Source organism: Arachis ipaensis, chromosome B4 (assembly GCF_059453495.1).
Source record: "Arachis ipaensis isolate K30076 ecotype BB chromosome B4, ASM5945349v1, whole genome shotgun sequence".
Lineage (NCBI taxonomy): Eukaryota > Viridiplantae > Streptophyta > Magnoliopsida > Fabales > Fabaceae > Arachis > Arachis ipaensis.
In genome coordinates this window covers 39,542,669-39,614,757 of record NC_142439.1, presented here as the reverse complement: position 1 = coordinate 39,614,757, position 72,089 = coordinate 39,542,669, and the positions used below count along the sequence as shown (strand labels likewise).

At 38.5% G+C, this 72,089-nt stretch overlaps 1 non-coding gene across 1 annotated transcript; it reads right to left on the bottom strand.

Moving 5' to 3' along the window:
• Positions 1 to 29,335: 29,335 nt before the first annotated feature.
• Positions 29,336 to 29,443, bottom strand: LOC148567267 (small nucleolar RNA R71). The gene has a single exon (XR_015882356.1). It is a non-coding gene; the product is annotated as a small nucleolar RNA R71 (small nucleolar RNA).
• Between the last annotated feature and the right edge of the window lie 42,646 nt (positions 29,444 to 72,089).

Genomic DNA, 72,089 nt, shown 5'->3' with positions numbered 1-72,089 from the left:
GCAGGTGGATCCATTCACCTAAAGAAAACGCCTGCAGAAGCTCAAGAACTTATTGACATGGTTGCAAATAACCAGTTCATGTACACTTCTAAAAGGAATTCTGTGAATAATGTGACGCCTCAGAGGAAGGGAGTTCTTGAAATTGATACTCTAAATGCCATATTGGCTCAGAATAAAATATTGACTCAGCAAGTCAATATGATCTCTCAGAGTCTGAATGGATTGAAGGAATCATCCAACAGTACTAAAGAGGTATCTTCTGAAGAAGAAGCTTTTGATCCTGAGAACCCTGCAATAGCAGAGGTGAATTACATGGGTGAACCCTATGGAAACACCTATAATCCCTCATGGAGAAATCATTCAAATTTCTGATGGAAGGATTAACAAAAGCCTCAACAAGGCTTTAACAATGGTGGAAGAAACAGGTTTAGCAATAGCAAACCTTTTCCATCATCCACTCAGCAACAGACAGAGAATTCTGAGTAGAATCTATCTAGCTTAGCAAATATAGTCTCTGATCTATCTAAGGCCACTTTAAGTTTCATGAATGAAACAAGGTCCTCCATTAAAAATTTGGAGGCACAAGTGGGCCAGCTGAGTAAAAGAGTCAGTGAAACCCCTCCTAGTACTCTCCCAAGCAATACAGAAGAGAACCCAAAAAGAGAGTGCAAGGCCATTGATTTAACCATCATGGCCGAACCTACAAGGGAGGGAGAGGACATTAATCCCAGTGAGGAAGACCTCCTGGGACGTCCAGTGGCCAATAAGGAGTTCCTCAATGAGGAACCAAAGGAATCTGAGGCTCACCTAGAGACCATAGAGATTCCATTAAACCTTCTTCTGCCCTTCATGAGCTCTGATGAGTATTCTTCTTCTGAAGAGAATGAAGATGTTACTGAAGAGCAAGTTGCTAAGTACCTTGGTGCAATCATGAAGCTGAATGCCAAATTATTTGGTAATGAGACTTGGGAAGATGAACCTCCCTTGCTCACCAATGAACTGGATGCATTGGATAGGCAGAAATTACCTCAAAAGAGACAGGATCCTGGTAAATTCCTAATTCCCTGTAACATAGGCACCATGACCTTTGAGAAGGCTCTGTGTGACCTAGGGTCAGGAATAAACTTAATGCCACTCTCTGTAATGGAGAAACTTGGGATCTTTGAGGTGCAAGCTGCTAGAATCTCATTAGAGATTGCAGACAACTCAAGAAAATAGGCTTATGGACTAGTAGAGGATGTGTTAGTAAAGGTTGAAGGCCTTTACATCCCTGCTGATTTCATAATCCTAGACACTGGGAAGGATGAGGATGAATCCATCATCCTTGGAAGACCCTTCCTAGCCACAGCAAGAGCTATGATTGATGTGGACAGAGGAGAATTGATCCTTCAACTGAATGAGGACAACCTTGTGTTTAAAACTCAAAGATCTCCTTCTGTAACCATGGAGAGGAAGCATGAAAAGCTTCTTTCACTGCAGAGTCAACCAAAGTCCCCACAGTCAAACTCTAAGTTTGGTGTTGGGAGGCCACAACCAAACTCTAAGTTTGGTGTTGAACCCCCACATTCAAACTCTAAGTTTGGTGTTGGGAGGTTCCAACCTTGCTCTGATTACCGGTGAGGCTCCATGAGAGCTCACTGTCAAGGTATTGACATTAAAGAAGCGCTTGTTAGGAGGCAACCCAATGTTATCTAATTATATTTATTTATTTCTATTGTTATTTTATGTTTTCTTTAGGTTGATGATCATGTGGAGTCACAAAAACTACTGAAAAATCAAAAACAAAATGAAAAACAGCATTAAAAATAGCACACCCTGGAGGAGAGCAGTCTGGCGTTTAAACGCCAGAACCAAGCATCTGTCTGGCGTTTAACGCCAGAAACAGGCAGCAGTCTGGCGTTAAACGCCAGGATTGCACAGCAAGGGCGTTTTACACGCCTAATTGGAGCAGGGATGTTAAGTCCTTGACCCCACTTGATCTGTGGACCCCACAGGATCCCCACATCTTCTTCTCTCTCCTCTTCACACCTTTTCATAACTCTCTTCCGTAAATACCCTTCACCAATCAACTCAATCACTCTTCCCCATCACCTCTTCACCACTCACATCCATCCCCTCTTCCCCAAAAATCCCACCTACCTTCAAAATTCAAAATATTTTCCCTCACAAACCCAACCCTAATGGCCGAAACTTAACCCTCCCCCCACTCCTATATAAACCCCTCATTCCTTCTTCATTTTCACACAACACAACCCTATCTTCACCCCTTGGCCGAAAACACCTTTCTCTCCCTCTCCTCTATTTCTCTTCTTCTTCTTTTTTTTTCTTTCTTCTTTTGCTCGGGGACGAGCAAACATTTTAAGTTTGGTGTGGTAAAAGCATAGCTTTTTGTTTTTCCATAACCATTTATGGCACCTAAGACCAGAGAAACCTCTAGAAAGAGGAAAGGAAAGGCAATTGCTTCCACTTCTGAGTCATGGAAGATGGAGAGATTCATCTCAAAGGTCTACCAAGACCACTTCTATGAAGTTGTGTCCAAGAAGAAAGTGATCCCTGAGGTTCCTTTCAAGCTCAAAAAGAATGAGTATCCGAAGATCCGACTTGAGATCCAAAGGAGAGGTTGGGAAGTTCTCACCAACCCCATTCAACAAGTCGGGATCCTAATGGTTCAAGAGTTCTATGCAAACGCATGGATCACTAGGAACCACGATCAAAGTGTGAACCCGAATCCAAAGCATTGGTTACCATGGTTCGGGGGAAATACTTAGATTTCAGTCCGGAAAATGTAAGGCTGGCGTTCAACTTGCCAATGATGGAAGAGAACGCACGACCCTACACAAGAAGGGTCAACTTTGATCAAAGGTTGGACCAAGTCCTCATAGACATATGTGAGGAAGGAGCTCAATGGAAAATTAACTCAAGAGGCAAGCCGGTTCAATTAAGAAGGCATGACCTCAAACCAGTGGCTAGGGGATGGCTAGAGTTCATTCAACGCTCAATCATTCCTACTAGTAACCGGTCTGAAGTTACTATAGACCGGGCCATCATGATCCATAGTATCATGATTGGAGAAAAGGTGGAAGTTCATGAGATTATACCTCAAGAACTCTACAAGGTGGCTGACAAGTCCTCCACTTGGGCAAGGTTAGCCTTTCCTCACCTCATTTGCCACCTCTGCAATTCTGCTGGAATTGACATAGAGGGAGGCATCCTCATTGAAGAGGACAAGCCCATCACTAAGAAAAGGATGGAGCAAATAAGAGATCATGGACCTCAACATGAGCATGAGGAAATTCCTCACCATGAAATCCCTGAGATGCCTCAGGAGATGCACTTTCCTCCACAGAATTATTGGGAGCAAATCAACACTTCCCTAGGAGAATTAAGTTCCAACATGGGAAAACTAAGAGTGGAGCACCAAGAGCACTCCATCATCCTCCATGAAATTAGAGAAGATCAAAGAGCTATGAGGAAGGAGCAAGAAAGACAAGGAAGAGACATAGAGGAGCTCAAGAGCACCATTGGTTCTTCAAGAAGAGGAAGACGCCACCCTCACTAAGGTGGACTCATTCCTTAATCTCCTTGTCTATTTATTTTCTGTTTTTCAGTTTTTGAGCCTTATGTGTTATCTATGTTTGTGCCTTTACTATATGATCATTAGTGTTAAGTGTCTATGCCTTAAAGTTATGAATATGAATCCATCACCTCTCTTGAATGAAAAATCTTCTAAAAACAAAAGAACAAGAAGTACATGATTTCGTATTCATCCTTGAAACTAGTTTAATTATTTTGATGTGGTGACAATACTTTTTGTTTTCTGAATGAATGCTTGAACAGTGCATATGTCTTTTGATATTATGGTTTATGAATGTTAAATATGTTGGCTCTTGAAAGAATGATGAAAAGGAGAAATATTATCTGATAATCTGAAAAATCATAAAAATGATTCTCGAAGCAAGAAAAAGCAGTGAATACAAAAGCTTGCAGAAAAAAATGCAAAAAAAAGAGAAAAAGAAAAAGAAAAAGCAAGCAGAAAAAGCCAAAAGCTCTTTAAACCAAAAGGCAAGAGTAGAAAGCCAATAGCCCTTAAAATCAAAAGGCAAGGATAAATAAAAACGATCCAAGGCTTTGAGTATCAGTGGATAGGAGGGCCTAAAGGAATAAAATCCTGGCCTAAGCGGCTGAACCAAGCTGTCCCTAACCATGTGCTTGTGGTGTGAAGGTGTCAAGTGAAAACTTGAGACTGAGTGGTTAAAGTCAAGGTCCAAAGCAAAAAGAAAAAGAGTGTGCTTAAGAACCCTGGACACCTCTAATTGGGGACTTTAGCAAAGCTAAGTCACAATCTGAAAAGGTTCACCCAGTTATGTGTCTGTGGCATTTTTGTATCCGGTGGTAATACTGGAAAACAAAGTGCTTAGGGCCACGGCCAAGACTCATAAAGTAGCTGTGTTCAAGAATCAACATACTGAACTAGGAGAATCAATAACACTATCTGAATTCTAAGTTCCTATAGATGCCAATCATTCTGAACTTCAATGGATAAAGTGAGATGCCAAAACTATTCAAGAGGCAAAAAGCTACAAGTCTCGTTCATCTGATTGGAGCTAAGTTTCATTGATATTTTGGAATTTATAGTATATTCTCTTCTTTTAATCCTATTTGATTTTCAGTTGCTTGGGGACAAGCAACAATTTAAGTTTGGTGTTGTGATGAGCGGATAATTTATACGCTTTTTGGCATTGTTTTTACACATTTTTCAGTATAATTTAATTAGTTTTTAGTATATTTTTATTAGTTTTTAATTAAAATTCACATTTCTAGACTTTACTATGAGTTTGTGTATTTTTCTGTGATTTCAGGTATTTTCTGGCTGAAATTAAGGGACTTGAGCAAAAATCAGATTCAGAGGTTGAAGAAGGACTGCAGATGCTGTTGGATTCTGACCTCCCTGCACTCAAAGTAAATTTTCTGGAGCTACAGAACTCCAAATGGTGCGCTCTTAATTGCAATGGAAAGTCGACATCCAGGGCTTTCCAGCAATATATAATAGTCCATACTTTGCCCGAGTTTAGATGATGCAAACTGGCGTTCAACGCCAGTGCCATGCTGCATTCTGGAGTTAAACGCCAAAAACAGGTTGCAAAGTGGAGTTAAATGCCAGAAACAGGTTACAAACTGGCGCTCAACTCCAAGAGAAGCCTCTACACGTGTAAAGCTCGATGCTCAGCCCAAGCACACACCAAGTGGGCCCCGGAAGTGGATTTCTGCATCAATTACTCATTCTGTAAACCCTAGTAACTAGTTTTGTATAAATAGGACTTTTTACTATTGTATTTACATCTTTGGATTATCTTTTGATCCTTTGATCATGTTTAGGGGGCTGGCCATTCGGCCATGCCTGGACCTTATCACTTATGTATTTTCAACGGTAGAGTTTCTACACACCATAGATTAAGGTGTGGAGCTCTGCTGTTCCTCATGAATTAATGCAAAGTAATATTGTTTTTCTATTCAATTCAAGCTTATTCCTATTCTAAGATATCCATTCACACACAAGAACATGATGAATGTGATGATTATGTGACGCTCATCATCATTATCACCTACGAACGCGTGCCTGACAAACCCTTCCGTTCTACATGCAAACAAGTTAGAATGAGTATCTCTTAGATATCTAATACAGAGGACCGTGTCCGAGATATTAGAATCTTCGTGGTATAAGTTAGAACCCATGGATGGCCATTCTTGAGATCCGAAAAGTCTAAACCTTGCCTCTGGTATTCCGAGTAGGATCTGGGAAGGGATGGCTGTGACGAGCTTCAAACTCGCGAGTGCTGGGCGTAGTGACATACGCAAAAGGATAGTAAATCCTATTCCAGTATGATCGAGAACCGACAGATGATTAGCCATGATGTGACAGCGCATTGGACCATTTTCACAGAGAGGATGGGATGTAGCCATTGACAACGGTGATGCCCTACATACAGCTTGCCATGGAAGGGAGTAGGAATGATTGGACGAAGACAGCAGGAAAGCAGAGGTTCAGGAGGAACGAAAGCATCTCTATATGCTTATCTGAAATTCTCACCAATGAATTACATAAGTATCTCTATCCCAGTTTATATTTTATTTATGTTTTTATTATCAATTCACCATAACCATTTGAATCCGCCTGACTGAGATTTACAAGGTGACCATAGCTTGCTTCAGGCCGACAATCTCCGTGGGATCGACCCTTACTCACGTAAGGTTTATTACTTGGATGACCCAGTGCACTTGCTGGTTAGTTATGCGAAGTTGTGATAAAGAGTTGAGATTACAATTGTGCGTACCAAGTTGTTGGCCCATTGATGATCACAATTTCGTACACCACACACCTAATCCTTCAAGTGGCACACTCATCTCTCTATCAACCTTGGCGTGCCACGCCTTCGAACTCAAGTGGCACGCCCTTTGCCCTTTTCCACTTTTCTTTGCCTCTAGAAACTTGAACTGGCGTGCCACGCCCTTGCTCTATGCTTAGCTAAGCTTCTCTGGAAAGTTGCACTAGCGTGGCACGCCTAGGGTCTGGCATGCCACGCCCCTTTTGTGAGTGAGTGGTTCCTCTGTTTGGTGTGCCACGCCACGAACTCAAGTGGCACGCCCCAATGCTTCTTTGCTCTCTGAATGACACTGGCGTGCCACGCCTGGTTGCTCAAGTGGCACGCCTAAGTGAAGAATGGTGAGTGGCTTGCCACGCCTTCGATACCAAGTGGCACGCCCCATGTAATTAGCCTCCTTCATCCTCTCTGGAAACTTATACCAGCATGCCACGCCTAAAGGCTGGCGTGCCACGCCCATGATCTTGTATTGGTTCCAGTAGTTGGCGTGCCACGCCTCAGCCTTCAAGTGGCACGCCATAGTGACATGCTTGGGTTGGCGTGCCATGTCTTCGATACCAAGTGGCACGCCTAAGTGAGGTTGAGAGGTTGGCGTGCCACGCCTTCGACTTCAAGTGGCATGCCCAGTCTTCAATTGCCTTCAGCCTCTTCTCTGAATTATTGTACCAGCGTGCCACGCCATGCTGTTCAAGTGGCACGCCCAAGTGACTTCTTGGAGCTGGCATGCCACGCCTTCGATACCAAGTGGCACGCCATAGTGGAGGTTCTTCTTGGAATGATGAGTTGGCGTGCCACACCCCTTTTCTCAAGTGGCACGCCCATAGTAGTTGATGGGTCAGGCGTGCCACGCCCAACCTGGCGTGCCACGCCCCTTTTGTGTCCTCCATTTTGCTCTCTGGAATTTTGTACTAGCGTGCCACGCCCAGTCCTTGGCGTGCCATGCCCATATGCATGCTTGGAATTTTTCTCTGGACTTTAGTACTGGCGTGCCACGCATAGCTCCTGGCATGCCACGCCAGTGCATTTTTGTGGCATTTGCTCCAAGTGGCACGCCAGTTTCACACGCGCAGCTTCTTGTTTGTTTTCTACCCATTTTTTATGCCTTTTTCACCTGAAATTCAGCACAACTCATCTCAAAGTAGTGTATCATAATATTCATCAAATAATGCATGAATTATACTGATCAAATGAGATTTATGCTCTTTTATGGTCTTCTTTATGCAAGAAAGAAGGGTAGATGATGCAAGTCATCACAACACCAAACTTAAGCTTTGATTGTCCCAAGCAAATCAATGTGAGTAAACCTTTATAACTTGAGGCCTTGGCTTTGAATGATTGCAATACAACTAAGAGTAAAACTAAGTGTTCAACACATGTATGAATGTTTTAATGTCATGAAAAGCTTTTGGATCCTTGAGGGTCCTTTCAGGTATAGGCTTTAGGGGTCCTTTCTATTGATTGTCACCTTGAAGTAGTAAGGGTTATTTTGCTTTCTTGACCACGACTCTAAGTGTTTTGTCTCAAGACAACCCCTTAATTAAGCTTCCAATTAGCACTCCCAAACCAGTTGGTTTTAGGGTACTAGGTGTTGAGACACCCCTAAGAATTTACTTGCCCAGGTCTCTTCTTGACACATCTTCACCACAAGCATCTACTAAGATCTTTAATTCTTTTTGAGCTTTTTAATGTTTTTTTTCTATCCAGTAGTTGATGCTCAGAGCCTTGGACCTTTATTGCTTACTACCTCTTGGTTCTATGGATATTCAAGGAACACCCCTTAGCCTTCCCTTGTTATACCTTCTAGGACTAGTTGCTCTCCATGACTCATTTTCTTTTTAGTTCATCCAAGGTTCTACACTTAGTTTCTTATTTCTTAGTTTGTTTGATAATCTCTCTTGGCCTTGGTCTCTCTTGAGCGCTACTTCACTTGCAAGAAATTGGGCACCAAGTTGGCTCACTCAAGGTTCAAAGATGGAGTTCTTTCCACAAGCAAAGGGCGCTGAGTTAACTCCTTCAACTGAGCGCTAGTTCAACAAACAAAGGGACCTTGTGCAAGGCTTGTAGTGCTAAGTTAAGTTACTTAACTGAACGCTATGCCAAGGCTTGTCACGCACCAAAAATTGAAGGCCAAAGGAAGCATGTGTAGCACTCAGTTACCTTAAGTAACTGAACGCTAACCTGGAGCCATGCACGACACAAACCTGACCAAGACTTGGAGCGCTCAGTTAGTTTAGTTAACTGAACGCTCCCCTGAAGGTGCACCATGGGTGTAATTTTAATTTAATTGCCACTTTAGATCCAATTCTTCACCAAATGAAAAGCCCACTTGAAGATCAAAAATAGAAAGTGTATAAATAGGACTTAGTTTGATTTAGGAAAGGACCTTTTTGTTTACCTTTACTTCCACTCTTGAATTTTCATTTATTTTGAGTTTTATTTTAGCTTGAATTGGGGAATTGGGATTGAGACCTGAGTTCTCTCCTCCTTGTTCTTAATTTTGCATTTCTTACTTTCTGTTCTTGAATTGTGGATTGAGATTGAAGGAATTCTGTTTCAATCTTTTATCTACAACCAATTTCTGTTTTCTTCTGTCTAATTCCAAGAATTGAGAATCAAATTTGGCTTTTTGTCTTTATTTTCATTTCTTCTGCTACTTTTGCTTTCTGTTTTGGAACTTGATTTGAGATTGAAGAGCTTCATTGATTCTAAGTTTGAGAATCATCTTTTACCTCTCTTCTCAATTGTTCCAAGAATTGGATCTAAGTTTTATTTGCTATTTCATTTACATTTCTATTGCTATTGCTCTCCTCTGTTGGATCAAGGAAGAAATTGAGATCTAGACTTTTTTTCTAGTCTCATTGAGCCTCTGAGCTCTTGAATTTCTTTCCTAGCTCTTGCAATTTAGTTGAATTTACTTTCTGTTTTGTTCTTCACTGCAATTTTCCAATTTTGTTTAGATCTATACACTTACTTCTTCTTCTTTATTTTTTGTTGTTAAATTCTGAATCCTAGCATCCCACGCCCCTTTATTATTCAAGAAATTTACATTTCTTGCACTCTAAGTTTCAGCTATTTACATTTCTTGCAATTTAAGTTTCAGTCATTTACATTACTTGCACTTTAAGATTCAGCTATTTTACTTCTTCTGCTCTTTCATTTACTGTCAATTCTCCCTCTCCCTTTTATTCTCATGCAATCTAGCTTCTGTTGGTTACAATTCATTCAAATCATCAACTGTTTGCTTAACTAAATCAACCATCTAACTAAAATTGCTCAATCTACCAATCCCTGTGGGATCGACCTCACTCTTGTGAGTAATTACTACTTGATGCGACCCGGTACACTTGCCGGTGAGTTTTAGGTGTTGGAAATCCATTTTCAACCCATCAGAGCTCCTTCCACACAGATGTCTCTGAGGACTTGGTCCAACCTTTGATCAAAGTTGACCCTTCTAGTGAAGGGATGAGGATCTCCTCTCATCATTGACAAGTTAAATGCCAACCTTACATTGTCTGGACTGAAATCTAAGTAATTCCCCCGAACCATTGTGAGCCAATTCTTTGGGTTTGGGGTCATACTTTGATCATGGTTCTTAGTGATCCATGCATTAGCATAGAATTCTTGAACCATTAAGATTCTGACTTGTTGGATTGGGTTGGTGAGAGCTTTCCAACCTCTTCTTCGAATCTCACGTCGGATCTATGGATATTCACTCTTTTTTAGCATGAAGGGGACCTCGGGGATCACCTTTTTCTTGGCCACAACTTCATAGAAGTGGTCTTGATGAACCTTTGAGATGAATCTCTCCATCTCCCATGACTCGGAGGTGGAAGAAATTACCTTCCCTGTCTTCTTTCTAGAGGTTTCTTCGGTCTTAGGTGCCATTAGTGGTTATGGAAAAACAAAAATCAGAGCTTTTTCCCACACCAAACTTAAAAGGTTTGCTCGTCCTCGAGCAAAAGAAGAAAGAAAGGAGTAGAAGAAGAAGAAATGGAGGAGATAAAGGGGAAGGTTGGTTTTGGCCAAGGGGGTTTAAGTGTGTATAATGTGTGAATTTGAAGGTGGTATGGAGGGGTATATATAGGGTAAGAGAGAGGGGGAATTCGTGTATGAGGGGTTGGGTTTGGGAGGGAAGTGTTTTGAATTTGAATGGTGAGGTATGTGGGGTTTATGATGGATGGATGTGAGTGGTGAAGAGGTTGTAGGGAAGAGGGTAGGATGTGATAGGTGAATGGTGTTTGGGGAAAAGGTATTGATGGGATTGGTCAAGGGTATTTGGGGAAGAGTATTATGGAGAGGTGTGAAGAGGAGAGAGAGTGAGTTGGGGTAGGTGGAGATCTTGTGGGGTCCACAGATCCTGAGGTGTCAAGGAATTCTGCTCCCTGCACCATTCTGGAGTTCAAACGCCCTCTGTGTGCCATTTCTGGCGTTTAACGCCAACTCTGCTACCTTTTCTGGCGTTAAACGCTAGGCTGATGCCCATTTCTGGTGTTTAACGCCCTCCAGGCACCCTTTTCTAGCGTTAAACGCCAGGCTGATGCCCATTTCTGGCGTTTAACGCCAGCCAGACACCAGACATCCTTTTCTGGTGTTAAATGCCAGTCTTCCTGCCATTTCTGGCATTTAACGCCCAGAATACCGCCAGACTGGGCGTTAAACGCCCATTCTGCTATCTTTACTGGCGTTTAAACGCCAGTAAGCCTGTCCTCCAGGGTGTGCTATTTTTTATGTTATTTTTTATTTTGCTTTAATTCTGCAGCTATTTTTATGACTTCACATGATCATCAACCTAAAGAAAACATAAAATGACAATGGAATATAAATAAATATAATTAAATAACATTGGGTTGCCTCCCAATAAGTGCTTCTTTAATGTCAATAGCTTGACAGTGAGCTCTTAGAGAGCTTCACAGAGGCTCAAAGCTTAATGGTGGCTTCCCAACACCAAACTTAGAAGTTGAGTGTGGGGGCTCTGTTTGACTATGTATTGAGAGAAGCTTTTCATGCTTCCTCTCCATGGTTACAGAAGAAGATCATTGAGCCTTAAACACAAGGTAGTCCTCATTCAATTGAAGGACTAACTCTCCTCTGTCCACATCAATCACAGCTCTTGCTGTGGCTAGGAAGGGTCTTCCAAGGATGATGGATTCATCCTCATCCTTCCCAGTGTCTAGGATTATGAAGTCAGCAGGGATGTACAGGCCTTCAACCTTCACTAAGACATCCTCTACAAGTCCATAAGCCTGTTTCATTGATTTGTCTGCCATCTCTAGTGAGATTCTTGCAACTTGTACCTCAAAGATCACTAGTTTTTCCATTATAGAGAGTGGCATGAGGTTTATTTCTGACCCCAGGTCACACAGAGCCTTCTCAAAGGTCATGGTGCCTATGGTACAGGGTATTAAGAACTTTCTGGGATCCAGTTTCTTCTGAGGTAATTTCAGTTGAACCAAGGTATTCAGTTCATTGATGAGCAATGGAGGTTCATCCTCCCAAGTCTCATTACCAAATAACTTGGCATTCAGCTTCATGATTGCTCCTAGATATTGAGCAACTTGCTCTTCAATAATATCTTCATCCTTATCAGAGGAAGAATCTTCATCAGAGCTCATAAATGGCAACAGTAAGTTCAGTGGAATCTCTATGGTATCTGTATGAGCCTTAGATTCTTTTGGTTCCTCATTAGGGAACTCTTTAGGGGTTAGTGGACGTCCATTGAGATCTTCCTCACTGGAAATCATTGCCTCTTCCTCCTCTATAGGTTCGGCCATGTTGGTTATATTTATGGCCTTGCACTCTCTCTTTGGATTCTCTTCTGTATTGTTTGGGAGAGTACTATGAGGGATTTCAGTAACTCTTTTACTTAGTTATCCCACTTTTGGCTCCAAATTTCTGATGGAGGACCTTGTTTCAGTCATGAAACTGAGAGTGGTCTTAGATAGATCAGAGACTATGGTTGCTAAGTCAGAGAGGCTCTGCTTAGAATTCTCTGTCTGTTGCTTAGAAGATGATGGAAAAGGCTTGCTATTGCCAAACTTATTTCTCCCACCATTATTATTATTGAAGCCTTGATTAGGCTTCTACTGATCCTTCCATGAGAAATTAGGATGATTCCTCCATGAAGGATTGTAAGTGTTTCCATAGGATTCTCCCATGTAATTCACTTCTTCCATTCCAGGATTCTCAGGGACATAAGCTTCTCCTTCAGAGGAAACTTCTTTAGTACTGCCGGATGCAGCTTGCATTCCAGTCATATTCTGAGAAATCATATTGACTTGCTGAGTCAATATTTTATTCTGAGCCAATATTGCATTCAGAGTATCAATCTCAAGAACTCCATTCTTCTGAGTCATCCCATTATTCACAAGATTTCTTTCAGAAGTATATATAAACTGGTTATTTGCAACCATTTCAATGAGTTCCTGGGCTTCTGCAAGTGTCTTCTTCAGATGAAGTGATCCGATGACATCTTGGACAATTCAGACAGACCATCATAGAATATAAATAAGATGCTCTATTCTGAAAGCATGTCAGAAGGACACCTTCTGATCAATTGCTTGTATCTTTCCCAAGCTTTATAGAGGGATTCACCTTCCTTCTATCTGAAGGTTTGGACTTCCACTCTAAGCTTGCTCAACTTTTGAGGTAGAAAAAATTTGGCCAAGAAAGCATTGACCAGCTTTTTCCAAGAGTTCAGGCTTTCTTTAGGTTGTGAGTCCAACCATATCCTAGCTCTATTTCTTACAGCAAAGGGAAAAAGCATAAGTCTGTAGACCTCGGGATTAACCCCATTGGTCTTAACAGTGTCATAGATTTGCAAGAATTCAGCTAAGAACTGATGAGGATCTTCCAATGGAAGTCCATGAAACTTGCAATTCTTTTGCATTTAAAGAAACTAATTGAGGTTTAAGCTCAAAGTTGTTTACTCCAATTGCAGGGATTGAGATGCTTCTTCCATAGAAGTCGGAAGTTGGTGCAGTAAAGTCACCAAGCATCTTCCTTGCATCTCCACCATTGTTGTTATTTTTGGCTGCCATGTCTTCTTCTTTTTCGAAAATTTCTGTAAGGTCCTCTCCAGAGTGTTATACTTTAGCTTCTCTTAACTTCCTCTTCATAGTTCTTTCAGGTTCAGGATCATCTTCAACAAGAATGTACTTATCCTTGTTCCTGCTCATATGAAAAAGAAGAGAATAGAAAAGAAGAGAAATCCTCTATGTCACAGTATAGAGATTCCTTTATGTGAGTAGAAGAATGGAAGAATAGAAGAATGAGGTAGAGAGGGAATAAGAAGAATTCGAACACAAAAAGAGGGAGAGCGTTTGAATTTTTTTAAGAAGAGGGATGCTAGTGAATAAATAAAATAAATAGAAAGAGATGAGAGGGAAGGAGTATTCGAATATTAATTAAAAGAAAAGAAAAATGTTTTTGTTTTTATTTTAATTATAATTTAGAATTTGAAATTTAAGAAAAGAAATAAAATAAAATAAAATTAGAATTTAAAATCATTAGTTAATTAAAAAGAATTTTGAAAAAGTGGTTAGTTGTTTTCGAAAATTAGAGAGAGAGAAAGGTAGTTATGTAGTTTTGAAAAAGATAAGAATTAGTAACATTTTAAAATCAAACAAAAAGTCAAGTAGTTAGTTGAAAAAGATATGAAAATAAATTTTGAAAAGATAAGAAGTTAGTAAAAAATTTTGAAATTAAATTTTGAAAAATATATTATTGAAATTTATTTTGAAAAAGATTTGAAAAAGAAATTAAAAAAAAGATTTGATTTTGAAAATTAAAGTTGATGACTTGACTAACAAGAAACTAAAAGATATGATTCTAGAATTTAAAGATTGAACCTTTCTTAACAGGAAAGCAACAAACTTGAAATTTTTGAATCAAAACATTAATTGTTAGTAAAGTTTCGAAAATAAGAGATAAAAATAAAAAAAAAGATTTTGAAAATTTATTTTGAAGAATTTTCGAAAAACATGAAAGAAAAATGAAAAAGATTTGATTTTTGAAAAAGATTTCAAAAGATAAAGTTTTTAAATTGAAATTTTGACTTGACTAACAAGAAACAACTAAATTTTAAAAATTTTGACTAAGTCAACCCAAAATTTTGAAATTTATGAGTGAAATAAGGAAAAGATATTATTTTTTATTTTTTAATTTTTTAATGAGGAGAGAGAAAAATCACAAAATGACACAAGACATAAGAAATTAATATCAAAACAAATAATGCATGCAAGAACACTTTGAATGTCAAGATGAACACCAAGAACACTTTGAAGATCATGATGAACATCAAGAACATATTTTTGAAAATTTTTTAAGAAAAGAAAGACATGCAAGACACCAAACTTAGAAATTTTTAATGTTTAGACACTATGAATTCGAAAATGCATATGAAAAATAACAAAAAACACAAAACAAGAAAATCACAAGATTAAACAAAGAAAATCATGAAGAACAACTTGAAGATCAAAGAAGAACACAATGTATATATTTTCGAAAATTCAAGAAAACTTAAAAACATGCAATTTACATCAAACTTAAAATTTGACACAAGACTCAAACAAGAACACAAAATTTTTTTGGTTTTATGATTTTATTAAAATTTTTTTGTATATTTTTCGAAAATTATTTTGAAAAAAAGAAAATAAAGAGATACAAAATTTTTAATAAGAATTCCAGGATTCGTGCAATGTTAGTCTAAAGCTTCGGTCCAAAAGAATTTGGCCAGCCAAGCTTTAACAGAGCATTACATACAACAGCCAAATTGATGGGAACCAAAAAGCTCCTGCAAAGATAAGTGGAAACCTCAATCCAATAGATTAGATATGGCTTAACAGCCAGCCAGGCTTCAACATATCTTATGAAACTTTAGAATTCATTCTTAAAAATTCTGAAGAACAAAATATATTTTTTTTAAATAAATTTTTTTTCGAAAATAAAAATAAAAAGCTTAAACATAAAATAAAATTACCCAATCTAAGCAACAAGATGAACCGTCAGTTGTTCAAACTCGAACAATCCCCGGCAACGGCGCCAAGTGTGTAATGGATGATCCCCTCCTTTCCCCTTGAGTATTCAAACCTCGGGTCGTCTCACAAGGAATGGGCAAACATGTGCATCAACATTGGTTAGAATTCCGAGGTTGGGAGTCATGATCAAGAATTTAAACTACTAAGCTTGATAAGCAAGAAATCTTTAAAGTGCAAGAAACTAAATCAAACAACTAAAACAAGGTATGAGCAATTTCAATTTAACTAGATAACATCCAATGTAATTCTACTCTAGAACTAAACAAGTAACTATAACTAAACTCAATGCAATTGGAATTTTTGGTTTTCAAATATGATTAATAAAGGAAACTCTTGGCTAGGCATAGGAATTGGGGTCACCATCTTTGTCTAATAACCATATCTTGACAATTATGAGGAACCAAACTCACTAAGTCTACCTCCAAGAGCTTTAAGTACGTAATGTTTACTCCTAAGCTTGAGGTACGTCAAGTGACTTGATCAATCTCAACTCATAAGTCCGAATCTAACTAACAATTGACTTAGTAGTGGATTAGTGTCAATGGGTATCAACTTGACCACTAAGGGTTCTCAAATCACCAAATTAATTAGACCCAATGACTCAAGTTTACCCAATTCCCTTAGTGTAGGCCAAGAGTCAAGAAAACTACTCCATAATCAAGGGAAACATTTCATCAAACACATGGTATGCATTAATAAAAGACATATTCAAATTGCTAATAAATTGGAAATTAAAAGCACCCATTAACAATTATCAAAGGAGAACTACTCAAACAACACTATTAATCATGGAGAACATCAATGTACCATTAGAAATTCAAGATCCACAAAGTTCATAAGATGAATAGAAAATGGGAAATAACAAGAGAACAGCAATCTAACATAAGATCTAAACAAAATTATACTAGAGAATTCAAATTAAGTAATCAAAACTAGAAATCAACAATATCCAATTCAAAATTCAATAAGGGAAGATCAAACCAAACTAGATCTAGAGAGGAATAGTGGTTTCTCTCTCTAGAAGAACAAGAACCAAAGAAAACTAGCAAAAAATGTGTCCAAGTGTGTAATGGATGATCCCCTCCTTTCCTCCTTGAGTTCCTGGGTCTTTTCCATGCAGAATTAGCTTGAATTTGGGCCTGCTGAGCCTCAGAAATCGCCAGGCACGATTTCTTTAATGAGGTCTTGTGCAGCTCGTCACGCGTACGCATCATGTACGCATGCGTGTTGCCTGAATTTCGTGATCCACGCGTGCGCGTCATGCACGCATGTGCGTCGATGGGAATTTCGCCAATCCACGTGGATGCGCCACTCTTCGCGTGCCATACCCAGCTTCCTGCACCCACGCGTGCGTGTGAGGTGCGCGTGCGCGTCGCAGCTGATTTTCTCAAAGCCCAATTCTACATGTTTCTTCCACTTGTGCATACTTCCTTCCTCTTTTCTAGGACATTCTTGCCCTACAAACTCTAAAATCACTCAACAAACATATCACAGCATCGAATGGTGATAAAAGTGAAACAAAATATGGCAATTTTAAAGCAAAAGAAGCATGTTTTCCATCATGAAGCAATATTAGGAAGAGAACACAAAACCATGCAATTTCTGTGAATAAGTGTGGAAAATATTGATAAAATCTCCCAAATTCTACACAATATAAACCACAAATTTGGGGTTTATCAAACCTCCCCACACTTAAACCGAGCATGTCCTCATGCTAAAGATAAAAGACCAAAGACATGGGTGAAAAGGGTCATGAAGTAAAAATTACCTAACTAAATGCATGCAACTAATGTAAATACGTCTATTTACTTGGTCAAAAGTAAATCTATCCTCCAAGAACACATATGAGCATATAGGGCTAAGGTGACATGTAGTCCATGAATCCTACCAATTTGAACATCAGAATGAAGTGCATATAACTTGCGAAACGAACGCTTGTGAAAGCCGGGAACGAGGAGTTGAGCATCAAACCTGGTGCACGACATTGTGATTCACACTTTTCACAACTCCGCACAACTAACCAGCAAGTTCACTGGGTCGTCCAAGTAATACCTTACGTGAGTAAGGGTCGATCCCACGGAGATTGTCGGCTTGAAGCAAGCTATGGTCATCTTGTAAATCTTAGTCAGGCGGATTCAAATGGTTATGAGGTTTTGATAATTAAAAGATAAATAAAACATAAAATAAAATAGAGATACTTATGTAATTCATTGGTGGGAATTTCAGATAAGCATTTGGAGTTGCTTTGTTGCTTCTAAACTTCTGCTTTCCTATTGCCTTCTTCTAATCATGCATGCTCCCTTCCATGGTCCTCTCGGATGTAAAATACCAGGTACGATCTCTACACGGCTAATCAACTGTCGGATTTCTCGTCTCGGATGAAAAATACCATGTACAGCTTTCGCACGGCTATTCATCTGTCGGTTCTCACTAGCGTCGGAATAGGACCCTTGTCCTTTTGCACACTGTTACTGCACCCAACATTCGCAAGTTTGAAGCTCATCACATTCATCCCTTCCCAGATCCTACTCGGAATACCAAAGACAAGGTTTAGACTTTTCGGATCTCAAGAATGCTGCCAATGGTTCTAGCCTATACCACGAAGGTTCTAATCTCAGATTCAGATGCTCTGTTGTCAGGAGAGACGATGTGAATCGCAGATCAGAGACCCAAGAGAATATACTCTGGCTGTCGTCCAATGACTACGTTGAACATCATGTAGACCGCTTGTGGTTGTCAGGCACGCGGATCTTGGCAAAGCGAGTAATGAAGATTGGGTGATTGTCACGGGTCACCCCTTCATTCTGACTTAACTGAATTAAGTACGAGAGCATATCTTAGAGAAGAAGTAGGCGTGAATTGAAAGAAAAATAATAGTACTTGCATTAATTCATGAAGAACAGCAGAGCTCCACACCTTAATCTATGAGGTGTAGAAACTCCACCGTTGAAAATACATAAGTGAAAAAGGTCTAGGCATGGCCGAATGGCCAGCCTCTAAAACGTGAACAATGGTCTCCAAAGTATGATAAAGTATATGAATACAATAGTAAAAAGTTCTATTTATACTAAACTAGTTACTAGGGTTTACAGAAAATGAGTAACTAAGTGCAGATACTGCAGAAATCCACTTTTGGGACCCACTTGGTGTGTGCTTAGGCTGAGCATTGAGATTTACACGTGCATAGGCCATTCTTGGAGTTAAACGCCAGATTGGTGATAAACCCCAATTTTTTGGTTTATCTTGTGCTTAATTTAGGGGATTTTATCACCTTTTCTCACATTTATTCAATGAAATTGCATGGTTTTGCAATTCTCCCTTGATTTGTGCTTAAATGTGAAAACATGCTTTTTAGGCCCTAAAATTGGTGATTTCAATTCACTTTAATTTCATTCGATGCCTTGATATATTTGTTGAGTGATTTCAGGTTCATAAGGCAAGTATTGGATGGAAGAAGTGAGGAGAAAAGCATGCAAAGTGGGAGAACTCATGAAGAAATGAAGGAACCATAAAGTTGTCAAGTCTGACCACTTCACACTCAATCGACCATAACTTGAGCTATAAAGGTTCAAATGAGGCGGTTCTAGTTGCGTTGGAAAGCTAACATACGGGGCTTCGAAATGATATAAAATTTGCCATATGTTGTTTCGTGTATAGGGGCGCGCATGCTCCATGTACGCGTGCGCGCCGATGCTGCTCGTGGCCCACTAAAGATGAAATCGCTGGGGGCAATTTCTGAAGCACTTTGGGCCCAACCCAACTCATTTCTGATGCTATTTCATGCAGAATTCAAGCTTGGGCAAGGAAGGAGCAATTGTTTTGGTAGTATAGCATCATGTAGCTTAGTTTCTATAGAGAGAAGCTCCATCTTCTCTCTAGAATTAGGTTAGGTTAATTTCTCCTAGATCTAGGTTCAATCTCATCTTTTCATCTTGTTTCCTTTATAATTTCTTGCTTCTAAACTTTCATTCTCTTAGTTTGTGATGTTAATTTTACTTTTATGCTTCTTTTATGTTCATGGATGTTCATGTTGGATTTAGATCTCTTTAATGCAATTTAATGTTTAATGTTCTTTTTATTGATTATTTGAGTTGTTGATTTACTTTCCTTGCAATTAGTAGTTGGTAGACTTATTATTCTTGCACTTTTACCGTGCTTTCCATTTGTATCCACCAAGTGTTTGAAAAAAATGCTTGGTTGGACTTTAGAGTAGATTTTGAGCATTCTTGGCTTGGAAAGAGTAATTAGGCAATCTTGAGTCATGAAAACCCAACTTATGTTGGTGATCTAGAGTTGTTAGCTAGTATGATTTCCATTGACTCTAATCTCTTGCTAATTCAATTAGTAGGTGATTAGGACTTTTGGATTGAGATTAGCTAGTCTTATTAGACTTTCTCCGTGTATGAGGATAACATGATACATTCCTCCATCATTAGGGATGACGTAATAAGATAAATTCTTGTTTATCATTGTGATATGATTGATTAGTCTTGTTTGACGTTCTCCCTATGTGAAGATAACATGATACCTTCTTCCATTTGTTGGAGTTGACTAAATAGGGTGAATTAATCATTGTATGACTAGGATAGAAAGCCTATATTCTCAATATTTTCCATGAATGTCTCTCTCTTTATTACTTGCTTTCTCTTATTTACTTACATTCTTTAATTACTTGTTTAATTTACTTTTTTCTTGTTCCTCCTATAACCCAAAACCCCCTTGCATCTTCAAAGCCAATAATTGATCACTTTATTGCAATTCCTTGTGAGACGACCCGGAGTCTAAATACTTCGGTTAATTCTTATTTGGGGTTTGTTACTTGTGACAACCAAAATTTAATTTGATGTGAGAGTTGTTTGTTGGTTTGGAGCTATGCTGACAACGAAGTAATTCCTTTCTTTAGGAAGAAAATCTAGACCAACAATAAATTTCGACTATCAAATTAATGGCACCGTTGCCGGAGAGTTGCAATGGTGTTATATTATTGGCTATTGTATATATGTTAATAGGCTTCTTTGTTAGTTTTGCTTGCTTTAGGAGTTAGTTTTTATTAGTTCTTATTAGTACTTATTTTTATTCTCTTTGCTATTATGAATTCTCATCCTCACTTTGGCTATGAGTTTGGCTCAAATTATGTTGTATGAAATGGGAGCTACAATGAGGATGTGCATCAAAGATGGAATAATCTAAGATGGGAGGAGCCTCAAGGGATTCATTAACCTTCTTGGCAACAACAACCTCCGGATTCTTATGGGTATAATCCTAATCCTAATGCATATCAATCTAATGGATGTGTGATGACATGTCACCATGTCAGGTTTTTCTATGCTTTTTCATACAAGAAATTGATGATTTACGCTTAAATATTGAATGCTTTTGTACTTAATTGGTATATTTCCTTGATCTTTTGATTTTATATATTTTGTAGGAAATAAGAAGAAAAAGAAGCAAAAGAGCACAAAATAAGCCAAAAAAAAGAAAAGAGGAATTTTGGACACACTTTGAAGATTGAGCACACTTTGGAACTTTAGGCCACGCTCTTAAAAGCGTGGCCATGACCATGAAACCTTGGCACATGCATCAATATCATGTGCATGCATGCATGAAATGTTTAATGCAATTGGAATTACGTTAATGCATTACATTAATAAGTAAATGGATGCATGCAGGAAACAATTAATTACTAATGCTAATGAATGAAATGCATGAAGCTTTACGGCATTACTAATTAATTGAACCATGAAGCATGCATATAATATTATTAATGAAACTAATACCAATGGATTATTAAAGCATGCATGAAGTATTAGTAATTGAATGCCACGTTCAAGACAATGAACATTTCGACTTATGGAAGAAAGGAAGCTGCGCTCTTGGTGTTCACCAAGCGCTACAAAGAAGCAAGGAAGCAAGGTGATGAGCGGATATTTTATACGCTTTTTGGGGTTAATTTCATATAGTTTTTAGTATATTCTAATTAGTTTTTAGTTTATTTCCATTAGTTTTTAGGAAAAATTCATATTTCTGGACTTTACTATGAGTTGTGTATTTTTCTATAATTTCAGGTATTTTTCTGGCTGAAATTGAGGGAGCTGAGCAAAAATCTGATTCAGGTTGAAAAAGGACTGCTGATGCTGTTGGATTCTGACCTCCCTGCACTCAAAGTGGATTTTCTGGAGCTATAGAACTCAAAATGGCATGCTTCCAATTGCGTTGGAAAGTAGACATCCAGGGCTTTCCAGAAATATATAATAGTCCATACTTTGCTCAAGGATAGACGATGTAAACTGGCGTTCAATGCCAGTTCTCTGCCCAATTCTGGCGTCCAGCGCCAGAAAAGGATTAAAAGTTGGAGTTCAACGCCAGAAATGGATCCAAACCTGGCGTTGAACGTCCAAAACAGCCTTATGCACATGAATTGCTTAAGTCTCAGCCCCAGCATACACCAAGTGGGCCCCAGAAGTGGATCTCTGCACCACCCATCATAGTTTACTCATTTTTTGTAAACCTAGGCTACTAGTTTAGTATTTAAACAACTTTTAGAGACTTATTTTGTACCTCATGACATTTTAGATCAAAACTTTGTACTCTTTGACGGCATGAGTCTCTAAACTCCATTGTTGGGGGTGAGGAGCTCTGCTGTGTCTCGATGAATTAATGCAAGTATTTCTGTTTTCCATTCAAACATGCGTGTTCCTATCTAAGATATCCATTCGCGCCTAACTATGGAGAAGGTGATGATCAGTGACACTCATCACCTTCCTCAATCCATGAACGTGTGTCTGACAATCACCTCCGTTCTACATCAGATTGAATGAATATCTCTTAGATTCCTTAATCAAAATCTCCGTGGTATAAGCTAGATTGATGGCGGCATTCATGAGAATCCGGAAAGTCTAAACCTTGTCTGTGGTATTCCGAGTAGGATTCAGGGATTGAATGACTGTGACGAGCTTCAAACTCGCGAGTGCTGGGCGTAGTGACAGACGCAAAAGGAGGGTGAATCCTATTCCAGCATGATCGGGAACCTCAGATGATTAGCCGTGCTGTGACAGAGCATTTGGACCATTTTCACAAGAGGAGGGGATGTAACCATTGACAACGGTGATGCCCCAACACACAGCTTGCCATAAAAGGACGTGCGTGCGTGAATCAGATGGCAGAGGAAAGCAGAGATTCAGAAGACAAGGCATCTCCAAATCTCCAACATATTCTCCATTACTGCATAACAAGTAACCTTTAACCCATGCTCTCTTGTTTATTCGCAATTCAACTGATAAATACAATTGACTTCCTGACTAAGAATTGCAAGATAACTATAGATTGCTTCAAACCAACAATCTCCGTGGGATTCGACCCTTACTCACGTAAGGTATTACTTGGACGACCCAGTGCACTTGCTGGTTAGTGGTACGAGTTGTGAAAAGTGTGATTCACAATTCGTGCACCAAGTTTTTGGCGCCGTTGTCGGGGATTGTTCGTATTTGGACAACTGACGGCTTATTTTGTTGCTTAGATTAGGAAAAATTTCTCTTTTTAGTTTAGAGTCTCTTATTGTTGTCGTGTTAGAATTTTAGAATCCTTATTTTCCTTTTCTTAAAATCTTTTTCAAAAGAAAAAAAATAATTTTTATATTAAATCTTGTGCCAAACTTTAAGTTTGGTATTTTCTTGTTGATTTTTCTGTGTTTTTCAAAAATTTTAGTTTGGGTTTCTAAAAATTTTAAGTTTGGTGTTCTTCCTTCATGTGCTTGTGTTCTTGTGAGTCTTCAAAGTGTTCTTGAGTTTTCCTTGTGTCGTGATCTTAAAATTTTAAGTTTGGTGTTCCTTGAAGTTTTCCCTCCAAAATTTTCGAAAACAAGGAGCATTAGATCTAAAAATTTTAAGTCTTGTGCTATTTCATTGTTTTTCTCTTTCCTCACTAATTTCAAAAATATCTTTTCTCTCTAATTTTAAAACAAATTTTCGAAAATCATTTTTTTAAAAAAAAAATCAGATTTTTTTTAAAATTTAAAATCTTTTCCAAATCATATCTTTTTCAAAACTTCCTTACCACTTTCTCTCCCCTCATTTTTTCGAAAATCTTCACCTATTTTTATTTATTTTCTTTTAATTTATTTTATTTTCGAAATAAATAAATAAATAAATAAATAAAAATAAAAATATTTTTTTTACATCATCTCCCTTTCTCCATCATGGATCTAAGTGGAAATGAACAGTCCAGGAGGACTCTGGGGTCGTATGCTAACCCCTCTACTGCTTCATATGCGAGTAGTATCTGCATACCCTCCATTGGAGTCAGTAGCTTTGAGTTGAATCCTCAGCTCATTATCATGATGCAGCAAAATTGTCAGTATTCCGGTCTTCCACAGGAAGAACCTACAGAGTTTCTGGCACAGTTTTTACAAATTGCTGACACAGTACATAATAAGGAAATATATCAGGATGTCTACAGACTATTACTGTTTCCATTTGCTGTGAAAGATCAAGCTAAGAGGTGGTTAAATAACCAACCTAAGGCCAGCATAAGGACATGAAAACAGCTGACAGAAAAATTTCTGAATCAATACTTTCCCCCAAAACGGATGACACAGCTAAGGCTGGACATCCAAGGCTTTAAACAAGGAGATAATGAATCTCTTTATGATGCCTGGGAGAGATACAGAGAGATGCTACGAAAATGCCTCTCTGAAATGTTTTCAGAGTGGGTTCAGTTAGACATCTTCTACTATGGGCTTGCAGAAGGAGCTCAGATGTCTCTAGATTACTCAGCTAGTGGATCTATCCACATGAGAAAGACAATTGAAGAGGCTCAAGAGCTCATTGATACAGTTGCCAGGAATTAGCATCTGTACCTAAGCAGTGACCCTTCCATGAAAGAAGAGGTTAAAATAGTAACTGCTGAACTCAGTCCTGTGAAACAAGCTGCTGAATTCAATCAGCAATTGGATTTTCTAACAAAGCAGTTAGCTGAATTCAAGGATAAACTACAAGAGACAAAGATGGCTAATATAAATGTGGAAGAACAATTGAAGCAAACCAAGCAGCAGCTGTCAAGACAAATAACAGAAGAATGCCAAGCAGTTCAATTAAGAAGTGGGAAAACATTACATACCCCACCTCAAGGCAGCAAAGAGCTAAGGAATGAGCAAACCACCCAAAATTCACCTGAGGACAGTAAGAGCCCAGGGAAAAGTAATTCTGGCATTAAAACGCCAGAAATTTGGTGGAAGGCTGGCGCTGAACGCCCAGACCCTGCCCAAGACTGGCGTTCAACGCCAGTAACAAGCAAGGACTGGCGTTCAACGCCAGAAACAACCAAGGATCTGGCGTTGAACGCCCAAAATGGGCAAGATCTGGCGCTGAACACCCAAAATGGGCACAGTTCTGGCGTTCAGACACCAGGAACAGACAATGAGTTGGCGTCTCACGTCACTCCAGCTTCTAACTCTGGCACTCAATTGCCAGTGAGGGATCAGACACACACACGTGCTGATGACAACCCCTCTAAAAAGGCTTCTTCAACCACTTCTGTAGGCAATAAACCTACAGCAACTAAGGTTGAAGAATATAAAGCTAAGATACCTTATCCTCAAAAACTCCGGAAAGAGGAGCAGGATAAGCAATTTGCTCGCTTTACAGATTATCTCAGGACTCTTGAAATAAAGATTCCATTTGCAGAAGCACTTGAGCAAATACCTTCTTATGCCAAGTTCATGAAAGATATCTTGAGTCATAAAAAGGATTGGAGAGAAACAGAAAGAGTTCTCTGATGAGCGGATAATTTATACGCTTTTTGACATTATTTTTAGTATGTTTTTAGTAGGATCTAGTTACTTTTAGGGATGTTTTTAATAGATTTTGTGTTAAATTCACATTTCTGGACTTTACTATGAGTTTTTGTGTTTTTCTGTGATTTCAGGTATTTTCTGGCTAAAATTGAGGGACTTGAGCAGAAATCAGATTCAGAGGTTGAAAAAGGACTGCTGATGCTGTTGGATTCTGACCTCCTTGCACTCAAAGTGGATTTTCTGGAGCTACAGAACTCGAAATGGCGCGCTTCTAATTGCGTTGGAAAGTAGACATCCAGGGCTTTCCAGCAATATATAATAGTTCATACTTTGGCCAAGAATAAATGACATAAACTGGCGTTCAACGCCAGCTTTCTATCCAAATCTGGCGTCCAGCGCCAGAAAAGGAGCCAAAACCAGAGTTGAACGCCCAAACTGGCACTAAAACTGGCGTTCAACTCCAAGGAGGACCTCTACACGTGCCACACTCAAGCTCAGCCCAAACACACATCAAGTGGGCCCCGGAAGTGAATTTATGCATCAATTACTTACTCATGTAAACCCTAGTGACTAGTTTATTATAAATAGGACCCTTTACTATTGTATTAGACATCTTTGGATTACCTTATGATCCTTTGATCACGTTTTAGGGGGCTGGCCATCTCGGCCATGCCTGGACCTTCACTTATGTATTTTTAACAGTAGAGTTTCTACACTCCATAGATTAAGGTGTGGAGCTCTGCTGTTCCTCAAAGATTAATGCAAAGTACTACTGTTTTCTATTCAATTCTTCTTATTTCTCTTCTAAGATATCCATTCGCACCCAAGAACGTGATGAAGGTGATGATTATGTGTGACGCTCATCATCCTTCTCCCTTATGAACGCGTGCCTGACAAACACTTCTGTTCTACATGAAATAAGCTAGAATGAATATCTCTTAGATCTCCTAACCAGAATCTTCGTGGCGTAAGCTAGAATGATGGCGGCATTCAAGAGAATCCGGAAAGTCTAAACCTTGTCTGTGGTATTCCGAGTAGGATTCAATGATTGAATGACTGTGACGAGCTCCTAACTCGCGATTGCAGGGCGTTAGTGACAGACGCAAAAGGATAGTAAATCCTATTCCAGCATGATCGAGAACCGACAGATGAATAGCCGTGTCGTGACAGGGTGCGTGAGCATATTATTCACTGAGAGGATAAGATGAAGCCATTGACAAGGGTGATGCCTCCAGACGATTAGCCGTGCCGTGACAGGGCATTGGATCATTTTCCCGAGAGATGACCGAAAGTAGCCATTGACAGTGGTGATGTATCACATAAAGCCAGCCATGGGAAGGAGTAAGACTGATTGGATGAAGATAGCAGGAAAGCAGAGGTTCAGAGGAATGAAAAGCATCTCCATTCGCTTGTCTGAAATTCCTACCAATGAATTACATAAGTATCTCTATCCCTATTTTACTATATAATATTCGAAAACACCATTATCACTTTATATCTGCCTGACTGAGATTTACAAGGTGACCATAGCTTGCTTCATACCAACAATCTCCGTGGGATTCGACCCTTACTCACGTAAGGTATTACTTGGACGACCCAGTGCACTTGCTGGTTAGTTGTATCGAAGTTGTGACAACTATGAATTAAGATCAGAGCACCAAGCTTTGGAGCCATTACCAGGATTTGTTCGAGCCTGGAGATCACAATTTCGTGCACCAAGTTTTTGGCGCCGTTGCCGGGGATTGTTTGAGTTTGGACAACTGACGGTTCATCCTGTTGCTCAGATTAGGTAATTTTCTTTTTGTTTTAGTTTTCAAAAAAGTTTTCAAAAACCTTTCAAAATTTTCTTCTTTGTTTTTGAAAAAAAAAAATGTTTTCAAAAATATATTTTTCTTCAGGATTTTTAAGAATGAATTCTAGTGTTTCATGAAACATGTTGAATCCTATCTGGCTGTAAAGCCATACCCAAACTGCTTTGGGATTGGTATTCAACTAATCACTCCAGTCCATGTAATTATATGTTGAAGCTTGGCTGGCTATTAAGCCATGCCTGACCCTTTGATTGGAGCTTTAACACTAACATGGCAAGATTCCTGGAATTCATATTAAAAATTTTGGAATCCTTATTTTTTAATTTTCACAATAATTTTCGAAAAAAAAAATTAAAAGAAAATACAAAAAAATTAGAAAAACATAAAAATAAAAAATATTTTTGTGTTTCTTGTTTGAGTCTTGAGTCATATCATAAGTTTGGTGTCACTTTCATATGCATCTTGCATTTTTTCGAAAATATCATGCATTCATAGTGTTCTTCATGATCTTCAAGTTGTTCTTGGTAAGTCTTCTTGTTTGATCTTGATGATTTTTGGTTTTGTTTCTTTTCATGTTTATCATATGCACTCTTGAATTCTTAAGTGTCTAAGCATTAAAGAATTCTAAGTTTGGTGTCTTGCATGTTTTCTTTGCATTAAAAAAAAAATTTCAAAAATATGTTCTTGATGTTCATCATGACATTCATAGTGTTCTTGGTGTTCATCTTGACATTCATAGCATTCTTGCATGCATTCATTGTTTTGATCTAAAAATTTCATGCATTGCATCATTTTTCTTGTTTTTCTCTCTCATCATAAAAATTCAAAAATTAAAAAAAAAATATATCTTTCCCTTTTTCTCTCATCAAATTTGAAAATTGAGTTGACTTTTTTTAAAATTTTTAAAAATCAAAGTTGTTCCTTATGAGTCAAATCAAATTTTCAATTTGAAAATCTTATCTTTTTCAAAATCTTTTTCAAAAATCAAATCTTTTTCAAAATTCTTAGTTATTTTCGAAAATTAAAAAAAAATATTTTTCAAAAATCTTTTTCTTATTTTTATATCAAATTTTCGAAAATAATATAATCAATTAATGTTTTGATTCAAAAATTTGAAGTTTGTTACTTGCTTGTTAAGAAAGATTCAAACTTTAAGTTCTAGAATCATATCTTGTGATTTCTTATGAATCAAGTCATTAATTGTGATTTTAAAAATCAAATCTTTTTTAAAAAAACTAAATTCTATCATATCTTTTCAAAAAAATATCTTCTTATCTTATCTTTTTCAAAATTTGATTTCAAAATATCTTCTCTAACTTCCTAACTTCTTATCTTTTCAAATTTGTTTCAACTAACTAACTAACTTTTTGTTTGTTTCTTAACTTTTTCAAAACTACCTAACTAACTCTCTCTCTCTAATTTTCGAAAATATCTTCCCTCTTTTTCAAAAATTTCTTTTTTATTAACTAATTATTTTTACTTTTTTTAAAAAAAAAATTTCGAAAAAAAAAAATACTAAACTTTTTCAAAAACTATTTTCAAAAATCACTAACTCTTTTTCAAAAAATTGTTTTCGAAAATTCACTTCCCCCTCTCATCTTCTTCTATTTGTTTATTGATATACTAACATCTTTCCTTCAACTCTCCAAAAATCCGAACCCCCTCTCTCTCTGAGTTCAGATTTTCTTCCCTTCTTTTCTTCTACTAACACAAGGATCCCTATACTGTGGTATAAAGGATCCATATTATTATTACTATTTTTTCTGTGCCATCTTCTTTGTCATATGAGCAGGAGCAAGGACAAGAACATTATTGTTAAAGCAGATCCAGAACCTGAAAGGACTCTGAAGAAAAAAATTAAGAGAAGCTAAAATACAACAATCCAGAGATAACCTTTCAGAAATTTTCGAACAGGAAAAGGAGATGGCAGCCGAAAATAATAATAATATAAGGAAGATGCTTGGTGACTTCACTGCACCTAATTCCAATTTACATGGAAGAAGCATCTCCATTCCTGCCATTGGAGCAAACAACTTTGAGTTGAAACCTCAATTAGTTTCTCTGATGCAGCAGAACTGCAAGTTTCATGGACTTCCATCTGAAGATCCCTTTCAGTTCTTAACTGAATTCTTGCAGATATGTGATACTGTTAAGACTAATGGAGTAGATCCTGAAGTCTACAGGCTCATGCTTTTCCCTTTTGCTGTAAGAGACAGAGATAGATTATGGTTGGATTCTCAACCCAAAGACAGCCTGAACTCTTGGGATAAGCTGGTCACGGCTTTCTTAGCCAAGTACTTTCCTCCTCAAAAGCTGAGCAAGCTTAGAGCTGATGTTCAAACCTTCAGACAGAAAGAAGGTGAATCTCTCTATGAAGCTTGGGAAAGATACAAATAGTTGACCAAAAAGTGTCCTTCTGACATGCTTTCAGAATGGACCATCCTGGATATATTCTATGATGGTTTATCTGAGCTATCAAAGATGTCACTGGACACTTCTGCAGGTGGATCCATTCACCTAAAGAAAACACCTGCAGAAGCTCAAGAACTCATTGACATGGTTGCTAATAACCAGTTCATGTACACTTCTGAAAGGAATCCTGTGAGTAATGGGACGCCTATGAAGAAGGGAGTTTTTGAGGTTGATATTCTGAATGCCATATTGGCTCAGAATAAAATATTGACTCAGCAAGTCAATATGATTTCTCAGAGTCTGCATGGAATGCAAGCTGCATCCAACAGTACTCAAGAGGCATCTTCTGAAGAAGAAGCTTATGATCCTGAGAACCCTGCAATAGCAGAGGTAAATTACTTAGGTGAACCTTATGGAAACACTTATAACTCAACATGGAGAAATCATCCAAATTTCTCATGGAAGGATCAAAAGCCCCAACAAGGCTTTAATAATGGTGGAAGAAACAGGTTTAGCAATAGCAAGCCTTTTCCATCATCCACTCAGCAACAGACAGAGAACTCTGAACAAAATGCTTCTAATTTAGCAAATCTAGTCTCTGATCTATCTAAGGCCACTGTAAGTTTCATGAATGAAACAAGGTCTTCCATTAAAAATTTGGAAGCACAAGTGGGCCAGCTGAGTAAAAGGATCACTGAAATCCCTCCTAGTACTCTCTCAAGTAATACAGAAGAGAACCCAAAAGGAGAGTGCAAGGCCATTGACATAAGTGCCATGGCCGAACCTGTGAGGAGAGGAGAGGACATGAATCCCAAGGAGGAAGATCTCCTGGGACGTCCAGTGACCAATAGGGAGCTTCCCTCTGAGGAACTAAAGGACTCTGAGGCTCATCTAGAGACCATAGAGATTCCATTGAACCTCCTTATGCCCTTCATGAGCTCTGATGAGTATTCCTCTTCTGAAGAGAATGAGGATGTTACTGAAGAGCAAACTGCCAAGTTTCTTGGTGCAATCATGAAGCTGAATGCCAAATTATTTGGCATTGATACTTGGGAAGTTGAACCTCCCTTGTTCATCAATGAACTAAGTGATCTGGATCAACTGACATTGCCTCAGAAGAGACAGGATCTTGGAAAGTTCATAATACCCTGTACCATAGGCACCATGATCTTTAAGGCTCTGTGTGACCTTGGTTCAGGAATAAACCTCATGCCCCTCTCCGTAATAGAGAAACTGGGAATCTATGGGGTGCAAGCTGCTAAAATCTCATTAGAGATGGCAGACAGCTCAAGAAAACAGGCTTATGGACAAGTAGAGGACGTGTTAGTAAAGGTTGAGGGCCTTTACATACCTACTGATTTCATAGTCCTGGATACTGGAAAGGAAGAGAATGAATCCATCATCCTAGGAAGACCTTTCCTGGCCACAGCAAGAGCTGTGATTGATGTTGACAGAGGTGAAATAGTCCTTCAATGGAATGAGGACTCCCTTGTATTTACAACTCAAGGATCTCCCTCTGCAACCATGGAGAGGAAGCAGAAAAAGCTTCTCTCCAAGCAGAGTCAACCAGAGCCCCCACAGTCAAACTCTAAGTTTGGTGTTAGGAGGCCACAACCAAACTCTAAGTTTGGTGTTGAACTCCCATATCCAAACTCTAAGTTTGGTGTTGGAGAGTCTCAACAAAGCTCTGCACATCTGTGAAGCTCCATGAGAGCCCACTGTCAAGCTATTGACATTAAAAAAGCGCTTGTTGGGAGGCAACCCAATGTTTATCTAATTCTTATTGTTTTTCATGTTTTCTTAGGTTCATGATCATGTGGAGTCACAAGATAAATATAAAAATTGAAAACGGAATCAAAAACAGCAGAAGAAAAATCACACCCTGGAGGAGCATCTGCCTGGCGTTCAAACGCCAAAACAGAGCATAGTTCTGGCGCTGAACGCCCAGAATGGGAGCATCCTGGCGCTGAACGCCCAGAACAAGCATGGTTCTGGCGTTCAACGCCAGAAATGGCAGCAAATGGGCGTTGAACGCCCAAAATGGGCACCAACCTGGCGCTGAACGCCCAGAGTTGTGTGCAAGGGCATTTTGCATGCCTAAATTGGTGCAGGGATGTAAATGCCTTGACACCTCAAGATCTGTGGACCTCACAGGATCACCTCAGGATCTGTGGACCCCACAGGATCCCCACCTACCTCATCATCTCTCTTCCCATTCATGATCATCCCTTCTGTTTTCCATTTACCACTCACATCCATACACCCACTACCTTCAAAATTCAACATCTCTCTACCACCCAATCCCACCCATATGGCCGAATACACACTCCCATCCATCTCCTCCATATCTTCTTCATTCTTTCTTCTTTTGCTCGAGGGCGAGCAACATTCTAAGTTTGGTGTGGTAAAAAGCATAGCTTTTTTGTTTTTTTCCATAACCATTGAAGGCACCTAAGGCCAGAGAAGCCTCTAGAAAGAGGAAAGGGAAGACAAAAGCTTCCATCAAGGGTCTATAGCTCAGTGGTAGAACATTTGACTGCAAATCAAGAGATCCCTGAGATACCTCAGGGGATACATTTTCTTCCACACAATTATTGGAAGCAACTAAGGGTGGAACATCAAGAGCACTCCATCATCCTTCATGAAATCAGAGAATATCTAAAAGCAATGAGGGAGGAGCAACAAAGACAAGGAAGAGACATAGAAGAGCTCAAGGACATCACTAAGGTGGACTCATTCCTTGTTCTTGCTTTCTCTGTTTTTCGTTTTCTATGTTATGGTGCTTATCTATGTTTGTGTCTTCATTACATGATCATTAGCAGTTAGTAACTATGTCTTAAAGTTATGAATGTCCTATGAATCCATCACCTCTCTTAAATAAAAAATGTTTTAATTCAAAAGAACAAGAAGTACATGAGTTTCGAATTTATCCTTGAACTTAGTTTAATTATATTGATGTGGTGACAATGCTTCTTGTTTTCTGAATGTATGCTTGAACAGTGCATATGTCTTTTGAAGTTGTTGTTTAAGAATGTTAAACATATTGGCTCTTGAAAGAATGATGACTAGGAGACATGATTATTTGATAATCTGAAAAATCATAAAAATGATTCTTGAAGCAAGAAAAAGCAGCAAAGAACAAAGCTTGCAGAAAAAAAAATAATAAAAAAAAAATAGGCGAAAAAAAAATAGAAAGAAAAAGAAAAAGCAAGCAGAAAAAGCCAAAAGCTCTTAAAACCAAGAGGCAAGAGCAAAAAGCCAATAACCCTTAAAACCAAAAGGCAAGGGCAAATAAAAAGGATCCCAAGGCTTTGAGCATCAGTGGATAGGAGGGCCTAAAGGAATAAAATCCTGGTCTAAGCGGCTAAACCAAGTTGTCCCTAACCATGTGCTTGTGGCATGTAGGTGTCAAGTGAAAACTTGAGACTGAGCGGTTAAAGTCAAGGTCCAAAGCAAAAAAAAAAAAGAGTGTGCTTAAGAACCCTGGACACCACTAATTGGGGACTTTAGCAAAGCTGAGTCACAATCTGAAAAGGTTCACCCAATTATGTGTCTGTGGCATTTATGTATCCGGTGGTAATACTGGAAAACAAAGTGCTTAGGGCCACGGCCAAGACTCATAAAATAGCTGTGTTCAAGAATCATCATACTGAACTAGGAGAATCAACAACACTATCTGAACTCTGAGTTCCTATAGATGCCAATCATTTTGAACCTCAATGGATAAAGTGAGATGCCAAAACTATTCAAGAGGCAAAAAGCTATAAGTCCCGCTCATATGATTGAAGCTCTGTTTCATTGATAGTTTGGAATTTATAGTATATTCTATTCTTTTTATCCTATTTTGATTTTCAGTTGCTTGGGGACAAGCAACAATTTAAGTTTGGTGTTGTGATGAGCGGATAATTTATACGCTTTTTGACATTGTTTTTAGTATGTTTTTAGTAGGATCTAGTTACTTTTAGGGATGTTTTTAATAGATTTTGTGTTAAATTCACATTTCTGGACTTTACTATGAGTTTGTGTGTTTTTCTGTGATTTCAGGTATTTTCTGGCTGAAATTGAGGGACTTGAGCAGAAATCAGATTCAGAGGTTGAAAAAGGACTGCTGATGCTGTTGGATTCTGACCTCCTTGCACTCAAAGTGGATTTTCTGGAGCTACAGAACTCGAAATGGCGCGCTTCTAATTGCGTTGGAAAGTAGACATCCAGGGCTTTCCAGCAATATATAATAGTTTATACTTTGGCCAAGAATAAATGACATAAACTGGCGTTCAACGCCAGCTTTCTATCCAAATCTGGCGTCCAGCGCCAGAAAAGGAGCCAAAACCAGAGTTGAACGCCCAAACTGGCACTAAAACTGGCGTTCAACTCCAAGGAGGACCTCTACACGTGCCACACTCAAGCTCAGCCCAAACACACATCAAGTGGGCCCCGGAAGTGAATTTATGCATCAATTACTTACTCATGTAAACCCTAGTGACTAGTTTATTATAAATAGGACCCTTTACTATTGTATTAGACATCTTTGGATTACCTTATGATCCTTTGATCACGTTTTAGGGGGCTGGCCATCTCGGCCATGCCTGGACCTTCACTTATGTATTTTTAACAGTAGAGTTTCTATACTCCATAGATTAAGGTGTGGAGCTCTGCTGTTCCTCAAAGATTAATGCAAAGTACTACTGTTTTCTATTCAATTCTTCTTATTTCTCTTCTAAGATATCCATTCGCACCCAAGAACGTGATGAAGGTGATGATTATGTGTGACGCTCATCATCCTTCTCCCTTATGAACGCGTTCCTGACAAACACTTCTGTTCTACATGAAATAAGCTAGAATGAATATCTCTTAGATCTCCTAACCAGAATCTTCGTGGCGTAAGCTAGAATGATGGCGGCATTCAAGAGAATCCAGAAAGTCTAAACCTTGTCTGTGGTATTCCGAGTAGGATTCAATGATTGAATGATTGTGACGAGCTCCTAACTCGCGATTGCAGGGCGTTAGTGACAGACGCAAAAGGATAGTAAATCCTATTCCAGCATGATCGAGAACCGACAGATGAATAGCCGTGTCGTGACAGGGTGCGTGAGCATATTATTCACTGAGAGGATAAGATGAAGCCATTGACAAGGGTGATGCCTCCAGACGATTAGCCGTGCCGTGACAGGGCATTGGATCATTTTCCCGAGAGATGACCGAAAGTAGCCATTGACAGTGGTGATGTATCACATAAAGCCAGCCATGGGAAGGAGTAAGACTGATTGGATGAAGATAGCAGGAAAGCAGAGGTTCAGAGGAACGAAAAGCATCTCCATTCGCTTGTCTGAAATTCCTACCAATGAATTACATAAGTATCTCTATCCCTATTTTACTATATAATATTCGAAAACACCATTATCACTTTATATCTGCCTGACTGAGATTTACAAGGTGACCATAGCTTGCTTCATACCAACAATCTCCGTGGGATTCGACCCTTACTCACGTAAGGTATTACTTGGACGACCCAGTGCACTTGCTGGTTAGTTGTATCGAAGTTGTGACAACTATGAATTAAGATCAGAGCACCAAGCTTTGGAGCCATTACCAGGATTTGTTCAAGCCTGGAGATCACAATTTCGTGCACCATTCTCCTCACTGAAGAATGCAGTGCAGTCATTCTGAAAAGCTTTCCTAAAAAGCTTAAAGACCCTGGGAGTTTTCTGATACCATGCACACTAGAAGGTAATTGCACCAAGACAGCTTTATGTGATCTTGGAGCAAGCATCAACCTAATACCAGCATCCACTATCAGAAAGCTTGGTTTAACTGAAGAAGTTAAACCAACCCGGATATGTCTCCAACTTGCTGATGGATCTACTAAATACCCATCAGGCGTGATTGAAGACATGATTGTCAGAGTTGGGCCTATCGCCTTTCCCACTGACTTTGTTGTGCTGGAAATGGAGGAGCACATGAGTGCTACTCTCATTCTAGGAAGACCCTTCCTAGCAACTGGACGATCCCTCATTGACGTCCAACAGGGGGAAATAACCCTGAGAGTCAATGATGATGAGTTTAAGTTGAACGCTATCAAAGCCATGCAGCATCCAGAATCATCAACAGACTGCATGAAAGTTGATCTTATTGACTCCTTGGTAGAAGAGATCAACATGGCTAAGAGTCTCGAATCGGAGTTGGAAGACATCTTTAAAGATGTTCAGCCTAATTTGAAGGATTCAGAGGACATGAAAGAGCCTCTGAAATCTCTTCTGGAAGAGAAAAAACCTCCTAAACCCGAGCTCAAGCCATTACCACCATCCTTGAAATATGCATTTCTGGGAGAAGGTGACACTTTTCCAGTGATCATAAGCTCTGCTTTAAATTCACAGGAAGAGGAAGCACTTATTCAAGTGCTGAGGACACACAAGACAGCTCTTGGGTGGTCCATAGGTGACCTTAAGGGCATAAGCCCAGCTAGATGCATGCACAAAATTTTATTGGAGGATAATGCTAAACCAGTGGTTCAACCACAGAGACGGCTAAATCCAGCCATGAAGGAAGTGGTGCAGAAAGAGGTCACCAAATTACTAGAGGCTGGGATTATTTATCCTATTTCTGATAGCCCCTGGGTGAGCCCTGTCCAAGTCGTCCCAAAAAAGGGAGGTATGACAGTGATTCATAATGAAAAAAATGAACTGGTTCCTACAAGAACAGTTACAGGGTGGCGCATGTGTATTGACTACAGAAGGCTCAATACAGCCACCAGAAAGGATCATTTTCCTTTACCATTCATAGACCAAATGCTAGAAAGACTGGCAGGTCATGATTATTACTGCTTTTTGGATGGCTACTCAGGCTATAACCAGATTGCAGTAGATCCCCAGGATCAAGAGAAAACAGCATTCACATGTCCATCTGGAGTGTTTGCTTATAGAAGGATGCCATTTGGGCTGTGTAATGCGCCTGCAACCTTCCAGATATGCATGCTCTCTATTTTCTCTGATATGGTGAAAAAATTTCTGGAAGTCTTCATGGATGACTTCTCAGTATATGGAGACTCATTCAGCTCCTGTCTTGATCACCTGAAACTTGTTCTGAAGAGATGCCAAGAGACCAACCTAGTTTTAAACTGGGAAAAATGTCACTTCATGGTGACTGAAGGGATTGTCCTTGGGCATAAAATCTCAAACAAGGGAATAGAGGTGGATCAAGAAAAAATAGAGGTAATTGAAAAATTACCACCACCTGCCAATGTTAAGGTAATCAGAAGCTTTCTGGGGCATGCAGGATTCTATAGGAGGTTTATAAAGGATTTTTCAAAAATCGCAAAACCTCTAAGCAATCTGCTAGCTGCTAACACGCCATTTGTGTTTGACACAGAGTGCCTGCAGGCGTTTGAAACGCTGAAAGCTAAGCTGGTCACAGCACCAGTTATTTCTGCACCAGATTGGACATTACCATTTGAGCTAATGTGTGATGCCAGTGATCACGCCATTGGTGCAGTGTTGGGACAGAGGCATGACAAGCTTCTGCACGTCATTTATTACGCTAGTCGCGTTCTAAATGATGCCCAGAAAAATTACACAACCACAGAAAAGGAATTACTTGCAGTGGTTTACGCCATTGACAAATTCAGATCATACTTAGTAGGATCAAAAGTGATTGTGTATACTGATCATGCTGCTCTTAAATATCTACTCACAAAGCAGGATTCAAAACCCAGGCTCATCAGATGGGTGTTGCTTCTGCAAGAGTTTGATATAGAAATAAGAGACAGAAAAGGGACAGAGAACCAAGTGGCTGATCATCTGTCCCGGATAGAGCCAGTAGAAGGGACGCCCCTCCCCTCTCTTGAGATCTCTGAGACTTTTTCGGACGAGCATTTATTCGCCATTCAGAAAACACCATGGTTTGCCGATATTGCAAACTATAAAGCTGCAAGGTTCATACCCAATGAGTACAACAGGATACAAAAGAAGAAATTAATTACTGATGCAAAGTACTACTTGTGAGATGAACCTTATCTCTTTAAGAGATGTGTAGACGGAATAATCCTTAGGTGTGTGCCTAGAGAAGAAGCACAGAGGATCCTGTGGCATTGCCATGGATCTCAATATGGAGGCCATTTCGGAGGTGAGCGAACAGCCACCAAGGTCCTCCAATGTGGTTTCTATTGGCCCACACTCTATAAAGATTCCCGAGAGTTTGTACGTAACTGTGACAGTTGCCAAAGAGCTGGTAATCTGCCTCACGGTTACGCCATGCCTCAACAAGGAATCTTGGAAATTGAGTTGTTTGACGTTTGGGGAATTGACTTCATGGGACCTTTCCCACCATCATACTCAAACACTTATATTCTGGTGGCAGTTGACTATGTATCAAAATGGGTTGAGGCCATTGGCACACCCACCAATGATACTAAAACAGTGCTGAAGTTCCTCTAGAAACATATTTTTAGCAGGTTTGGTGTCCCTAGAGTACTAATCAGTGATGGGAGCACTCACTTCTGCAATAAACAACTTTACTCTGCCATGGTTCGGTATGGAATTCGCCATAAGGTGGCTACTCCATATCATCCACAAACTAATGGGCAAGCTGAAGTCTCTAACAGAGAATTAAAGAGAATCCTAGAACGGACAGTAAGTACCCGTAGAAAGGATTGGGCAAGGAGCTTGGATGATGCTCTGTAGGCTTACAGAACAGCATTCAAAACCCCTATAGGGACCTCTCCATACCAACTTGTGTATGGTAAGGCATGTCACCTGCCCGTGGAACTGGAACATAAAGCCTACTGGGCAATAGATTCCTAAACTTTGATGCCAAATTAGCTGGAGAAAAAAGATTGCTCCAGCTAAATGAGCTAGAGGAATTCAGATTCAAGGCTTTTGAAAATGCCAAGCTTTATAAAGAGAAATAAAAAAAGTGGCATGACAGAAAGCTGTCATCTAGAATCTTTGAGCCAGGACAGAAGGTTCTGCTGTTCAACTCTAGACTCAGGCTATTCCCCGGGAAATTGAAATCCCGGTGGAAGGGACCATACGTGATTACAAGTGTATCACCATATGGTTATGTGGAGCTTCAAGATATTGATTCTGATAAGAGGTTCATTGTCAATGGACAGAGAATCAAGCACTATCTTGAAGGCAACATTGAGCAAGAGTGCTCAAGGCTGAAGCTAGACTAAAAGCTCAGCAAGGTCCAGCTAAAGCCAATAAAGAAGCGCTTGCTGGGAGGCAACCCAGCCATGGGGCATAAATCCTCTAAGCATTTTGCCCTATTTCTATCTTTATTTTTATTTGTTTATATAGAGTTCATTGATAACAAGGTAAAGAATCAATTGCATAAGTTCACAGGGTTACAGAAGGAATCTACACACAAAACAGAGAAAAAGAGCTCACTGGCAAGAAAACGCCAGTAAGAGCCTATTTTTGGGCGTTCAGCACCCAAAAGGGGCAGCCAGTGGGCGCTGAACGCCAGTAAGGGTAGCAATCTGGCGTTCAACGCCAGAAAAGGGCAACAACTGGGCGTTGAACGCCCAGGAGATCAGCATTTGGGCGTTGAACACCCAAAACAGACAGTGTTTGGGCGTTCAAACACCAGGATGATGGGGAGGTGGCAAACTCATTTTTCTTCATATTTTTCATTCTAATCTTGATTTTCATACTTCAATTCATGATTTCTTGCATAAACATGTTAAGAACCCTGATTTCTAAAATCCCTAATTTCTAAAAATCCTACTTTAAAAATATCAAATATATCTTAATCCATAAGCACAAACCCTCTTTGCAAATTCAATCCAACTCTTTTCAAATCTTTTTAAAAACAAATCTATCTTTTCAACTCATCAATATCTTTTTCAAAATCTCTACTTTATCTTTTTCAAAATCTAGATTTATCTTTTTCAAAAATCTTTCATATCTTTTCAATTTTAAACTATATCCTCTCTTATCATATCTTCTATCTTATCTTTTCCAAATCAATCTTTTATCATATCTTTATCTCTTTTTTCGAAAACCCACCCTCCCTCCCTTTAAATTTGGGTTCGGCCTCCACCCTCCTCCATCAACAATTGCACCTAGCTCTCCTTCTATCCCTCTCCTTTCTTTTCTTTTGCTTGAGGACAAGCAAACCTCTAAGTTTGGTGTGTTTATCCGCGATCACTAAGATCATAGCTCCTAAAGGAAAACAACCCACTCCAAGAGGCAAGAAAGAAAGTGTTCCAAAACCACTTTGGAATCAAGGGAAGTTCTTATCTAAAGAACATTCAGACCATTATAACAAAATAATGGGTCTGAGATCAATGATCCCGGAAGTTAGATTCGATCTGAAAGAAGATGAATATCCGGAGATCCAGTAGCAAATTCGAATCAGGAACTGGGAAGTCCTAGCTAATCCTGAAACGAAAGTGGGAAGGAATATGGTCCAGGAGTTCTATGCTAATATGTGGCAGACTGACAAGCAAAAACTATCTGGAACTGCTTTCTATAAATATCGGACCATGGTCAGAGGAAAGATTGTTCATACCACCCCTGACAAGATCAGAGAGATCTTAAAGCTACCTCAGCTGAAAGATGATCCAGACTCCTTCAACAGGAGAATGATGAGAACAGACAAGGGCCTGGATAAGATTTTAGAGGACATATGTATCCCTGGAGCCAGGTGGACCACCAATACAAAGGGTGTCCCAAATCAACTCAAAAGAGAAGATCTCAAACCAGTCGCCAGAGGATGGCTGGACTTCATTGGGCATTCTCTGTTGCCCACTAGCAACCGTTCTGAAGTCACAGTTAAAAAAGCAGTGATGATCCATTGCATCATGATGGGAAAAGAAGTGGAAGTTCATCAACTGATCTCGGCTGAACTCTACAAAATTGCTAACAAAAATTCCAAAGAGGCCAGGTTGGCTTATCCAAGCGTGATTTCTCTGCTCTGCAAGGACGCTGGAGTAAGGATGGGAATAACTGAGTATATCTCAGTTGAGAAACCAATCACCAAAGCATCAATGGAAAAACAACAAGCACAGGATGATCCCACCAAGAAGAAAACACAGGAATTTCTCCCAGAAATCCCTCAATCTGAATACTGGGAGTATCTTGAGACATCTGTTACCAAGATACGGGAAGCTATGGAACAAATAATAAAAGAACAGAAGGAACACAGTCAAATTCTTACCTATATGTTTAAAGAACAAGAGGAGCAAGGGCGTGACTTAAGGGAATTGAAGCGTCAGAAGTTATCCCCTAAAAGATCAAGCACCCCACGGATCAGAGGAACACCCATTTCCCAGAACAAAGGTTGTTAAATTTCAATTTCTGCTTTAACTCTGTGATAGTGTCGTTATAGAAGTTCACCTTAGGAGTCATATAGTAGTAATTAGTATCTATTTTGATTTTATCTCCAATTAAGCCATAGTTTATTTTTCTCATCATCAGCAAACATGAATAAAATAGTAGATCTTTTGAATAAGAGGCAATAAAATTTCGAGTTTTTAATAAGAGAAATTCTAATTAGTTACATGTGGTGGCAATACTTTCTGTCTTCTGAATGAATGCTTGAACAGTGCATATGTCTTTTGAATTTGTTGTTTAAGACTGTTAAATATGTTGGCTCTTGAAAGAATGGTGAACATGAGACATGTTATTGATAATCTGAAAAATCATAAAAATGATTCCTGAAGCAAGAAAAAGCAGCAAAAAAAAAAAAGAGAAAAGCAGAAAAAGCCAATAGCCCTTAAAACCAAAAGGCAAGGGTAATAAAAAGGATCCCAAGGCTTTGAGCATCAGTGGATAGGAGGGCCTAAGGGAATAAAATCCTGGCCTAAGCGGCTAAACCGAGCTATCCCTAACCATGTGCTTGTGGGGTGAAGGTGTCAAGTGAAAACTTGAGACTGAGCGGTTAAAGTCAAGGTCCAAAGCAGAAAGAAGAGTGTGCTTAAGAACTCTGGACACCTCTAATTGGGGACTTTAGCAAAGCTGAGTCACAATCTAAAAGGTTCACCCAATTATGTGTCTGTGGCATTTATGTATCCGGTGGTAATACTGGAAAACAAAGTGCTTAGGGCCACGGCCAAGACTCATGAAATAGCTGTGTTCAAGAATCATCATACTGAATTAGGAGAATCAATAACACTATCTGAATTCTAAGTTCCTATAGATGCCAATCACTCTGAGCTTCAATGGATAAAGTGAGATGCCAAAACTGTTCGGAAGCAAAAAGCTACTAGTCCCGCTCATCTAATTAGAATCTGAGCTTCACTCAAAAACTCTGAGATATTATTGCTTCTCAACGTATTAGTCTTCTATTTTATTTGTCTAGTTGCTTGAGGACAAGCAACAGTTTAAGTTTGGTGTTGTGATGAGCGGATATTTTATACGCTTTTTGGGGTTAATTTCATATAGTTTTTAGTATATTCTAATTAGTTTTTAGTTTATTTCCATTAGTTTTTAGGAAAAATTCATATTTCTGGACTTTACTATGAGTTGTGTATTTTTCTATAATTTCAGGTATTTTTTTTGGCTGAAATTGAGGGAGCTGAGCAAAAATCTGATTCAGGCTAAAAAAGGACTGCCGATGCTGTTGGATTCTAACCTCCCTGCACTCAAAGTGGATTTTCTGGAGCTACATAACTCAAAATGGCGCGCTTCCAATTGCGTTGGAAAGTAGACATCCAGGGCTTTCTAGCAATATATAATAGTTCATACTTTGCTCAAGGATAGATGACGTAAACTGGCATTCAACATCAGTTCTTTGCCCAATTCTGGCGTCCAGCGCCAGAAAAGGATTAAAAGTTGGAGTTCAACGCCAGAAATGGATCCAAACCTGGCGTTGAACGCCCAAAACAGCCTTATGCACGTAAATTGCTTATGTCTCAGCCCCAGCACACACCAAGTGGGCCCCAGAAATGGATCTCTGCACCACCCATCATAGTTTACTCAATTTTTGTAAACCTAGGCTACTAGTTTAGTATTTAAACAACTTTTAGAGACTTATTTTGTACCTCATGACATTTTAGATAAAAAATTTGTACTCTTTGACGGCATGAGTCTCTAAACTCCATTGTTGGGGGTGAGGAGCTCTGCTGTGTCTCGATGAATTAATGCAAGTATTTCTGTTTTCCATTCAAACATGCGTGTTCCTATCTAAGATATCCATTCGCGCCTAACTATGGAGAAGGTGATGATCAGTGACACTCATCACCTTCCTCAATCCATGAACGTGTGTCTAACAATCACCTCCGTTCTACATCAGATTGAATGAATATCTCTTAGATTCCTTAATCAGAATCTCCGTGGTATAAGCTAGATTGATGGCGGCATTCATGAGAATCCGGAAAGTCTAAACCTTGTCTGTGGTATTCCGAGTAGGATTCAGGGATTGAATGACTGTGACGAGCTTCAAACTCGCGAGTGCTGGGCGTAGTGACAGACACAAAAGGAGGGTGAATCCTATTCCAGCATGATCGGGAACCTCAGATGATTAGCCGTGCTGTGATAGAGCATTTGGACCATTTTCACAAGAGGAGGGGATGTAACCATTGACAACGGTGATGCCCTAACACACAGCTTGCCATAGAAGGACGTGCGTGCGTGAATCAGAGGACAGAGAAAAGCAGAGATTCAGAAGACAAGGCATCTCCAAATCTCCAACATATTCTCCGTTACTGCATAACAAGTAACCTTTAACCCATGCTCTCTTGTTTATTCGCAATTCAACTGATAAATACAATTGACTTCCTGACTAAGAATTGCAAGATAACCATAGATTGCTTCAAACCAACAATCTCCGTGGGATTCGACCCTTACTCACGTAAGGTATTACTTGGACGACCCAGTGCACTTGCTGGTTAGTGGTACGAGTTGTGAAAAGTGTGATTCACAATTCGTGCACCACAAGGCTAAAGATGGAAGCCGTCACATTTGCGTCCATGTTTAACCTCAAACGTGAGGTTAAACGCCATCAGAGTTCAGCCAAGATTGAAGATGGAAGCTTCAACGTTTGCGCTCATGTTTGACCTCAAACGTGAGGTCAAACGCCACTGCTGGTTGCCTTAGAGAAGCTTCAACATTTGCGCTCACGTTTGACCTCAAACGTGAGGTCAAACGCCAATGACAGCAGATTGCTAATTTTTGCTAACTTTCTTGCGAAGACGTTTGAGTCCACGTTTGCCCCCAAATGTTGACTCAAACGTAAAGCACCAACAATCCAATTTGCACGCAGATTTCTCCCCAAGACCAAGAGTGATCAATTAGGGCCATCTTCAACCCAAATCCAAAGCAAGCAAAGCCCATTATCATCACTCAAAGGCACAAGAGATACTTAAAATAGGAATTTCATTTAATTGTAATTTGTTTTCAATTTCATTTTCATTTTCATTTTGTAAAGCCTATATAAGGCACCATTTTCATCTTTGTCAAGGGGGGATGGCTCCACTAGGGAGAATTAGGATTAGAGAGCTCTTTCTTAGTTTTCATTTTTGTTTTGAATCTTGGGTTGAGAATTGAAGAAATTCTGTTTCAATCTCACCTTGAGAATTCTCTCTGTTTGCTTGTCTGCATAATTTTCAGTGAATTGTGATTTGAATCAAAGCTCTCTTTACTGCTTTCATCTCTATTTCTTCTTCAATCTGTTTGCTGTTGGATCAAGGAAGGGATTGAGATCTAAACTTTTTTTCTAGTCTCATTGAGCTCCTGAGATCTTCAACCTCTCATTTAGATTTTACAATTGAGCCAAGCTACTTTCTGTTTTGATTTTTCAAGTGATTTCCAAATCTGTTTGAATCTGCTGCATCTTTTACTTCTCTGTTTGATTGCTATTTACACTTCCTTGTTTGATTTCTTGAATCTCAGCACCCAATTCCTTTTACTTTTCATACAATTTAATTCTTCTGCAATGGTTCTAAGTTCTGCTTACTGCTTCCTTTAAATTTTCTGCACCCAATCCCCTTTACATTTGATGCAATTTACATTTCTTGTCATTTAAGATTCTGTCAATTTACTTTTCTTGCTCTTTATGTTTCTGTCCAATTTACTTTCTGCACTTTAAATTTTCTTGTCATTTACTTTCTGCTGCATCAATTATCACTCACCAATGTTAGCTTGACTAAACTAATTACCCACTAAAGTTGCTTGATCCATCAATCCCTGTGGGATCGACCTCACTCTAAGTGAGTTTTACTACTTGATGCGACCCGGTACACTTGCCGGTGAGTTTTAGGTGTTGGAATTCGTTTCCAACCCATCAAGTTTTTGGTGCCGCTGCCGAGGATTGATTTAGATCAACAATGATTAAGTGGGTGAGAAGTCTAGATCAAGTATTTTCTTTGTATTTGTTCTCTATTTTAAGTTGATAACAAGGTGTTTGAGCTATTGCCTCACTAAGAAATTCTTTCTCTGTGACATGAATTTCAATTTTCATTGATGTTGCATTTTACAAAATACAAATGCAGTTCAACTTATCTTATGGTCAAACAAAATTTTATGGGATATTACCCACCATCATCAATCTCTAATGGTGGCTGGGAATATCACCAAGAAAATACAAATTCTAAGCACTCCAATCCATGGAGATTTGCTTCAGAGACACAAGATGAGCAAGAAAACCATATGAGATATTTCCCTCCACCACAAAATGATGCAATTCATGATTCTAATGGTGGCTAGGAAGAGAATTCTAATGCTCCATATGATATTCATCCAAAGATATCATCACTTGACCATGCTTCAACAAAAAGCCCCTTTCAAAACTCACCACCCACACAAACTTCCATGAACCACTCAAGGTTCTCAAAGCTTGAGTCCATGCTCAAAAGATATAAGGAGAAGACAACGAAAGTTTGGAAAGAACAAGAGAACTCCCTCAAAAATATAGAAGTGATGTTAGCTCAATTGTTGAATGCAAGGAAGGAGGAAATGGAAAAACAAGAACACAAGGTCCCTGTGTCAAGTGAAATTGCAAAAAAGGAAGAGGTGGTGAAAGTATTGGAACCTGAAACTGCACTTGAGATGACAAGAGAACCTGAACACTCACAACCTCCTCAAACTCCCCTGGACCAAAAAGTCTCAACAATTGACTCTGAGATTAAAAGATATGAAGATAAGATGAAGAAATGTTGGGAAGATTAACAAACCTCCTCAATGAAAAAGCTATTAAGTCAAATGTTGAGTGCAAGGGAGGAAGTGGAAGAGCAAGAAAGTGAGAAAGACAACCAAAGAATTCCAAACTCAAGTGAAGCAGAGAAGTACATAGAGGAAAAGCTCATGGAACCACCAATTCAAAAGGCTTTGGATGAATACAAAACTCTAATAATCACACAGCAACCAAGTCTTGAATCCAAAGGAGTGAAGGCAACTAGCAAGAGCACCAATTCCGTCCCTAATCCAGCAAGTAAGCTCAATCAAGCTTTTTACAAAAGGAAACTTGCTGAGGAAAGCCCAAGACAAGGGACACTAGCTGAATCTTTTCCCCCTTTGAGGTCATTCCTCTTAACAAATTGGAAGAAGAGGAAGAAAGTGAAGAACAACATGTCAAGCTAATGACACTAAAAGAGCACTTGTTGGGAGGTAACCCAACCGTAGGTAACATTTCTTCTCTGCTTTGTTTTCTTTTTGTGCTTTGTTTAAATTCAATAAATTGGCATATAGTTACATTCTAAGTTTGGTGTTGCCCAGCAATAAACTGTTTTCCATATTCATGGATGATTGCATAAATTCTACATGGAAGTGTCACACTAAGATTCTAAGTTTGGTGTGCCACTTAATTTTCTATGCGAGTCATCCAGCAGCACCACTTGTTTGCATAATCACAATGCCTCTGCATTTTTATTTTTCTCTTTTGATTTAACACTTTTTCATTCTACTTGCTTTAGTTATTTTTCTATTTTTAAATGCTTTCCTCTAGTTTGCTTATTAACTGTCTTTGTTAGTACATCACCAAGAGATCCTTATTCATGACAGATTCTTGGCTTGGTGATTGTACTTAACAAATAACAGTTTTATTTAGTCTTGCTTCAAATAAAATTGACATGTGATTGCATTATAAGTTTGGTGTTGCTATGCAACAAAAATTTGGTTCCCATATCTACTAGATACTTGCATAAATTCCAAGTAAAAGTGTCACACTAAGTTTGGTGTGCCACTTATCTTTTATGCAATGTATTGTGCACACCTTCTTATCTATGCAATCACAATGTCTCTGTTTCTTGTGCCTTGATTATTATCTTTAATTTTGCTTGCTTAGAACACATGTACTACTAACATTTCATTGTGTAAGACATTCATAATCCATCTTAGCCCCATAGCCATTGTTCTAATTGTTGCTTGAAAATGAGCAAGCATTCTGAGTTTGGCAAGGGAAAGAGGAAGAACAGAGGAAAAAGGATAACAAAATAGAGAAGATGGACTACAAGGTTGTAGAGTTCCTTTTCCTCTCATTTGTTTCCAGCACTTAAATTGCATGATTGTCTTTATATTCTCTGTATGTATGTGTGGTATGAATAAGCATAGCTTGAATTTTGATTTGTAACATCTTGCTGTGGCATTATGACTACCAACTTGATTTCTGTGAGTTCAAAGTAATAAAGAATCATGATCATAAACAAACAATGAATTATAGAAGAACTTAGCATGTGCATACAAGCATTGGAAGGCTAGTATGGTTAATTGTTGCTTAATTGCATTAGATTTTATTTAATTGAAGTTTTCATCTAGTACATTTTGTGAAATCTTTGGAAATCATGAAAACCTTGAAGAAGCAAATGTAATTAAAGGCAAGAAAAGAAAAAGGGAAAGAATGAGAAAGCTGAAGGCTCTGAGTACCAATGACAATTAATTTGTTAAGTACTTGTGGTGTTTATGTATCAAGTAAAATGCTTGAAAACAAAACACTTAGAAGTCAAGGTTAGGCTCAAAGTGCAAAAAGCACTCCCTCAAAGCTCAAGGCTCTGAGCATCAATGATTAGAGAATTTAAAAAAAAAAAACAAATGAGCTTAATGAAGTGCTCTAATTAAATGCTTGTGGTGTTTATGTATCAAGTGGTAAAACTTGAAAACAAAGCACTTAGAGTCGTAGTTTTGTTATCAATTCATGGGGCAAAGCACCCAAAAGGAGAAGCTAATAAGAAAATCAAAAGCTTATTTCAAGGAAAAATTATAAGAAAAAGATTTCATAAATTGAGCTAGATAGAAGCATCAATCATTTACATTTCTTTTGTGATTGTAGCTTGCATTGACAACTAGCTTACCATGAACATTGAGTTGCTATTCTTCTTACCTTGGATTGTCAATTTTTATTCCATGATTCTTTTCTTGCTTGGGGACAAGCAAGGTTTAAGTTTGGTGTTGTGATGACATGTCACCATGTCAGGTTTTTCTATGCTTTTTCATACAAGAAATTGATGATTTGTGCTTAAATATTGAATGCTTTTGTACTTAATTGGTATATTCCCTTGATCTTTTGATTTTATAGATTTTGTAGGAAATAAGAAGAAAAAGAAGCAAAAAAGCACAAAATAAGCCAAAAAGAAGAAAAGAGGAATTTTGGGCACACTTTGAAGATTGAGCACACTTTGGAACTTTAGGCCACGCTCTTAAAAGCGTGGCCATGACCATGAAACCTTGGCACATGCATCAATATCATGTGCATGCATGCATGAAATGTTTAATGCAATTGGCATTACGTTAATGCATTACATTAATAAGTAAATGGATGCATACAGGAAACAATTAATTACTAATGCTAATGAATGAAATGCATGAAGCTTTATGGCATTACTAATTAATTGAACCATGAAGCATGCATATAATATTATTAATGCAACTAATGCCAATGGATTATTAAAGCATTCATGAAGTATTAGTAATTGAATGCCACGTTCAAGACAATGAACATTTCGACTTATGGAAGAAAGGAAGCTGCGCTCTTGGTGTTCACCAAGCGCTACAAAGAAGCAAGGAAGCAAGGAAGTAGGGCTAAAGATGAAAGCCCTCACGTTTGTGTCCACGTTTAACCTCAAACGTGATGTTAAACGCCATCAGAGTTCAGCCAAGATTGAAGATGGAAGCTTCAACATTTGCGCTCACATTTGACCTCAAACGTGAGGTCAAACGCCACTGTTGGTTGCCTTGGAGAAGCTTCAACGTTTGCGCTCACGTTTGACCTCAAACGTGAGGTCAAATGCCAATGACAGCAGATTGCTGGTTTTTGCTAACTTCCTTGCGAAGATGTTTGAGTCCACGTTTGCCCCCCAAATGTTGACTCAAACGTAAAGCACCAACAATCCAATTTGCACGCAGATTTCTCCCTAAGACCAAGAGTGATCAATTAGGGCCATCTTCAACCCAAATCCAAAGCAAGCAAAGCCCATTATCATCACTCAAAGGCACAAGAGATACTTAAAATAGGAATTTCATTTAATTGTAATTTGTTTTCAATTTCATTTTCATTTTCATTTTGTAAAGCCTATATAAGGCATCTTTTTCATCTTTGTTAAGGGGGGCTGGCTCCACTAGGGAGCATTAGGATTAGAGAGCTCTCTCTTAGTTTTCATTTTTGTTTTGAATCTTGGGTTGAGAATTGAAAAAATTCTGTTTCAATCTCACCTTGAGAATTCTCTCTGTTTGCTTGTCTGCATAATTTCAGTGAATTGTGATTTGAATCAAAGCTCTCTTTACTGCTTTCATCTCTATTTCTTCTTCAATCTGTTTGCTGTTGGATCAAGGAAGGGATTAAGATCTAGACTTGTTTTCTAGTCTCATTGAGCTCCTGAGATCTTCAACCTCTCATTTAGATTTTACAATTGAGCCAAGCTGCTTTCTGTTTTGATTTTTCAAGTGATTTTCCAAATCTGTTTGAATCTGCTGCAACTTTTACTTCTCTATTTGATTGCTATTTACACTTTCTTGTTTGATTTCTTGAATCCCAGCACCCAATTCCTTTTACTTTTCATACAATTTAATTCTTCTGCAATTGTTCTAAGTTCTGCTTACTGCTTCCTTTAAATTCCCTGCACCCAATCCCCTTTACATTTGATGCAATTTATATTTCTTGTCATTTAAGATTCTGTCAATTTACTTTTCTTGCTCTTTAAGTTTCTGTCCAATTTACTTTCTGCACTTTAAATTTTCTTGTCATTTACTTTCTGCTGCATCAATAATCACTCACCAATGTTAGCTTGACTAAACTAATCACCCACTAAAGTTGCTTGATCCATCAATCCCTGTGGGATCGACCTCACTCTAAGTGAGTTTTACTACTTGATATGACCCGGTACACTTGCCGATGAGTTTTAGGTGTTGGAATTCGTTTCCAACCCATCAATGTGGTGACCCTTATTGTGATTGCCAACAACCACCACCACATGCCTATGAACCATCCCCTCAACATGATTTTGAACCACCTTACTCACAAGTCTCTTTTCACCAAACACCTCCATATGACCCTAATCCTTACCCACCATACCAACCACCTTATGAACCATATGAACCACACATGGAACCACCACCTCCATATTATCACCAAGATGAATCACCTCCCATGTATGATAACTTTCAACAACATATTGAATTTCTCTTTCCACCACAACCCTCCATGGAAAAACACCCATATCCATCCATCTAAGAGACAATGGATCGTCTCAAGGAAGTAATAAATTGGCTTCAAGCAATAATTCGTCAAAAGGAGCAAGAGGAAGCCCAAAAGAGACACAAAACTATCGAGGCTAACCTTGCCAAAATTAAAGCCAACTTGGACTCATGGGACTCATGCAACAAGCAAAGCACCTCCACGGATGAATGTGAGAAATCAACCGAAGAGTGGAGTATAAAGGAGATTTTTGAATCTCAACATGAGGACAAGGAGATGGGGTATGTCTTGCAACAAGTGGAGGAGGAAGAGATTATTGAAGAAGAAGAAGTGGTTGAAGAGTTAGAGGAAGTTGAACAAGAGGTGGATTTCAAACTTGAGAGCACTTCCACACCAAGTGACATTATTGATGATTTTGTGGAAGTTATTGAACCTTCTTCCAATGAGCTTGAATTTGGTGTTGAGGAGGATAATGCGCAACCTCCTAAGCATATGATGAATGATGAAGAATTGGAAGAAGATGAGCAAATAACAAATCTTCCTCTTAGAGATGAGCCCACACCAACACATGATCCTTTGGTATTTGAAGAATCTTCTCCTCTTGAAATTGAGGTGGATGTTGAGACAAGTTCCACATTACCTCCAAGTTGTGATATGAAGAATGGAGAAGAGCTAGAAGAGGTTGGTGAGGAAGTAATTGGACATGAAGAGTCTTGTCAAGAGGTGAAGGTGGAAGAAGCTTGCCAAGAGGTGGAGCTATTTAAAGAAGAGCACAAGGGAATGGAACTTACAAGATCATTGGAGACGTCCCTTCCTAAGTCACCATCCAACATAACATTCAAGTGGGTAAAATTCTTATCTCTAATCTTTACTTTCCCACTTGAATATGGTTTGATTAAAAATGATGGGAAACTTAGAGCTCTTTGTGGGGTTAAGAACAAAAGGAAATTGAGTAGTGGGTGGAAATGCCAATCAAGGTTCCTTATGGTTGGAAGCTTAAAGTCTAAGTACAATGGTTGGTATAGTTCTCAACTAAAGGGGTCTAGGAAGATGCTTTGGTGTTTACTTGAGAATTTGGATCACTTCTCACCTAATTGGAATTGTGATGATCAACTTGAAGATGGATGTGGAAACAAGATTTGGGATCCGGGAATATATGAAGATCAATTTTGGAAGCCCTTAGCTTGTGTGGAACTTCATCAAAGCTTGGTGCCATTGATTTTGAATTTTGGAGCTTACTTGAAGTCCAAGCATTGGTGGAAGTTTCAAGATGCGTAGAAGCATAAGCCACCATAACAAGGAGCCTTCCAATTGTCCAACTTAAGGACTTAAACTAAAAGTGCTAGGTGGGAGATACCCCACCATGGTAAACTCTTTCCACTCCCTTTTAGATTTGGTTAATAAGTGATTGGAGTTGCCATTATAGGTAGTTTTCTTCTTTTCTATACCCTTATACATTTTGTTTCGATTGATAGGTTGTAGTAGTGTGTTTTGATTAGTTTAGATTATTGTTAAAGTAGGTTGCTTGAAGTACAAGTTTTGTTTGTTTTTGTCTTTGAAAATTTTTCAAAAAAACTTAAAGATTTTTGTTAAATTTGATTTTTGATTGTTTTAGAATGCTTGTAGGTTAGGAGAGTGTTAAATTATGTTTCTATGTTTCTAAAAGAAAAAAAAAGCGGCCATCGGCGCGCAAGCACGCTGTGCGCGCGCGCGGGTGTGGTTTCACAACTCCTAGTACTAAAACCCAAGAGTTGTGCCCACTTTATGCCTACTTTGTGCCAGGTGATCCGCGCGTAAGCACGCATGGCGCGTACACACCGATTGCCCCTACCGCATCCGCGTGTAAGCACGCGTGGCGCGCACGCGCAGTTTATTCCTGCTGCATTCGCGCCCAAGCACGCATGGCGCGCGCGCGGATTTGCACCCTGTTTTTCTCCTTTCTCCTTTCTCCTTCTTTCTTCTTTTCTTCTTCTTTCTTTCTATTTTTTTCCTTTTTCTTCTTCTTCCTCTCTTGAAAAAATTCATTTTTCTTTAAAAAAAATTAAATTAAAATAAAATAATAATAAAAAATAAAAATAAAAAATAATTCTTTTCTTCCATTTTCTTTTATTGCATTTGCCTATTTTCATTCATTGCATTCTAATTTTGTTTTTATAGCTTATTCTTATTTTCTTTTCTAAGTTTCTTATTTTAATGATGGTGTTAAATGCTCTTACTCAATTGTTGAGAATTTCTTGGTTACTCTTGGTACTTCGTGACTTGTTTGGCATTAATTGTAATATTTGCTCTACACACAAGATTAATGCTTTAGTTCTTCCTGACTCATGATCCCTTGTTTTTGTACCTCATCATCATTGAGTTAGGATGGGACCAATGCTCTCATGCTTATCATTAATCTTGTTTGTGTCAATTATTGATTAAGCTTGATGCAACACGCTCTTCATGTCATTTGCCTATGCTTTGACTTTACTCTTGCATCAAGTATTAGTTGATATGCCCTTAGCCTATATTGTTTTCTCACTTATGTGTTGTAGCTACCATGTATTTGAGAACCATACTTTTACTTGGCATTAGCCCCCACCTATGTTATATTTGCTTAACATCCTTACTGTAGGCTTAATTTTCTTTCTTTTTCTCTCCTTTGAGGTTGGCCACCAAATGAAGAAAAGAAATGGAAAGGCTTCTAAATGGGGCACCACACAAGTCCACCCGCACAATCCTTTGAAGAAGCTCATCGATTGTAGCAACCTATCCACATTGCCCTTCTTCGCATGCACCGAGGATGGTGCAAATTTCTAAGTGTAGGGAGGTCGTCCGACCGACCTCCATGGGTAACAATTTCCTTTTTCAACACCAATTCTTGATTTCCTTTGTTAGATTAGTTGTTGCATTGCATGATAGGTTGTATGTTAGTTAGAATTTGTACATATTTTTACCACTTCCTTTTTATGTTAGGACTACTTAGTTAGGGTGATGATTTCTTTTCCAAGAAACTGTTTTTAGGGCACCCTACCAATTTGGAAAAAATTTCTCTTGTTGAACTTGCTTGAAGAATTTATTTTGGAACATGATTTTTGAGCTAAGAACACAAGCATGTGAGTTTTGAGCCTAATTGTGTGGTTACATCTTATAACCACTTATTTTCATGCTTGTGTGCATCATTCTCTTTCTATGATTGTAATCTCTGATTTGTTTGATTCTTTATGTCCATTATTCCATGTATACATGTATTTATATGATTGAGGCCATCATTTTATTTAGCTCACTTACCCAAATAGCCTACCCTTCATCAACCATTGTTAGCCAAATTTGAGCCTATTGAATCTCTTTTGTTCTTAATTATAGCACATCACTACCCCTAAGTGAAAAACAATAAATGTCCTTAATTTGGATCTTTGATTAGCTTAGGCTAGTGAGAGTGTGTATCATTTGGGTATGGGAAACTTGGGACATTGGTTGAGGTAAAAGTATAATTTTTATTTTTATTGAAAATTTTGGGAATAGGGTACATCCTCATGTATTAATTATGTTTAAACCATATGCATTGATACTCTTGTATATGCTTTATTACAAAAAGAAAAAAAATTTACAAAATAAAGAAAAAAATATAAAAAGAAAAAAAATATAGAAAAAGAAAAAAGAAATAAAAAGGGGACAAAAATGCCCCAAAGTAAAGTTCAATAAAAATCAATGCATATGGAATATGAATTAAAGAGAATGCATGAGTATGTGAAAAAGTGGGAATCATGGGTAGCTAGGTATTGTGTTAGAATTATATAGGTTGTTATATGTGTTTGGTGAGATTTTAGGTTAATCAAAGATTCAAATTTCAAACTCACTTAACCATATACATCCCACCTTGACCCTAGCCTCATTACAACCTATGAACAAGTCCTCATGATGAATGTATGCATGCATTGAATAATTGTTGATTGTTAGATGAAAAACAAATCTTGGAAAGCATGAGTAGAAGAGAATTAAGTGATCGACCCTATACACTAGAGCGACTAGAGCGGATACACATCCGGTGAGGGTTCGATGTTCAATTCCTTGTTCCCGGCTTTCATGAGCGTTCTTCTTGCAAGTCTATTTGTACTTTATTTTGATATTCAAATTGGTAGGATTCATGAATCATCATACTACCAAGCCCTACATGTGCATATGTGTTCTTGGGGATTGATTTACGTTTAACCAAGTAGGTAGAAGCATTTCACATTTAGTTGCATGCATGTAGATAGGTGCATATAGTTTATTTGCATTGAATAAATGTTCATACCCTTTTCTTGTCCTTCTTTATTCTTAGCATGAGGACATGCTTGGTTTAAGTGTGGGGAGATTTGATAAACCCCGATTTTTTGGTTTATCTTGTGCTTATTTTGGGGGATTTTATCACCTTTTCTCATATTTATTCAATGAAATAGCATTGTTTTGTAATTCTCCCTTAAATTGTGCTTAAGTGTGAAAACATGCTTTTTAGGCCTTAAAATAGCCAATTTTAATCCACTTTAATTCCATTCGATGCATTGATGTATTTGTTGAGTGAATTCAAGTTCATAAGGCAAGTATTGGATGGAAGAAGTGAGGAGAAAAGTATGCAAAGTGGGAGAACTCATGAAGAAATGAAGGAATCGTAAAGTTGTCAAGCCTGACCTCTTTGCACTCAATCGACCATAACTTGAGCTACAAAGGTCCAAATGAGGCAGTTCCAATTGCATTGGAAAGCTAACATCCAGGGCTTCAAAATGATATAAAATTTGTCATATGTTGCTTTGCGTATAGGGGCGCCTACGTGCCATGTATGTGTGCACACCGATGGAGCACGTGGTTCACTAAAGTGAAATCGTGGCCAACGATTTTGCAGCTCATTTTGGGCCCAATCCAACTCATTTCTGATGCTATTGAACCCAAGGATTGAAGGGGAAATGAACCAAGTAGTCATAGTTTAGTTTTCATCATGTTTTAGGCTAGAATTCTAGAAAGAGAAGCTCTCCCTTCTCTCTAAAATTTAGGGTAGTTTAGGTTTAATTTTCTTAAATTCAACTTTTAATTCTTGTTTTGATTTAGTTTATCTTCATTGTTCTTGTTGATTTCTTACTTGTGATAGTTATGGGTTTTGCTAATTCTTGCATTTGATGATGTTTACTTTTCTTGCACTCTAGGTGTTTTTTAAAATACTTTCACTAGTTTTTGAGTAGTTTTCTTTACTCTTGGCCTAGGCTAAGGGAATTGAGTAACCTTGAATCATTGGGTCTCAATGATTTGGTGATTTGAGAACCCTTGGTGATCAATTTGATACTCATTGACACCAACCCACTTCTAATCTAATTAGTAGATAGGTTGGGACTTATGGGTTGATGTGATCAAACCTATTTGACGTACTTCAAGCTTAGGAGTAGATATTACGTAATTAAGGCTTTTGGAAGTAGATTTAATAGGTTGGCCTCTCATAATTATCAATATATGATTTGTAGATAAGGATGGTGATCTCAATTTACCTATGTCTAGCCAAGAGTACTTTTCATTTCTTTTATTAGTTAATTGTTCATTTACTTTCCTTGCCATCTATTTTCTTGCTAATTACCAAATCAAACCCGCCCCCCACATCTTCATAGCCAATAATTAAGCACTTCATTGCAATTCCTTGTGAGACGACCCGGAGTTCAAATACTTCGGTTAATTTTCATTTGGGGTTTGTTTCATGTGACAACCAAATTTTTTATTGGGAGGATTCTTTGTTGGTGTAGAACTATACTTGCAACGAGAATTCATTCATTTGAGGAAATTCTATACCGACACAAGAATTTGCTCATCACTTGGGTGCCAGTTTGGGCGTTTAACTCCAGTTCTGGTGCCAGTCTGGCATTTTACTCCAGAAAATGGTCTTTGGTGGGCGTTTGAACGCTAGTTTGGGCCATCAAATCTCGGGCAAAGTATGGACTATTATACATTGCTAGAAAGCCCAAGATGTCTACTTTCAAACGCAATTGAGAGCGCGTCAATTGGGCTTCTATAGCTCTAGAAAATCCACTTCGAGTGCAGGAGGGTCAGAATCCAACAGCATCTGTAGTCCTTTTTCAGCCTCTGAATCAGATTTTTGCTCAGGTCCCTCAATTTCAGCCAGAAAATACCTGAAATCACAGAAAAATACACAAACTCATAGTAAAGTCCAGAAATGTGATTTTTGCATAAAAACTAATAAAAATATAATAAAAAGTAACTAAAACATACTAAAAACTATGTAAAAATAATGCCAAAAAGGGTATAAATTATCCGCTCATCAGAACCCCTTACCGGAAGTGTATCCGCTCTATTCGCTCAAGTGTATAGGGTCCATCACTCAATCCTCTCCTAATCATGCTTTCCAAGATTTATCTTTCATCTAACAATCAACAATTACTTGATGCATGCATACAAGTATCATGAGGTCTTGTTCATAGGTTGTAATGGGGCTAGGGCAAAGGTAGGGATGTATATGGTCAAGTGAGCTTGAAATTTGAATCCTTGATTAACCTAAGATCTCATCAAACACATAGAACAACCTATATAATTCTCAATACAACACCTAGCTACCCATGGTTTCCACTTTTTCATATACTCATGCATTCTCTTTAGTTCACATTCCATATGCATTATTATTGTTACTTTATTTTGGGGTATTTTTGTCCCCTTTTTATTTCTTTCTTTTTCCATATTTTTGTTTCTTTTGTTTTTCTATTTCTTTTCTTTACATTCCTTTTCCTTCATATTATATATATATATATTTTTTTTTTTTCTTTTCTTTGCTTGTCCCTTTTTTGGGGTTTCATATACGAAAACACCAATGCATATGGTCCAATCATTCAATACATGAGTATGTTCCCAATTTCCAAAATTTTTAATTACACCCACAAATACATACCTTTACATCTACCCAAGTTCCCAAGTACACCCTTCCAATTGAATGATACACACTCTCACTTGCCTAAGCTAATCAAGGCTTCAAATCCAGGGACGTTCATTGTTTTTTGCTTAGGGGTGTTGGTGTGCTCAATTTAAGAACAAAAAGGGTTTATCATGGGCTCAAAATTGGTTAGCAACGGTAGATAAAAGGGTTAAGGCCGTTTGGGAAAAGTGATTATTGAAATGATGGCCTCAATCATGTAAATGCATCCATACACAAAATAATGGATATATAGAATCAGACAAAGCAAGGATTGCAATCCTAGAGAGAGAGAGTAATGCACACAAGAATGGAAATAAGTGGTTAGAAGATATAACCACACAATAGGGCTTAAAACTCATATGCTTGTGTTCTCAGCTCAAACACCATATTCCAAAATACATTCTTCAAGCAAGTTATCTTAAGAAAAAAATTTTCAAAATTGGTAGGGTACCCTGAAAATACAATTTCTTGGAAAAGAAGTCATCACCCCAACCAAGTAGTCCTATCAAGAAAAACTAATTAAACATGCAAGATGTCCTAATTAATAAAACAAAAGAGAACTAAAGTCCATAGATGTTGAAAAGAGGAGATTATTACCCACGGAGATCGGTCGAACGACCTCCCCACACTTAAGAATTAGCACAGTCCTCTATGCTACTAGCAAGGTGCAACGGGTGGTCGGGCTTGGAACTTCCACTATCCCGTTCGCGAATGCTCCCTTCACTTAAGTACGAGGTGGATGTGGAGATCTCCAGTTCTTCCATAGAAGGAGTCACACAGCTCAAAAGCTTCTTTATGTAAGCATACCGGCGTTGGTTCTGCCATTCATATCTATCTATCTTCTTGTGGAGGTCTTCAAGCCGTTGGTGGGAAGATCCTTGTGATGTAGAAGAAGTGGTAGGGATAACTAAGGGGACAGCTATATCAATGGGTTTGTGTTCCGCCGGAGGCTTGAGGTATTTTCCGGTTGGGACGACGTCGCCCTCTACCGGAATCATCACTTTTCGATATTTAGTCTCTCAGGGAACATCAACAGTAGCAACTAACTCCATCACCAAGGCTGGAAAAGGTAGGTTACCCTTGGCATGAACACGACCCATTGCTTGGTGGATAAGGCGAGCAATGTTAACCGGCCGCTCTGTGAGTATACACCAAACTAGCAAGGCGAGGTCCGCGGTGATTAAGGTCTCGTGAGTGCTGGGAAACACATAATGAGACAAGATTTGGGTCCATGCTCGAGCCTCTACAGTCAGATAACGCGCAAGAATGCCCTTAGGTCGAGGCCTGAGGTGCCCTCGGGTCCAAAATGTATCCGGTTCGGCAATAACCCGGTGGACAGCATCCCAATCAAAAGCGGAATTGAACTCATCACGCTGGCAGAGGGCCTCTTGATAACCATCTATCTCATCTGATACAGGTGGGACTCGGAGTACTTCTTGCATAGCCCTCTCGAAAACTGGGACTTGCTTCCGGTGCATGAAAACAGTCTGAAGAGAGGGTGAGAAGTAGTTGGTGTAGAATTCCACCACCCACAAGAGATTGGCTTCTTATGGTCTCTTCATGAGAAAGCTCCATCCTCGTCGCTCAATACGAGGTATGACAAACTAAACTATATGACCCAGAGGGTTAAGAAGGGGTTCAAAATGATAATTTTGTGCAATCACGATGGGGAACATGAGTTCACAATAGCAGTTGGGAAACCGAGTGGAATCTCTCGCGGGGTTATTGATGAGAGAACTTTTGCGTGGTCTAGAAATTCGCAGATAAATCCTCGTTGCAAGTATAGTTTCTAAACTAACAAAAGTCCTTTCATACAAATGTTTTGGTTGTCACAAGTAACAAACCCCTTTAAAATTGATAACCGAGTATTTAAACCTCGGGTCGTATTCTCAAGGAACTGCAGGGAAGTATGTTCTTATTATTGGTTATGAAGATTATAAATTGGGGTTTTGAAGATGAGGAATAAGTGATTTAAATTGCAATTAAAGTAAGTAAAAGACTGTAAATTAAATAAATAACTGTAAAACACACTTTTGGCAAGGTATGAGAAATTAGAAGTCCTATCCTAGTTATCCTTATCAATGATGATGAAAATTGAATCTTAATTCCACTTAGTTAACCTTTGCTAGAGCAAAGGAAAGTCAAGTGACTAATTAGTTAGATCCTCAAATCCTAGTTAATCCCTAAGGAAAGATTGGGATTATTGAAGTTCAATTCAATTAGTAAAGATAACGATTATCAATCATGTTGAGTTTGATAACTCCTGAGTTACTGATTTCTTAACCAAGACCAAAAGGGGAAAAGTAAATCTACTGGGATAAAAATATCTTCAGATTGGGGATAAAAGTAACATAAATAAAAGAAAGCAATATTAAACTGAAATACCTCAAATAACATTAATTCAAAGAGTAATCTGTAACATAGAAGAATTCATAATTATATTGAGAACAAAATAAAAAGGAATATCGAACCTGGTAAAGAGATAATTCGGAAAGCGAATAAAATCCTAAATCTAAATCCTAATCCTAAAGAGAGAGGAGAGAATCTCCCTCTCAAAACTAAATCTAAATCATGGAAAACTAACTAATTGGAGACTCTCCTTTGAATGGATGCGTTCCCCCACTTCATAACCTCTGGTCTATGCCTTCTGGACTTGGATTTGGGCCAAAAAGGGCTTCAGAAATCGCTAGGAGTATTTTCTGCAATTTCTGGTGCGTGGCCTCTGTCACGCGTCCGCGTGGGTCACGTGGTCGCGTCATTCGGAGTTTTTCTTGTCACGCGGTCGCTTCAGTCATGCGGCCGCGTCATATGTGTTCTGCTTGTGGCGCGTGATCGCGTCAGTCATGCGGTCGCGTCGCTGTTGATTCGCGCTGGCATGCGGCCGCGTCGCCCATGCGATCGCGTGGATGCCAGTTTCTTCAAAAATTCCGTTTTGTGCTTTCCTTCCATTTTTGTATGTTTCCTTTCCATCGTTTAAGTCATTCCTGCCTTAGAAGATCTGAAACTACTCAACACACGAATCACGGCATCGAATGGAAATAAAGGGTAATCAAAATAATTATTTTTAAGCATAGGAAATATGTTTTTCACATACATCACATAATAAGGAAGGGAAAGTAAAACCATGCAATTAATATGAATAAGTGGGTGAAGGATTTAATAAATCACTCAGATTAAGCACAAGATATATCATAAAATATGGGTTTATCAACCTCCCCACACTTAAACAATAGCATGTCCTCATGCTAAGTCCAAGATAAAGAGTAAGTTAAGGTTAAAGTGGTGGAATCTCATGCAATGCAATCTACTCTAAATGCAACTACCTACATGCATCATGCAATTCTTAATTGTTATTCACTTGTATATAAAGCTTACATGTAGTTGAATTAATTCACATTCTCAAGGAGTCATATATATATATATATATATATATATATATATATATATATATATATATATATATATATATATATATATATATACAGTTGAGATGGGAGAGAAAAAATATTTTATAAAATTGCAAGACAATTAATAATTCAAGCAGAGATATATGTTAATGAGCTATTGAACCCTCACTGGATTTTATGTTTACTCTCTAGTCACTCAGTGTTTATTGGGTTAATCACTCTATTCTTCTTTTTATCCTTCCTTTCTATAACTTTGTTCTTCATCTAACCAATCAACAATTATAGAGTATAGACATACCAAAGTCATGAGGTCTTTAATTAAGGTTGTAATGGGGCCAAGGTAAAGGTAAGGGTATATGTATAAGGCTAAGTGAGCTAATTAAGCGAATCCTTGATTAGTCTAAGACCTCACCTAACATATATACTTTGTAAAGCAAAACTTCTTTACCTATTTTCCCACTTTTTCTCACTTTTGATGTTACATGCTCATACTTTAACTTTTTTCTCATACTTTAACTTTTGTCCCATGTGCATTTAATTTGCATTTGGGGAATTTTTTTGTATCCCCTTTATTCAAATACTGAAAAATAACATTTTTTTATTGCACATGGTAATTCAATTATTTGATTTTACATGAGCATGCTTCCCAAAATTTTTATTTGAATTATTTTATTCTTTTCAACTTTTCTACCTTTTGTTTTTATTATCCATGTTCCCAATAGGTTTCTGATGAGCGGATATTTTATACGCTTTTTGGGGATAATTTCATATAGTTTTGAGTATGTTTTAGTTAGTTTTTAGTCTATTTTTATTAGTTTTTAGGAAAAATTCATATTTCTGGACTTTACTATGAGTTGTGTGTTTTTCTGTAATTTTAGGTATTTTTCTGGCTGAAATTGAAGGAGCTGAGCAAAAATCTGATTCAGGCTGAAAAAGGACTGCTGATGCTGTTGGATTCTGACCTCCCTGCACTCAAAGTGGATTTTCTGGAGCTACAGAACTCGAAATGGCGTGCTTCCAATTGCGTTGGAAAGTAGACATCCAGGGCTTTCCAGCAATATATAATAGTTTATACTTTGCATAAGAATAGACGACGTAAACTGGCGTTAAACGCCAGTCCTCTACCCAATTCTGGTGTCCAGCGCCAGAAAAGGATCAAAAACTGGAGTTGAACGCCCAAACTGGCACAAAAACTGGCGTTCAACTCCACAAATGGCCTCTGCACGTGAATTGCTTAAGTCTCAGCCCCAGCACACACCAAGTGGGCCCCAGCACACAGAAGTGGGCCCCAGAAGTGAATTTCTGCATCATCCATCATAGTTTATCCAATTTTTGTAACCCTAGGCTACTAGTTTAGTATTTAAACAACTTTTAGACACTTATTTTGTATCTCATGACATTTCAGATCTAAACTTTATATTTTCTGACGGCATGAGTCTCTAAACCCCATTGTTGGGGGTGAGGAGCTCTGCTGTGTCTCGATGAATTAATGCAAGTATTTCTGTTTTCTATTCAAACACGCTTGTTCCTATCTAAGATGTTCATTCGCGCTTAACTGTGATGAAGGTGATGATCAGTGACATTCATCACCTTCCTCAACCCATGAACGTGTGCCTGACAACCACCTCCGTTCTATATCCGATTGAATGAGTATCTCTTAGATTCTCTAATCAGAATCTCCGTGGTATAAGCTAGAACTGATAGCGGCATTCATGAGAATCCGGAAAGTCTAAACCTTGTCCGTGGTATTCCGAGTAGGATTCAAGGATTGAATGACTGTGACGAGCTTCAAACTCCTGAAGGCTGGGCGTTAGTGACAGATGCAAAAGGATAGTAAATCCTATTCCAACCGGATCGAGAACCAACCGGTGATTAGCCGTGCTGTGACAGAGCACGTGAGCGTAGTTTTCACTGGAAGGATGGAAGGTAGCCATTGACAACGGTGATCCACCAACACACAGCTTGCCATAGGGGGACGTGCGTGCGTGAACAAGAAGACAGAGGAAAGCAGAGATTCAGAAGACAAAGCATCTCCAAAACTCCAACATATTCTCCATTACTGCACAACAAGTAACTTTTAATTTATGCTCTACTGGTTATTCACAATTCAATTGATAAACATAATTGACTTCCTGACTAAGATTTACAAGATAACCATAGATTGCTTCAAACCAACAATCTCCGTGGGATTCGACCCTTACTCACGTAAGGTATTACTTGGACGACCCAGTGCACTTGCTGGTCATGTGTGCGAAATTGTAAGAGAGTAACAATTTTGTGCACCAAGTTGTATCGAAGTTGTGACAATTATGTATTGAGATCAGAGCACCAAGTTGCTCACATTGCCGGGGATTGTTTGAGTTTGGACAACTGACGGTTCATCCTGTTGCGTAGATTAGGTAATTTTCTATTTATTTTATTTTCAAAAATTTTCTCATCTGTTTTCGAAAAAAAAAATGTTTTCAAAAATAAATTATTCTATGACTTCAGAATTTTTAAGAATGAATTCTAGTGTTTCATGAAGCATGTTGAAGCCTGGCTGGCTGTAAGCCATGTCTAACTTTTTGGACTGGGGTTTCAACTTGCCATCACAAATGAAGAGATTCTCACACACTGAGTTGCTCTATACATGAAAAGTATCCATACCTGCTGAAGCTTGGCTGGCCATTGGCCATGTCTAGTGTTTTGGACCGGAGCTTTCATTGAAAGCTTGGCTGGCTAGTGAGCCATGTCTAATTCCTGGACTGAAGCTTTAGACTAACATGGCAAGATTCCTGGAATTCATATTAAAAATTTTGGAATCCTTATTTTTCTTTTTGAAAACTATTTTCGAAAAATTTAAAATAAAAATCTAAAAAAATTAGAAAATAAAAAAAAATCAAAAATATTTTGTGTTTCTTGTTTGAGTCTTGAGTCATGTTATAAGTTTGGTGTCAATTGCATGTGCATCTTGCATTTTTCGAAAATTTCATGCATTCATGGTGTTCTTCATGATCTTCAAGTTGTTCTTGGTAAGTCTTCTTGTTTGATCTTGATGATTTTTTGTTTTGTGTCTTTTCATGTTTATCAGATGCATTCTTGAATTCTTAGTGCGTAAGCATTAAAGAATTCTAAGTTTGGTGTCTTGCATGTTTTCTTTGCATAAAAAATTTTTCAAAAATGTGTTCTTGATGTTCATCATGATCTTCATAGTGTTCTTGGTGTTCATCTTGACATTCATATCATTCTTGCATGCATCACATATTTTGATCTAAAAATTTCATGCATTGCATCTTTTTAGTGTTTTTCCCTTGCATCATAAAAATTCAAAAAAATTCAAAAAAAAAATATCTTTCCTTTTTTTCTCTCATCAAATTCGAAAATTTGGATTGACTTTTTCAAAAATTTTTAAAATCAAATTGTTTCTCATGAGTCAAATCAAATTTTCAATTTGAAAATCTTATCTTTTTCAAAATCTTTTTCAAAATTCTTAGTTATTTTCGAAAATCCCAAAAATATTTTTCAAAAATATTTTTCTTATTTTTATACCAAATTTTCAAAAATAACATAATCAATTAATGTTTTGATTCAAAAATTTGAAGTTTGTTACTTACTTGTTAAGAAAGATTCAAACTTTAAGTTCTAGAATCATATCTTGTGATTTCTTATGAATCAAGTCATTAATTGAAATTTTAAAAATCAAATCTTTTTCAAAACTAATTTCTATCATATCTTTTCAAAATATCTTCTTATCTTATCTTTTTCAAAAATATCTTTTCAAAATATCTTTCCTAACCTCCTAACTACTTATCTTTTCAAAATTGGTTTTCAAAATTTGTTTCAACTAACTAACTAACTTTTTGTTTGTTTCTTAACTTTTTCAAAACTACCTAACTAACTCTCTCTCTCTCAATTTTCGAAAATACCTTCCCCTTTTTCAAAAATTTCTTTTTAATTAACTATTATTTTAAATTTTAAATTCTAATTTTCGAAAAAAAAAAAATAATACTAACATTTTTTTCAAAAACCAATTTTCAAAAATCACTAACTCTTTTTCAAAATAATTTTCGAAAATTATACCTCCCACATCCTATTCTATTTATTCATTCATATCCTAACATCTCATCTCACATCTCTTCCATTCTCACAGTTGTGTTTCTTCCTTTACATCACATTCTTTATCTCCCCCTCTTTTCTTTTACTAACACAAGGATCCCTATACTGTGGTATAAAGGATCCCTATTATTATTATCATTTTTCTGGCCATTCTTCCTTGTCTTATGAGCAGGAGCAAGGATAAGAACATTCTTGTGGAAGCAGATCCAGAACCTGAAAGGACTCTGAAGAGAAAATTAAGAGAAGCTAAAATACAACAATCCAGAGATAACCTTTCAGAAATTTTCGAACAGGCAGAGGAGATGGCAGCCGAAAATAATAATAATACAAGGAAGATGCTTGGTGACTTTACTGCACCTAATTCCAATTTACATGGAAGAAGCATCTCCATTCCTGCCATTGGAGCAAACAACTTTGAGCTGAAACCTCAATTAGTTTCTCTAATGCAGCAGAACTGCAAGTTTTATGGACTTCCATTTGAAGATCCTTTTCAGTTCTTAACTGAATTCTTGCAGATATGTGATACTGTTAAGACTAATGGAATAGATCCTGAAGTCTACAGGCTCATGCTTTTCCCTTTTGCTGTAAGAGACAGAGCTAGATTATGGTTGGATTCTCAACCTAAAGACAGCCTGAACTCTTGGGATAAGCTGGTCACGGCTTTCTTAGCCAAGTACTTTCCTCCTCAAAAGCTGAGCAAGCTTAGAGCTGATGTTCAAACCTTCAGACAGAAGGAAAGTGAATCTCTCTATGAAGCTTGGGAAAGATACAAACAGTTGACCAAAAAGTGTCCTTCTGACATGCTTTCAGAATGGACCATCCTGGATATATTCTATGATGGTTTATCTGAGCTATCAAAGATGTCACTGGACACCTCTGCAGGTGGATCCATTCACCTAAAGAAAACGCCTGCAGAAGCTCAAGAACTCATTGACATGGTTGCTAATAACCAGTTCATGTACACTTCTGAAAGGAATCCTGTGAGCAATGGGACGTCTATGAAGAAGGGAGTTCTTGAGGTTGATACTCTGAATGCCATATTGGCTCAGAATAAAATATGGACTCAGCAAGTCAATATGATCTCTCAGAGTCTGCATGGAATGCAAGCTGCATCCAACAGTACTCAAGAGGCTTCTTTTGAAGAAGAAGCTTATGATCCTGAGAACCCTGCAATAGCAGAGGTAAATTACTTAGGTGAACCTTATGGAAACACCTATAACTCAACATGGAGAAATCATCCAAATTTCTCATGGAAGGATCAAAAGCCCCAACAAGGCTTTAATAATGGTGGAAGAAACAGGTTTAGCAATAGCAAGCCTTTTCCATCATCAACTCAGCAACAGACAGAGAACTCTGAACAAAATGCTTCTAATTTAGCAAATCTAGTCTCTGATCTATCTAAGGCCACTGTAAGTTTCATGAATGAAACAAGGTCTTCCATTAGAAATCTGGAAGCACAAGTGGGCCAGCTGAGTAAAAGGATCACTGAAATCCCTCCTAGTACTCTCCCAAGCAATACAGAAGAGAACCCAAAAGGAGAGTGCAAGGCCATTGACATAAGCGCCATGGCCGAACCTCTGAGGAGAGGAGAGGACGTGAATCCCAAGGAGGAGGACCTCCTGGGACGTCCAGTGATCAATAAGGAGCTTCCCTCTGAGGAACCAAAGGGCTCTGAGGCTCATCTAGAGACCATAAAGATTCTATTGAACCTCCTTATGCCCTTCATGAGCTCTGATGAGTATTCCTCTTCTGAAGAGAATGAGGATGTCACTGAAGAGCAAACTGCCAAGTTTCTTGGTGCAATCATGAAGCTGAATGCCAAATTGTTTGGCATTGATGCTTGGGAAGTTGAACCTCCCTTGTTCATCAATGAACTAAGTGATCTGGATCAACTGACATTACCTCAGAAGAGACAGGATCCTGGAAAGTTCATAATACCCTGTACCATAGGCACCATGATCTTTAAGGCTCTGTGTGACCTTGGTTCAGGAATAAACCTCATACCCCTCTCTATAATGGAGAAACTGGGAATCTATGAGGTGCAAGCTACTAAAATCTCACTAGAGATGGCAGACAGCTCAAGAAGACAGGCTTATGGACAAGTAGAAGATGTATTAGTAATGGTTGAGGGCCTTTACATCCCTGCTGATTTCATAGTCCTGGATACTGGAAAGGAAGAGGATGAATCCATCATCCTAGGAAGACCTTTCCTGGCCACAGCAAGAGCTGTGATTGATGTTGACAGAGGTGAAATAGTCCTTCAATGGAATGAGAACTCCCTTGTATTCAAAACTCAAGGATCTCCCTCTGCAACCATGGAGAGGAAGCTTGAAAAGCTTCTCTCAAAGCAGAGTCAACCAGAGCCCCCACAGTCAAACTCTAAGTTTGGTGTTGGGAGGCCACAACCAAACTCTAAGTTTGGTGCTGAACTCCCATATCCAAACTCTAAGTTTGGTGTTGGAGAGTCTCAACAAAGCTCTGCACATCTGTGAGGCTCCATGAGAGCCCACTGTCAAGCTATTGACATTAAAGAAGCGCTTGTTGGGAGGCAACCCAATGTTTATCTAATTCTTATTTTTATTGTTTTTCATGTTTTCTTAGGTTCATGATCATGTGGAGTCACAAAATAAATATAAAAATTGAAAACGGAATCAAAAATAGCAGAAGAAAAATCACACCCTGGAGGAGCATCTGTCTGGCGTTCAAACGCCAGAACAGAGCATAGTTCTGGCGCTGAACGCCCAGAACAAGCATGGTTCTGGCGTTCAACGCCAGAAATGGCAGCAAAGGGGCGTTGAACGCCCAAAATGGGCACCAACCTGGCGCTGAACGCCCAGAGTTGTGTGCAAGGGCATTTTACATGCCTAAATTGGTGCAGGGATGTAAATGCCTTGACACCTTAGGATCTGTGGACCCCACAGTATCCCCACCTACCTCATCATCTTTCTTCCCATTCATGATCATCCCTTCTACTTTCCATTTACCACTCACATCCATACACCCACTACCTTCAAAATTCAACATCTCTCTCCCACCCAATCCCACCCATATGGCCGAATACACACTCCCATCCATCTCCTCCATATCTTCTTCATTCTTTCTTCTTTTGCTCGAGGGCGAGCAACATTCTAAGTTTGGTGTGGTAAAAGCATAGCTTTTTTGTTTTTTCCATAACCATTGATGGCACCTAAGGCTAGAGAAACCTCTAGAAAGAGGAAAGGGAAGACAAAAGCTTCCATCAAGGTTCTATAGCTCAGTGGTAGAACATTTGACTGCAAATCAAGAGATCCCTGAGATACCTCAGGGGATACAGTTTCTTCCACAACAATTATTGGAAGCAACTAAGGGTGGAACATCAAGAGCACTCCATCATCCTTCATGAAATCAAAGAAGATCTAAAAGCAATGAAGGAGGAGCAGCAAAGACAAGGAAAAGACATAGAAGAGCTCAAGGACATCATTAAGGTGGACTCATTCCTTGTTCTTACTTTCTCTGTTTTTTGTTTTCTATGTTATGTGCTTATCTATGTTTGTGTCTTCATTACATGATCATTAGTAGTAGTAACTCTGTCTTAAAGATATGAATGTCCTATGAATCCATCACCTCTCTTAAATGAAAAATGTTTTAATTCAAAAGAACAAGAAGTACATGAGTTTCGAATTTATCCTTGAACTTAGCCTAATTATATTGATGTGGTGACAATGCTTCTTGTTTTCTGAATGTATGCTTGAACAGTGCATATGTCTTTTGAAGTTGTTGTTCAAGAATGTTAAATATGTTGGCTCTTGAAAGAATGATGACTAGGAGACATGTTATTTGATAATCTGAAAAATCATAAAAATGATTCTTGAAGCAAGAAAAAGCAGCAAAGAACAAAGCTTGCAGAAAAAAAAAAGAGAAAACATAGGCAAAAAAAAAAATATAGAAAGAAAAAGAAAAAGCAAGCAGAAAAAGCCAAAAGCTCTTAAAACCAAGAGGCAAGAGCAAAAAGCCAATAACCCTTAAAACCAAAAGGCAAGGGAAATAAAAAGGATCCCAAGGCTTTGAGCATCAGTGGATAGGTGGGCCTAAAGGAATAAAATCCTGGTCTAAGCGGCTAAACCAAGCTGTCCCTAACCATGTGCTTGTGGCGTGTAGGTGTCAAGTGAAAACTTGAGACTGAGCGGTTAAAGTCAAGGTCCAAAGCAAAAAAAGAGTGTGCTTAAGAACCCTGGACACCTCTAATTGGGGACTTTAGCAAAGCTGAGTCACAATCTGAAAAGGTTCACCCAATTATGTGTCTGTGGCATTTATGTATCCGGTGGTAATATTGGAAAACAAAGTGCTTAGGGCCACGGCCAAGACTCAATAAGAAGCTGTGTTCAAGAATCATCATACTGAACTAGGAGAATCAATAACACTATCTGAACTCTGAGTTCCTATAGATGCCAATCATTCTGAACCTCAATGGATAAAGTGAGATGCCAAAACTATTCAAGAGGCAAAAAGCTATAAGTCCCACTCATATGATTGAAGCTCTGTTTCATTGATAGTCTGGAATTTGTAGTATATTCTCTTCTTTTTATCTTATTTGATTTTCAGTTGCTTGGGGACAAGCAACAATTTAAGTTTGGTGTTGTGATGAGCGGATAATTTATACGCTTTTTGGCATTGTTTTTAGTATGTTTTTAGTAGGATCTAGTTACTTTTAGGGATGTTTTCATTAGTTTTTATGTTAAATTCACATTTCTGGACTTTACTATGAGTTTGTGTGTTTTTCTGTAATTTCAGGTATTTTCTGGCTGAAATTGAGGGACTTGAGCAAAAATCAGATTCAGAGGTTGAAGAAGGACTGCTGATGCTGTTGGATTCTGACCTCCCTACACTCAAAGGGGATTTTCTGGAGCTACAGAACTCGAAATGGCGCGCTTCCAATTGCGTTGGAAAGTAGACATCCAGGGCTTTCCAGCAATATATAATAGTCCATACTTTGACCAAGAATTAACGACGTAAACTGGCGTTCAACGCCAGCCTTCTGCCCAAATCTGGCGTCCAGCACCAGAAAAGGATCCAAAACCAGAGTTGAACGCCCAAACTGGCACAGAAACTGGCGTTCAACTCCACAAATGACCTCTGCATGTGAAACACTTAAGCTCAGCCCAAACACACACCAAGTGGGCCCCAGAAGTGGATTTATACATCAAATACTTACTCATGTAAATCCTAGTAGCTAGTTTATTATAAATAGGACCTCTTACTATTGTATTTGACATCTTTGGATTACCTTATGATCCTTTGATCACGTTTTAGGGGGCTGGCCATCTCGGCCATGCCTGGACCTTCACTTATGTATTTTCATACGGTAGAGTTTCTACACTCCATAGATTAAGGTGTGGAGCTCTGCTGTTCCTCAAAGATTAATGCAAAGTACTACTGTTTTCTATTCAATTCTTCTTATTTCTCTTCTAAGATATCCATTCGCACCCAAGAACATGATGAAGGTGATGATTATGTGTGACGCTCATCATCTTTCTCCCTTATGAACGCGTGCCTGACAAACACTTCTGTTCTACATGAATTAAACTAGAATGAATATCTCTTAGATCTCCTAACCAGAATCTTCGTGGCGTAAGCTAGATTGATGGCGGCATTCAAGAGAATCCGGAAAGTCTAAACCTTGTCTGTGGTATTCCGAGTAGGATTCAATGATTGGATGACCGTGACGAGCTCCTAACTCGCGATTGCAGGGCGTTAGTGACAGACGCAAAAGGATAGTAAATCCTATTCCGGCATGATCGAGAACCGACAGATGAATAGCCGTGCCGTGACAGGGTGCGTGAGCATATTATTCACTGAGAAGATAAGATGAAGCCATTGACAAGGGTGATGCCTCCAGACGATTAGCCGAAAAACTTGGTGTACGAAATTGTGATTACACATTCTTTGTACTTGTGTATGATTAACAATATATAATTGTATTGAATCCTCATTGTGGCTCTATGTGTGGACACAACGCCGTTCAACTAACCAGCAAGTGCACTGGGTCGTCCAAGTAATACCTTACGTGAGTAAGGGTCGAATCCCACGGAGATTGTTGGTATGAAGCAAGCTATGGTCACCTTGCAAATCTCAGTCAGGCAGATATAAAGTGATAATGGAGTTTTCGAATAGTAAATAATAGAATAGGGATAGAGATACTTATGTAAATCATTGGTAGAAATTTCAGATAAGTGAATGGAGATGCTTTCGTTCCTCTGAACCTCTGCTTTCCTGCTATCTTCATCCAATCAGTCTTACTCCTTTCCATGGCTAGCTTTATGTGATACATCACCACTGTCAATGGCTACTTTCGGTCATCTCACGGGAAAATGATCCAATGCCCTGTCACGGCACGGCTAATCGTGAACGCCAGTTTACGTCGTCTATCCTTGTGCAAAGTATGGACTATTATATATTGCTGGAAAGCCCTGGATGTCTACCTTCCAACGCAATTGGAAGCATGCCATTTCAAGTTCTGTAGCTCCAGAAAATCCACTTTGAGTGCAGGGAGGTCAGAATCCAATAGCATCAGCAGTCCTTTTTCAGCCTGAATCAGATTTTTGCTCAGCTCCTTCAATTTCAGCCAGAAAAATACCTGAAATTACAGAAAAACACACAACTCATAGTAAAGTCCAGAAATATGAATTTTTCCTAAAAACTAATAAAAATAGACTAAAAACTAACTAAAACATACTCTAAACTATATGAAATTATCCCCAAAAAGCGTATAAAATATCCGCTCATCACAACACCAAACTTAAACTGTTGCTTGTCCTCAAGCAACTAGACAAATAAAATAGAAGACTAATAGGTTGATAAGCAATAATATCTCAGAGTTTTTGATTGAAGCTCAGATCCTAATTAGATGAGCGGGACTAGTAGCTTTTTGCTTCTGAACAGTTTTGGCATCTCACTTTATCCATTGAAGCTCAGAGTGATTGGCATCTATAGGAACTCAGAATTCAGATAGTGTTATTGATTCTCTTAGTTCAGTGTGATGATTCTTGAACACAGCTTCTTTATGAGTCTTGGCCGTGGCCCTAAGCACTTTGTTTTCCAGTATTACTACCGGATACATAAATGCCACAGACACATAACTGGGTGAACCTTTTCAGATTGTGACTCAGCTTTGCTAAAGTCCCCAATTAGAGTTGTCCAGAGTTCTTAAGCACACTCTTCTTTTTGCTTTGGACCTTGACTTTAACTGCTCAGTCTCAAGTTTTCACTTGACACCTGCACGCCACAAGCACATGGTTAGGGACAGCTTGGTTTAGCCGCTTAGACCAGGATTTTAGTCCTTTAGGCCCTCCTATCCACTGATGCTCAAAGCCTTGGGATCCTTTTTATTTGCCCTTGCCTTTTGGTTTTAAGAGCTTTTGGCTTTTTCTGCTTGCTTTTTTTTTTTTTCTGCAAGCTTTATTCTTTGCTGCTTTTTCTTGCTTCAAGAATCATTTTTATGATTTTCAGATTATCAATAACATGTCTCATGTTCATCATTCTTTCAAGAGCCAACATATTTAACAGTCTTAAACAACAAATTCAAAAGATATATGCACTGTTCAAGCATTCATTCAGAAGACAGAAAGCATTGCCACCATATTTAACTAATTAGAATTTCTCTTATTAAAATTCGAAATTTTATTGCTTCTTATTCAAA